Source organism: Coregonus lavaretus (assembly GCF_964263955.1).
Source record: "Coregonus lavaretus genome assembly, chromosome: 15".
Taxonomy (NCBI): domain Eukaryota; kingdom Metazoa; phylum Chordata; class Actinopteri; order Salmoniformes; family Salmonidae; genus Coregonus; species Coregonus lavaretus.
Window position 1 is genome coordinate 40,858,240 of NC_140002.1, and position 64,953 is coordinate 40,923,192.

At 44.0% G+C, this 64,953-nt stretch overlaps 3 protein-coding genes across 10 annotated transcripts; 2 read left to right on the plus strand and 1 right to left on the minus strand.

Annotated features, from left to right (window-relative positions):
- Nucleotides 1–2,487: 2,487 nt before the first annotated feature.
- LOC311142883 (pleckstrin homology-like domain family B member 2) lies at nucleotides 2,488–26,906 on the plus strand. Of its 8 annotated transcripts, none has more exons than XM_084178595.1 (17): nucleotides 2,488–2,702; nucleotides 5,039–5,156; nucleotides 6,168–7,204; nucleotides 7,855–8,211; nucleotides 17,092–17,217; nucleotides 17,513–17,650; nucleotides 18,079–18,207; nucleotides 18,719–18,985; nucleotides 19,057–19,146; nucleotides 19,347–19,484; nucleotides 19,652–19,751; nucleotides 20,136–20,334; nucleotides 21,590–21,680; nucleotides 21,834–21,950; nucleotides 24,126–24,345; nucleotides 24,569–24,654; nucleotides 24,794–26,906. In XM_084178595.1, exons 2-17 carry the CDS (start codon nucleotides 5,102–5,104, stop codon nucleotides 24,932–24,934), a joined length of 3,291 nt encoding a protein of 1,096 aa, XP_084034721.1. In that variant the 5' UTR covers nucleotides 2,488–2,702; nucleotides 5,039–5,101; the 3' UTR covers nucleotides 24,935–26,906. The 8 variants fall into 8 exon arrangements, with proteins under 8 accessions (XP_084034721.1, XP_084034719.1, XP_084034715.1 ...); XM_084178593.1 differs by having other exon boundaries at nucleotides 20,139–20,334; nucleotides 21,834–21,980; XM_084178589.1 differs by having other exon boundaries at nucleotides 2,489–2,702; nucleotides 21,834–21,980.
- Nucleotides 26,907–35,831: 8,925 nt separating this feature from the next.
- On the minus strand, nucleotides 35,832–39,209 carry LOC311143153 (APC membrane recruitment protein 2-like; the record flags this gene model as incomplete). Its single annotated transcript, XM_084178946.1, has 2 exons — nucleotides 35,832–36,482; nucleotides 38,289–39,209. 2 exons carry the CDS (start codon nucleotides 39,207–39,209, stop codon nucleotides 35,832–35,834), a joined length of 1,572 nt encoding a protein of 523 aa, XP_084035072.1.
- Nucleotides 39,210–46,390: 7,181 nt separating this feature from the next.
- LOC311143230 (palmitoyltransferase ZDHHC20-B-like) lies at nucleotides 46,391–60,326 on the plus strand. Its single transcript, XM_084179043.1, has 13 exons — nucleotides 46,391–46,672; nucleotides 48,004–48,030; nucleotides 48,901–48,995; nucleotides 51,840–51,957; nucleotides 53,467–53,536; nucleotides 54,785–54,817; nucleotides 55,199–55,319; nucleotides 56,355–56,487; nucleotides 59,160–59,286; nucleotides 59,475–59,561; nucleotides 59,655–59,737; nucleotides 59,822–59,869; nucleotides 60,124–60,326. The coding sequence occupies exons 1-12, from the start codon at nucleotides 46,555–46,557 to the stop codon at nucleotides 59,863–59,865; spliced, it is 1,056 nt and encodes a 351-aa protein (XP_084035169.1). The 5' UTR covers nucleotides 46,391–46,554; the 3' UTR covers nucleotides 59,866–59,869; nucleotides 60,124–60,326.
- The last annotated feature ends 4,627 nt before the right edge of the window (nucleotides 60,327–64,953 follow it).

The window sequence follows — 64,953 nt, forward strand, 5'->3', positions numbered from 1 at the left end:
AATTCAAGCCCCTTGGGTGCTGCCATAGAGTTACATTAGAAGTGCCCATCCAAGAAGGCTCAAGGTCATTGGCCACAGATAAAATGACGTCAAATCACATTATATCTACCGTAGCTATGATTGGACTGATCATGTCAACATCATACTTTCAAAATCTTAGCTAGCAAGCTAAAAGTCATCATTATGAATCAAGTCGACAATCTACTGGCAAATCCTTTTCAATCCTTGTCATATGAGAAATAATAGATAAAATGTATCGGTGCTCATCGGCCATTGGACATAAACATTACACAACAAGTTGGTAATTGCAAATTCAACAATGACTGGTTTGGAAGGAATCAGTGGCTAACTGCAAGCATTGCAAAGCAATCGCTAGACCTGCTATTCGGAGGAGTCAGTGTGTGGTCCAAGTCTGGGCTTAAGGGTCTCTTTTTCAAGCTTAAAAAGATAAACATTCAACATTGGCCATGCTGTCAATCCAGCATGGCCAATGTTCGAAACAACTAGAAAATCGGAACTGGGAAATCTCAGACTTCAGTGAGTTCAAGACAACTGGGACCTCGTAAAAAAACAGGCTCCGACTGGGAAAATATGTTTTGAACGGTCATCCAACTCGGAATTCCAAGTCAGGAACTCGGGCCTCTTTCTAGAGCTCCAACCTGAAGATCACTGACGTCATGATTCGATCTTGTTTTTTTCCGAGTTCCCAGTTGTCTTGAAAGCACCATAAATCCAGAGAATGCCAGACTTTGATGACAAAGTATGATCACAAAATTTGCCACAAAGGACCGCCGCACCACCTTCCTGTTCAAGTGAACACAGCAATCAAGGTAAGTCCAAAAATGTATTGTATGCTGCTGCATAAATTATGTAATATGTCAGGGAGATATGTATACTGTACCTAAGTAATACTAAGTGTATGTTGTGTAGTAAGCTGTTAGTAGCCCATGTGCCTCACCATAATAATGTGGTCCCTTTCCCCCTCATAACTTAGCCTACTGTTCTGACTTGGTGGTGCACATTTAGCCTATAGCCTGTTTTATAGAAATGTCATCATTGAATATTGCTTATATGCCCCCTTTATTTATCTTACGGTTCTGACTTGGTGTACAGGGAGAATACTGTAAGAACACCCCATGTTCTGAATTATGTCGCTGTACATTTCAAAAGTGCTTAGCAAATAGTTATATTGACTATGTCCGTCCTAGCTCACTCATTAATGTCTTCATCGGAATTACGGATTGCCTCTTATCCGCTCGTTGTCCCCTTATGCCATAGGTTGTACATCTAAATTGTCAGTAGAAACCACATTTGTTTAAGGAAGTACAGTAAACACTACAGTAATACAGTATACAAGATAAACATATTACAAAGTAGTATAGTTCCCAATTTCATACAGTAATACATAACATATTGACTTTGTTTCCCCTTACAGTATATATTGGAATCTACAGTCTTTACTGTGCTTTATGTTATACTGTCAAGTAGTAAAAGTAGTAGATAGGTCCAATGTCTGCAGTACCTACCTAATATCATTTTGGAACATCCGGATGATGGATGCTAAGGTGAAGCGGCTCAGATTGGGCTGCACTCTCTGCCCCTCTCAAGGTCAAACCATGGTTGACCACATGGTCCACCACAGTAGCCTGAATTTCATCAGAGATTACTCTCCTTGTTCTAGGTCTTCCTCCACCTCCATCTCCACCTCCACCTCTACCTCTACCTCTCTCTGCAAGTTTGCTTCCATTGTTTTCCAAACACAGGAGTACTCACCAGTGTCCTTTTTATCCATACCAAAGGTCTGATTGCAAAGTGAACATTTATGCAATTAGTGTTTGCACATGTGAAGAGTGAAAGTGATCAATTGGTAATTGAGCTTAGCTTGTTGAACAGTGTTGCTTTTCATTTGCACACAATATATTTTAGTTGTGAAGTTTGTGCCAAAGGTAGAGAATTGCGTGTTGTGTTTTGCCAAATGTTTGTTATAGAATTGCTATCTGAGTGTAAAGCAAAACGTGCCAATAGTATCGCAGATTTGGTGTCTGGTTCTGCAAATGAGTTACAGGGTTGGGTCATTGTGACTCATGGGCCAGTTTTAGTGTGTAAACAATTGAAAAACTGTAATATTAGTTTGGCCTATACTATAATGTTGTTAGTAATAGTCGTTAGTGTTTGTAGTATCCGTTTACTGTTTTCAAGCAGTCGGTTTGGAAGTTGTTATAGGTTTATAACAGGTAGTAGCTCTTGTTCCTGTAGTTTTTAATGTCCTAGGGGGAAAATTCAGTGGTCTACAGTATTTAGGAATGAAATAAACGCATGCACTGATTAAAGACATGGGTGATGAGGGATCTGCGTAATGTAGTAATGATTTTGTTTTAGACATTGCTCTTGGGACATGCTTTATCAGCGTGGGTCGATTACGGTTGCAGCACCCCCGTCACCCGGCCTCTATTTCCCTCTCCCCCGTCCCACCAGAGCACCCTCCTCTCCCTCATTTAGCGCGTGTACGACCACCAAAATCAGCCAACCAGATCTGCGCAGTCCCGGGGCTTGGGGCTTCGTCTGAGAATTGGGAGGAGTATCTGAGGACTCAGTCAAGGTAGCAGCGGGCAGCGTCTCCGTCCCTTTGTCATGCTAATCCGAGGCAGAGGAGTTCCGTCCATCACCAGCGCTCAACAGTTTGAATGGGACAGCACACAAAGGTTAGTTGTCGTCTTCTGAACAAAGAAATCTCAGAAGTTATCAAAAGTTCGGAGAAACCTATTGGTTGCTGCAAGAGGCAGAAAAGATGCGGGTCTGTTTCATCCAGCGCCGCGGTCTCTATCCTCGTCTCTCAGGAGAATCACTTTTTTAACCAGTCTTTCGGTTTTATATTTCTCGAACTCCAGTTTGTTTCATTGTTCAAATATAGGCATGGTTTCGTTGGGTTACCTGTCGTTTGTGAAAGAGTTGCCGGCAACATAGGCTATATTCTTAATTTATTTTTCAGAATAAATGAATGGATGTTTTCCAGCTGTATTGCTCGGAAAATCAGAGTGCGCTTTCTTTAAATACTTTTCATATGGTCGCACCGTTTCCCCGAAGTGGTTTGATAGCCTACTCCATCGCATTTTTTTTTATTGTAGTAGACTAATAGGCCTACTTATTGCGAAGAATATGCCTATAACTTGATCACTTGTGTGTACTGTTTTGTGATATGATTGGGAGATAACAGAGATTCATGCAGAGTTTAAAGAGAAATCGAGCTGGCTGAGGATTGGACTCCTAATTATGACACATCTGCTGCCGTAACCATGTCATTATGTGGTTAATCAATTAGACAAAAAGGGGTACTATTCTCAGAAGGGGCTAAGAGGCTGTGAGAGGGTGATTCCCTGAGCCCCGGGTGTTTGGTCACATGAGGTACAGTACCACAACGCTATCCTCTGTAGTAGACAGATTATTAATAGAGGAATAAGTTGTTGCACAAATGTTTTATTAGAAAAACGTATTAGAGCTCTTATCAGTTAGTAATATACAGCCCACCATATCATTACACATGTAAGCCTAGTTCCACTGTAAGGCTAGTCATATAACACACACACACACACACACACACACACACACACACACACACACACACACACACACACACATTGAGTAGAACCCACATGTGTAGGAGGCATCCTATGTGAATTGGGATTCCCTGAAGAAAGAAATCCTCTATATCAGTTTTTTTGCTCTGCTCTGCCTTGCTGCTCTGTTGTGGCGGTTTAAAAGCCCCCTAAAGCTGTTTTAGGTGGCCAGAGCAGGGTGAAATCACGCTGATGGATTGTGGGTTGTAGCTGACTGTATAAAAGGATCCCCCACTTTCTGAAGAACCTCCTCTAGCCAACCAGCAAGGTAGCCATCAGCCTGGCGGAGCAGGAAACCTTGGATTATCAGACCCAAAGACTTGTGCGTGCGTACATCTGTGCGTGCTTGTGTGTGTTTGGGGGAGGGGAGTTGTATATCTCTGTCAGAGTCCCAGTCTCAGAGAGTAAATATTGCTGAAATCATCAAAGTGTGTACCAGACAGCTCAGCTCAATGACATAGATAAAGGGTAAATAGCATATTGATTCAGGGACAAAGAGCAGCATTCTCACCCATCCTTTGTTTGCCCACAAAAGTGAGGTGAACTTTGTTTCCATCTCAGATATCATTAATGCTGAAGCCTGAATTCTTTCCCTGGGATCTGTTTTCCTAGCCAGGCTGACTCGACTCGACTCATGTGGTCAGAGATGGATCTGACACACTGGTCTGGACAGGAGGCCGTTGTAAATGCAATATTCACACAGAGTTGTACTTATTTCTAGCTGAGCATTGATTGGTTTTCTCAGACTTTTTCTTTTCCTGGGGGGTTGAGACCTCACGTTGTTTGGATAAGAAAATCCAAAAGTTGTATTGGAAGGGGGCGGTGCTCGGGGGCTGTGTGTGGCTGTCCAAGTGGGTGAGATAGACACAGAGGAGAACCAATCAGTAAAAATGCACAGCCCCCTTCATAATCGACACATCGTGCTGTCAACATCAAAAGAGCCTTTCCAGACTCTGAAGTCAGAAGGACTTTGAGTTTGGCGTCAGCCAGACTACTGTATTCCTACTCTGTAAGGTTTTCTCATTTAGCTGCTCAACTCCAGACAGTGTTGGAGAACAGAGGGTATTTTGTAGTGTGCTCTATAACAATGTGTTTTATTTGGACATTGATGTAATCGGCGGAAAGCTCTGCTCCAAGAAGCATTACCTTGTGTGCATTATGCTGTGTGTGTGTGTGTGCGTGCGTGTGTGTGTGTGTATTCGCGGGTAGGGGAGTTGATTTTAGTTTTTAAATTATATTAATGGAAAGCTCTGGGAATGAGTACATTTTTACATAACCATGTAGTCAATACTGTGTGTGTGTGTCTGTGTCTGTGTGTGTGTGTGTGTGCATGGCTGTGTTCAACATATTATACAAAGTACTCTCTTGAATGTGTGTGCATTTGTGAGAGAGTGTAGTTCTAACTGTGTTTATTGTTTTCCCAGGGTAGACGCTGTCTAGGTAAATCCTACTTCTTCCACTTTAACCACCCAGAGGAGGCCAGTTGAATGAAGAGCATGCTGCCCCAGAAGAGTCCTGTCACCACAATGGGCTATGGCTCAGGTAGGAACCACTCTCTCTCTCTCTCTCTCTCTCTCTCTCTCTCTCTCTCTCTCTCTCTCTCTCTCTCTCTCTCTCTCTCTCTCTCTCTCTCTCTCTCTCTCTCTCTCTCTCTCTCTCTCTCCACAACCATGAAGACAACACACAACCATTTCTCCTTTCCTTGTGCTAGCCTCTTACCCCATTTCTCTACTTCCCCTATACCTACTGTCATTCTCCCCTGTTTATCCCCTTGCATGAGGAACCTCCAGATGTGCCAAGGTGTCACTGAGATTGATGTGTTGTATGGAAGGGGTTCTCAGAGATCAGAATGTGCTTGTTCTCTGTCTATTTGTCAGTCTCTCTGTCTGCTGGGGGGCAAGGGTCATGCTCTGTTCTACTCTACTCTGACACTGTAGTTATACTCTTCAGCTAAATGATTATGTACACTGCCAAAGTACTTTGGTCAAACTGCCCATGTAAGGTATAAATAAATGGAAGACCACCACATCCTCTGCTATGCAGTGTGAGTTTATCCGCTGAGAAAAACAAATGACACCATACAAGTGCAGATAAACAGAGTCTGAGGTCAGCCAGCCCAGTTGGTCTCAGAGCAGCACCCGCGCATTGCATGCTGGGCCACAGGGGCCGGGTCTGTGGGAGGAAGGGGTGTGCTGACAGAGGTGCTCAGGGTCCAGGCTGTCCCTCAGTGCTAGAAAGTACAAAGGCATTCTGGCCCGTCTTGCTCTGCCAGCATTTTTCCATTTTTAGATGAAGCTTTCCTTAACCATGAACTCTGTGTTTGTGTTGGGCCCAGAACCGTCTGAGAGGGGTTCTTCGCTGGTTTCTCCCGCCTTAGTCAGCACACTGCAGGAGCTGATCACTGTTTGGTTATTAGATACCACTCAGTCTGATTGCCTCAGTCTCTCTTAGCTGAGGTGTTGGGCTTGAAGTAGGGTGTGTTTATAAGGGTGCTCCAAGAAAGGATCATATATCCACATTAATGGGAGTTCTATTCTTCTGATGTTTCCACAGACTGTGTGAAGATTGAGCACAGCAATGGTGGCTCAGTGGGTGGTACCATGATGAGAGGCTCCCGTTCGAAGGCAGAGCTGCATGACTTGATGGAGACTCTGCAGCGCAGGAAGAGTGCTCTAGAGGCTAGCCTGAGGGCCAGTGCAGAATCTACCCGCACCTACCTCAGCCTGCCCCCTCCCAGCCCCCTGTCCCCCACGGCCCACGGGAGCGCTGAGCGCCCCCTCTCCTCCAGAGGCCTCCCCTACATGACCAGCAGCAGCATGCCCCCCTCCCCTCGCCAGGGCGAGCGATCTCTCAGCCCCAACTCACCATACACCTGCTCACGCCACCAATCACAGGACAGCCTGCTCCTCTCTAACTCCTCTGATGGTCGCCGCCCCCCTGTAGCCAGTTCTCTGCTGTCCATGTGGAATGGTTCCTCTTCCTATGGGGAGCCTGCCCCCCGCCCTCCTCGGGGCCACAGCGGGGCGGCCAGCATGCCCTCCAGCCCTCGTCTAGGCCGCAGGCTCTACGCCCAGGGCCGGAACGTGGACAATGGTATGGACCCTGCACCACGTCAGAGGAAGTACTCTACAGGGTCACTCAACGGCCTGGGCTCTACCCACAGCCGCTCTCTACCCCGCCTCCATCGGTCGGCTGACTCCCCAGCCCTGTCCCTGCCACCACGCCGCTCCATGGGCTCCCACAGAGGGGAGAAGGTTTCTGTTTCCCTCTCCTCCAAGTCGAGGCGAAGCCTGTTTACTGTGGAGCGGCCGCCAGACGTGACAGTGCCAGCCACAGCCAGTGTACCGGGTACTCCACGCCGGGCCAGCCTGGCCTCTCTGGGCTGTGAGCTGGAGGGAGGGGGCCTGCAGGGCTCCTCACCCTGCCTGGACCTGGGCCTGGGGGAGAGGAGGCTGTCCTTTGGGAAGGGGGGACTGGGGCCGGGATCGAGGAGGGGCAGCATCAGCTCTCTGAATGGGAAGGAGGAGCTGAGAGACTACCACATGCACCAGAGAGACGAGAGGCTCAGAGAACAGGAGGTGCAGAGGCTGGTGAGAATAACACGTTTGTCCTCTCCATTAGAACAATAATGTTACTCATATTCATTATTATTCTGCCATGATAATACCCTGCTTTTATTCTTCAGTCTAGAGTTTAATCTAGAAGGCTCTGATTGTGTGACTGAGACACCTGGTTTCATTCTGCCAGTTCATCTGGTCTCCAGTCTCTTTACTAGGGACTGTTAGGAAAACATGAAAGTGTTTATAGGGCTTTGATTTCAGCTTCTGTTACTTGAGAAGGCTAATTGGATTTTCTGACTAGTTCTCACCATGTTTCACAAGCTCCCTGTTTAATTGACACACTTCTGCTGTAAAGAGATGGAAGCCATTCAGACTGGTACGCCATGAACCAGTTGGTCAGACTGGTTAAAACTCCTTTGAACTTTATGTTCCTCAGAAAATCACTGGATTAAATTTAAATAGATTTCTCTGGTTTTAATGTGTTTTTATTGGTCGTTTTTATAGGTTGTTTGATCGTGCTTATGGGTGATCACATGATTACATTGTGTTGACAAAATACTCTGTAAATAGATGAAAATACCCATCTACGAAATATTTGGATCCCAATATCACAATCTGAATGGTAAATTGGCTGTATGTGTGACTGTGTTGACCATTGGTTTCTCCCCGTCTGTGTGTAGGAGCACCAACGGCTGGAGACCATCCTGAGCCTGTGTACTGAGCTGGGCCGTGTGGAGCGGGACCAGAGTGGCTCGGCCGTCTCCGACCTGCAGAAGATCAACAAGGAGCTGGAGAAGTTGCAGGTGTCCGATGATGAGTCAGTTTTCTCCGACTCCCCTGGCAGCATCAGTGGCACTGCCCCGGAGAACGGCTTTGGCACCAAAGCCGAGGAGTACCAGTTGGCAGAGGAGCGGCAGGTCCGCGAGCGCCGTCACAGCGGGCACAGAGAGGCCAGGGATGCCAGGTCTCAGTCACCTGCTCTCAGCCTGCGCAGCAGTGGCCCCTCACCCTCCCCCTCCCCTCACCACAGAGCCAAGGTAAGGCCTGGGGGACATGTCTTACGTTGTCCTGAGGTCTTTCCTCTCTAACCCTTTCAACACTCAAACAAGCACTTCAATATACACAGATAAACATGTGGGTGCACACACTCACACAGTGAAAAGTGTATGGAAAAAGTGGGGGAAAGTATAAAAAGAAACAAGGTATGGGAGGTTTATCAAAGCATCTGCATGACACAGTAACTCCTTCTGACATAGCTGTGTGTGTTCATCTATGACAGAGTGAATGTAAATACAGTTGAAGTTGGAAGTTTACATACACCATAGCCAAATACATTTAAACTCAGTTTTTCACAATTCCTGACATTTAATCCTAGTAAAAATGTCCTGTCTTAGGTCAGTTAGGATCACCACTTTATTTTAACAATGTGAAATGTCAGAATAATAGTAGAGAGAATGATTTATTTCAGCTTTTATTTCTTTCATCACATTCCCAGTAGGTCAGACGTTTACATACACTCAATTAGTATTTGGTAGCATTGCCTTTAAATTGTTTAACTTGGGTCAAACGGTTCAGGTAGCCTTCCACAAGCTTCCCACAATAAGTTGGCTGAATGTTGGCCCATTCCTCCTGACAGAGCTGGTGTAACTGAGTCAGGTTTGTAGGCCTCCTTGCTCGCACACGCTTTTTAAGTTCTGCCCACAAATGTTCTATAGGATTGAGGTCAGGGCTTTTTTACTTTTTTTGTTAAAAATGAATGCACTGTTGGTTAAGGGCTGTAAGTAAGCATTTCACTGTAATGTCTGCACCTGTTGTATTCGGCGCATGTGACCAATAACATTTGATTTGATTTGATTTGATTTGATGGCCACTCCAATATCTTGACTTTGTTGTCCTTAAGCCATTTTGCCACAACTTTGGAAGTATGCTTGGGGTCATTGTCCATTTGGAAGACCCATTTGCGACCAAGCTTTAACTTCCTGACTGATGTCTTGAGATGTTGCTTCAATATATCCACATCATTTTCCTTCCTCATGATGCCATCTATTTTGTGAAGTGCACCAGTCCCTCCTGCAGCAAAGCACCCCCACAGCATGATGCTGCCACCCCTGTGCTTCACGGTTGGGATGGTGTTCTTCGGCTTGCAAGCGTTCCCCTTTTTCCTCCAAACATAACGATGGTCATTATGGCCAAACAGTTCTATTTTTGTTTCATCAGACCAGAGGACATTTCTCCAAAAAGTACCATCTTTGTCCCCATGTGCAACTGTAAACTGTAGTCTGGCTTTTTTATGGCAGTTTTGGAGCAGTGGCTTCTTCCTTGCTGAGCGGCCTTTCAGGTTATGTCGATATAGGACTCGTTTTACTGTGGATATAGATACTTTTGTACCTGTTTCCTCCAGCATCTTCACAAGGTCCTTTGCTGTTGTTCTGGGATTGATTTGCACTTTTCGCACCAAAGTACGTTAATCTCTAGGAGACAGAACGCGTCTCCTTCCTAAGCGGTATGACAGCTGCGTGGTCCCATGGTGTTTATACTTGCGTACTATTGTTTGTACAGATGAATGGGGTACCTTCAGGCGTTTGGAAATTGCTCCCAAGGATGAACCAGACTTGTGGAGGTCTACAATTTATTTTCTGAGGTCTTGGCTGATTTATTTTGATTTTCCCATGATGTCAAGCAAAGAGGCACTGAGTTTGAAGGTAGGCCATGAAATACATCCACAGGTACACCTCCAATTGACTCAAATGATGTAAATTAGTCTATTCAAAGCTTCTAAAGCAATGACATCATTTTCTGGAATTTTCCAAGCTGTTTCAAGGCAGTTTACATACTTAGTGTATGTAAACTTCTGACCCACTGGAATTGTGATACAGTGAATTATAAGTGAAATAATCTGTCTGTAAACAATTGTTGGAAAAATTACTTGTGTCATGCACAAAGTAGATGTCCTAACCGACTTGCCAAAACTATAGTTTGTTAACAAGAAACTTGTGGAGTGATTGAAAAACAAGTTTTAATGACTGCAACCTAAGTGTATGTAAACTTCCGACTTCAACTGTACATGCATTACAGCAGAGGTGTCAAATTAATTTTGCCCTGGGGGCCACATTCGGTCTTCAACGAGGTCCGGAGGTCCGTTCAGAATATTATCTCGCCGTCAAATGTACCAAAAGTTAGTCCTCTTTCAATGCTCCCTGACTGTGTAGCTTTATTTTCGTTGACTTTTAGCGAGCTTGACACAGTCAAGAAACTATATAAATGTAGGTCCGTTATCATTTCTACACAGTTTAGATTAGTTTTTAGTTATTTAAAAAAACACTACATCATGAAAAGTATGTGTATGCCTGCTCGTCGAACATCTCATTCCATAATCGTGGGCATTAATATGGAGTTGGTCCCCTCTTTGCTGCTATAACAGCCTCAACTCTTCTTGGAACATTTCTGCAGGGACTTGCTTCCATTCAGCCACAACAGCATTAGTGAGATCGGGCACTGATGTTGGGCAATTAGCCCTGGCTCGTAGTCAGCGTTCCAATTCATCCCAAAGATATTCAATGGGGTTGAGGTCAGGGCTCAATGCAGGCCAGTCAAGTTCTTCCACACCGATCTTGACAAACCATTTCTGTATGGACCTCACTTTGTGCACGTGGGTATTGTGATGCTGAAACAGGAAAGGGCCTTCCCCAAACTGTTGCCACAAAGTTGGAAGCACAGAATCGTCTAGAATGTCATTGTATGCTATTGCGGTAAGATTTCCCTTCACTGGAACTAAGGGGCCTAGCCCGAACCATGAAAAACAGCCCCAGACCATTATTCCTCCTCCACCAAATGTTACAGTTGGCACCAGTGGCGGCTCCTGAAAAAATTCTCAGGAGGGGCAATTTTTCTGATGATTTAGGTGACCTACACACATTTTTAAAAAGATATGTCCAGCAACAACATGAAGACAGGGGCAGCATATAAGTCAATACCAGAAGCATTTATTGACTGATCTCAAAAGTGTTGGCTTACAAAAGCAAAATAAGTTATCACAGTAAAAATAATCAAGGGTGTTCTTTCACATTCCTCAACACTGCATAAACAATATGTATGGCTTTGTAAAAATGAACAACCATATTCTGGCCAATTGTATAGATTTGTAAATATGAACAACCATATTCTGGCCAATTGTATAGATTTGTAAAAATGAACATGAACAGATTTTTTATTTTTTTGAATGGCAGTACCTTTCAAACATGTCTGCTTGCAGTAAGGTAGCACTCACAAGGTGGCCAGAGAAAGAGAACCTTTCTTTGGTGTGATCCAGGATGGTGTTGCAGACCTCTTCAGACAGCCTCTGCTTCTCCTCTTCTCTCAAAGCTGTTCTGGGTCTTTTGGCTCCTGTTGCTTCTTGCAGCTGCTGTTGAGAGGAGTCCCTGAAGGCAAACAGACCAATGTGTTTGTTGGCTTTGTACAGTATTGTTGTCTATGTGATGCACAGGTATATGCAATGTATCCATGTATAGTACAAATACTTCAGTTCCACTTAAAATGGGCAGGGATGCATAAAGTCTTTAGTGTTTAAGTTAGCCTTTGTGTCTCACATAGCCTGGATGTTCAGCACAGTATACAGTGGTGCTCATAAGCTTATGATCCCATGCTAAAGTTGACTAAAAAGAGGAATAAAAAAGAAAAGAAAATTGGTGTCCTTAAAGGTTGGATTTTCCAACTTTTTTAATTAAGTCATTAAGATCAATTTCCAAAAGATGATTTTTTTATTTTTGTATTCCTCTTTTTAGTCAGCTTTAGAATGTGTTCATACACTTATGAGCACCACTGTACAGTACACATAGTATATAAAATAAGATAGATTACACCACTGGCCATATATAATGACAATAATGTAATTTCAAACACAAATGCAGTCTCCTTTCATGCATACATTTTCAAATAAAGCTCTGCTTTGAGAAAGATCGAATGATATTGTTTAATCTCTATCTTACCTTATGGCCTGCACACTGCTTGCGAAGCTGTCGAGGGCACGTTTGATAAAGACAGCATCGATGTCCTTATTCTGTAGCTTCTGGTACGGTGGGCTGGTCAAATGAACCCAATGAACCCGTCCGGATGGCTTCAAAACATTCTATGAGGTCGTCTCGATTCTCGTAGACAGTGTTCACGACTCTGCTGTTGCTAACCTCATCGTTGTGGCGGCGGACAGCTAGCCTGTATCCCTCATCCAGTTGAGTGGCAATATTCACTCTCACCAAAGCAGACAATCTCAAACAGCTATCAATGTGGGTCTTTGACAGCTCATTTTTCTTAATCTTTTCTGAAAGATGGTGCATGTCGGTTACACCAGTCGCTGTCCAAGCGTTGCTGTCTGCCGTTCATGGTTACGTTACGTTACGTATGACGAAAGCGCGTAAGTGCAAGCCCTCAGACACCCATAGAGAATGTATTGAAAGCTCAGAAATTTGAAAAAAAAATATTTTACATTAGAGGCTATGAGAGACTTCTGGGCGATTTTCAACCTGACTGAAATCGCCCCAAAACGGGCGGGGACATTTGAAGCACGACTTTAGCCTGATTGGACATTTAGTGGCTGGCAGATCAGACGTGAACACTGAACTACTGTTGCCATGATATAATTGATTAGAAAAAAAATCCCTTCCTTTTCCCGTTTGGCAGTGCGTCGCCCATATCGCCCTATTGAACACACCGCCCATGGTTGGCACTATGCATTGGGGCAGGTAGCATTCTCGTGGCATCCGCCAAACCCAGATTCATCCGTCGGACTACCAGATGCTGAAGCATGATTCATCACTCCAGAGAACGCATTTCCACTGCTCCAGAGTCCAATGGCGGCAAGCTTTACACCACTCCAGCCGACGTTTGCATTGTGCATGGTGATCTTAGGCTTGTGTGCGGCTGCTCGGCCATGGAAACCCATTTCATGGGTTCTTGTGCTGATGTTGCTTCCAGAGACAGTTTGGAATTCGGTAGTGAGTGTTGCTACGCGCTTCAGCACTCGCCGGTCCCGTTCTGTGAGCTTGTGTGGCCTACCACTTCACGGCTGAGCCGTGGTTGCTCCTGCACGTTTCCACTTCACAATAACAGCACTTACAGTTGAACGGGGCAGCTCTAGCAGGGCAGGAATTTGACGAACTGACTTGTTCTAATTGCCCAACTGGGGTCCTCTGTAGCTCAACTGGTAGAGCACGGCGCTTGTAACGCCAAGGTAGTGGGTTCGATCCCCGGGACCACCCATACACAAAAATGTATGCACGCATGACTGTAAGTCGCTTTGGATAAAAGCGTCTGCTAAATGGCATATTATTATTATTATTTTATTATTATTGTTGGAAGGTGTATCCTATGACGGTGCCACTTTGAAAGTCACTGAGCTCTCCAGTAAGGCCATTCTACTGCCAATGTTTGTCTATGGAGATTGCATGGCTGTGTGCTCGATTTTATACATCTGTCAGCAACGGGTGTGGCTGAAATAGCCAAATCTACTAATTTGAAGGGGTGTCCACATACTTTTGTATATATAGTGTACATTGAGTTCGTTGTATATATACAGTGCATTCGGAAAGTATTCAGACATCTTGACTTTTTCCACATTTTGTTACGTTACAGCCTTATTCTAAAATTGATTAAATAAATAAAAATCCTCATCAATCTACACACAATACCCCATAATGACAAAGTGAAAACATGTTTTAAATTTTTTTTGCTAATATATTACTAATAAAAAAACTGAAATACCTTATTTACATAAGTATTCAGACTCTTTGCTATGAGCCTCGAAATTGAACCCAGGTGCAGCCTGTTTCCATTGTTCATCCTTGAGATGTTTCTACAACTTGATTGGAGTCCACTTATGGTAAATTCAATTGATTGGACATGATTTGGAAAAGCACACACCTGTCTATATATGACAGTGCATGTCAGAGCAAAAACCAAGCCATGAGGTCGAAGGAATTGTCCGTAGAGCTCCGAGACAGGATTGTGTCAAGGCACAGATCTGGGGAAGGGTACCAAAAAATTCTGCAGCATTGAAGGTCCCCAAGAACACAGTGGCCTCCATCATTCTTAAATGGAAGAAGTTTGGAACCACCAAGACTCTTCGTGGAGCTGTCCGCCCGGCCAAACTGAGCAATCGGGGGAGAAGGGCCTTGGTCAGGGAAGTGACCAAGAACCCGATCGCCACTCTGACAGAGCTCCAGAGTTCCTCTGTGGAGATGGGAGAACCTTCCAGAAGGACAACCATCTCTGCAGCACTCCACCAATCAGGCCTTTATGGTAGAGTGGCCAAACGGAAGCCACTTCTCAGTAAAAGGCACATGGAGTTTGCCACTTGGAGTTTGCCAAAAGGCACCTAAAGGACTCTCAGACCATGAGAAACAAGATTCTCTGGTCTGATGAAACCAAGATTGAACTCTTTGGCCTGAATGCAAAGCGTCACGTCTGGAGGAAACCTGGCACCATCATGCTGTGGGGATGTTTTTCAGCGTCAGGGACCGGGAGACTAGTCAGGATCGAGGGAAAAATGAACAGAGCAAAGTACAGAGAGATCCTTGATGAAAACCAGCTCCAGAGCTCTCAGGATCTCATACTGGGGCGAAGGTTCATCTTCCAACAGGACAACGACAGCCAAGACAACGCAGGAGTGGCTTCGGGACAAGTCTCTGAATGTCCTTGAGTGGCCCAGCCAGAGCCCAGACTTGAACCCGATCGAACATCTCTGGAGAGACCTGAAAATAGCTGTTCAGCGACGCTCCCCATCCAACCTGACAGAGCTTAAGAGGATCTGCAGAGAAGAATTGAAGAAACTCCCCAAATACAGGTGTAACAAGCTTGTAGCGTCATACCCAAGAAGACTCAAGGCTGTAATCGCTGCCAAAGGTGCTTCAACAAAGTACTGAGTAAATGGTCTGAATACTTATTTAAATGTGATATTTCCGTTTTTTATTGTTTATAAATTAGCAAAAAATCGATGAGGGAAAAAAACAATTTAATCAATTTTAGAATAAGGCTTTAACGAAACAAAATGTGGAAAAAGTCAAGGGGTCTGAATACTTTCCGAATGCACTGTATACATTTTTATTTTTACTCAAACCTCCCGTTGGCCGGATTGGACCCCCTCGCGGGCCGAATCGGCCTGCAGGCCGTATATTTGACACCCCAGCATTAGAGGGTATGTGAGTACATGAGGTAGTGGAAACGATGTAGCCCTGTGGGGGTTGAGGTATGCATCAGTGTTGCTGAAGATATAAGGAGTCTTCCTTACATCTCCTATACTTTACATTTACATTTTATTCATTTAGCAGACGCTCTTATCCAGAGCAACTTACAGTTAGTGAATACATATATATATATATTTTTATACTGGCCCCCCGTGGGAATCGAACCCACAACCCTGGCGTTGCAAACGCCATGCTCTATCAACTGAGCTACATCCCTGCCGGCCATTCCCTCCCCTACCCTGGACGACGCTGGGCCAATTGTGCGCCGCCCATGAGTCTCCCGGTCGCGACAGAGCCTGGATTCGAACCAGGATCTCTAGTGGCACAGTTAGCACTGCGATGCAGTGCCTTAGACCACTGCGCCACTCAGGAGTACGTAACTTTCACTGTAGGGGTTATTTAAACACAAAGTACACATCCACTGGTTCCCCTGTCTTTCACGAGGAGCTTAGTCTGACTCTGCACCTAACCCCAGTCCCAGTTTCAGTCCCAGTGCAACTATTAGAGTTATATTATTGCTGTAAAACTGTGGCATTTTTTCCACTCTAGAGCAGTAATGACTTAATGCTGTGTTTGGTTTTAATGGAGGAGTTCTCTGGGGAATAGTTCAGTTATAGCCCTAAGTCGCTCAAACTCTCTGAAAGGAGGGTGAGCAGGAAATTACTTAACTGTGTGTATGTGTGTGTGTGTGTCTGTGTGTGTGTGTGTGTGTCTGTGTGTGCGTGCGTGTGTGCATATGGTGTGTAAGAGAAAAGTATTTCTCCAGATGTTTTCTTAATATTACAGTACTTACAATACCCAGTACCTGCTTTGTAGCTGATATTAATATTTATACAATTTCAATAGATAATCATTCTACCTTTTATTTGAAAAATAAATCTGTTGGAGCCTACTTTATTATCTGACTACCAGATTAGTATTGTATTTCATTGCATGTAGAGAATACATTACCGCTATCATTTGTTACGGCTGAGATAGAGACCCATTAAAGACACACGTTATTGAACCTTCCAATCCACTCTCTTCATCCATCTCACATTCCTAAGACCTGGCAGAGGAACAGCGGAGCATTCAGTCAAATACCGTCAGTGAAACAGCCCATAAATCGTAGGACTGCGGCCTGCCTGCCACATGAGGTTCAGACCACTATAGACCAGCACTACTTTAGGCTCCTATGTGGAGGTGGAGTAGGCATCAGCTATTGTAGAGGTTGTGATGTGTCAGATACAGTATGTGGATTAGATCAGGGGCTGATGAGAGGAGCGGGTGCTCTCTGACTGGTAGAGGAGATGACTAAGGCTTGTACAGTAGAGTCCTTCTGATATAGTAGAGTATTAGTAACCCAGTCCCTGTTCTGCTGAGGGACTTCAGTTTCCTCTGCATTACAGACACATGGCAGGAGCATTAGTCCACCTCACTATTGCTCACACCAATCTGAGGCAGCTCCATCTAACCAACGTACTATGGCAACAAATGAGAAGGAATTACAAGATGTGAAGAAAACATAAAAACAAATATTTCCCATTCCTCTGTGTACAACCGTGGATAGATTTAAACAAGAGGCATGATCCTGCCGTGGGCCTTATAATAATTTAGACATGACATCATCACAGTGTTGACAGTAACACACATTGTGAATAGATGCAGTAGTTTGTAGGCCCATGGACTAATGATGGTTCGGAGGATGTGCATCTGAAACAGGAAGTGAGCCGTATTGAGGAGGAGAGGATCCAGGTGCTGAACAACATAGAGGAGGTGGAGCAGAAGATCAAAGACCTGGACAACCAGATGGAGGAGTCCATCAGAGAGGTATGCAGCACAGCAGAACACAGCATGTGATTGTGAACGGAGCTGCACGCATGCTGGGTGTTTGATGTGTGTGTGCGTGTTAGTTAGTGTTGACATGTGTGTGTGTTTATGAGTTGGAATTCTTTGTGGAGTTAGGAAATGAATGTTTACAGTTGTTCCTGGGTAATGACACTAGTGGGGGTTAGTGCTGGTATCTGGCTTTTGGGAGCTAATTATCTAGAGTTATGGATCATCGTCATTTAAAGCTGCATCAGTCAGTGGGATAATGTTACCTGTGCGTGTGTGTGGTGTGCAGATGGAGGTAGAGCGGGCTCTACTGGAGGGGGAGGAGGTCTCTGAGATGGCCCTGCTACAGAGGGAGAAGGAGGTACTGGACCAACTCAATGAGAAGATTGGCAGCACTGACAAGACTGCCCTCACAGAGAGGTCCCAGGTAGGTGCAGCAGACGTTGTTCAGCTCTGAGTTGGATGCCATTGCTCTCAGACACAGGGAATGTGAGGGGGAGAGATGGACAGAGAGACAGAGTATGTGTGGGAGTTGGGAGGTCAGTGGTGAGAATCTGACTAGGAGGAATCTACAGTCCAGTCCACAGGTCTGAGTACAGTAGAGCAGGCCTTCCTCTCTTTTCTTCTCCCTCCCTCCACTTTGTTCCTTCTCTCCTTTCACTAACACTCGTTCCTCTCTCTGTTGTTGTGTGTGTGTGCGCATGTATGCGTGCGCACTTGCGCATATGTTTTAGTGCGTGTGTGTGTGTATGCATGTGTCTGTGCTTATGTGCCTATGCGTTTGTGTGTGTGTGTGTGTGTGTGTGTGTGTGTGTGTGTGTGTGTGTGTGTGTATATGTGTCCACGACTATGCAGGAGAAAGCCCTGCTTGATGCTGAGAGGGTAAAAGTAGAGAGGCTGGCGGAGCTTGTCTCTGAGCAGAGGACCCAGCTGGACAACTGTCCCGAGGCGCTTCAGGAGCAGCTTAAGGAGCATCTCTCCAGGGTCAGTAAGACACAGCAACAAACTCTTAGCTGGTCCCTCATCCTCCTCAGTTAATATGGCTGCCTTTCTTCCTTTTAACATGTTGCTTTCTACTTCCCTCCCTTCTTTTGCGTTCTATTTCTGTGGTGCACATAAAATCCTCCTCTTTGGCCCTCCCTTTTATAGATGTCCTCGTATCCCCCCCTGCCTCACTCAGACAGCTCCCTTCTTGTCCTTGGGTTCACTTGATGGTCTCTCCCCTATGATTCAGACAGAGATAGCCAAGTAAGGAAAGTGCAGTGACTTGAAGTATTGTCTCAGAGAGTAGATGTATGTATGTTGTTATCTAGCTAATGCATTTAACTGGCATTACAGGATAATTGGAGTTCATTATTGTGGTCTATTTGTCTGTAAAATGTAAATGTATTTGTCTGTCTGTGAGTTTGAATCCTCCACACACTGACCCACTTAAAGCCAGTGCATTCTCTATCTTATATGATGTGTGTGTGTATATGTGTGTTTTGTCCGTCAGGATGTGGAGGTACTGGAGGCCAAGAGGAAGTGGTTTGAGGACCTGGAGTTCCAGCAGCTGGAGAGAGAGAGTCGTCAGGACGAGGAGAAGGAGGGTCAGACCCAGCATCTACTCCGAGAGATAGCAGATTACCAGCGTAGCACTGTCACACGCAAGGAGAGACTCCTGACCCTGAAGAAGCAGTCTACACAGATTACCCAGCAGTCTCAGCGAGAGAAGGACAGCTTCCTGAAAGAGAAGAACAACCTGCTCCTTATGCTTCAGAGGGTAAGAAGGTTTTTGATTACTGTATCTGTATGCCTGCACCTTTGTTTGACTGACAGTCTGTGTGTCTCTAGGAGAGGGAGAACCTGGCTTCTCTGGAGAGGAAGTATGCTGAAGTGACTGGAGGGCAGGCCTTCCCTAACAACCCTGTTGCCATGAAAGAGGTATAATGTACAATTCCTACACTACTCACAGTGCATGCTGTATGTCTGACCAGCAGAGGGCAGCTGTGTCTGTACCAAGAGCCCTTCAGTGACTGGAATTCCTAACAACAGAGGAAGTTGCCTTCTAAAACCACCACTTTCAATGAATGTAAAGCTTTTATAATTTCCATATGTTTCTGTTTCTGTTGTGGTCTCTGCAGCACTTCCGCTCTCTGGAGGAGAGGAGGCGGGGCAGTAAGGAGAACTCCTCCCACCTCAGTGACACTCTCCGTAAGCGGAGCCAGCAGCCCCTCAGTCACTACAGCAGCTCCACACTAGGCCGCAGCCTGTCCTCTAAGGTGAGCATGGGGGACCAACCTCCCCATTGCACATAATTGAATAATTGATTGCTAATGCCATTGAATGCCAGAGTCCCCTCATCTGATTACTGGAGATATGGGTTAGAGAAACACTTATCAGGTCATGATCTCTCTCTCTCTGTTGTGTCTGTCTGTCTACTCTGCAGTCCCACCTGCCCCTGTCCCAGAGCTCCAGCTGTGGTAGTGCCATCCCCCGGGGCCTCTCTGTCTCTCCCAGAGATCTGGAATCTCAACGCCTGCTCAAAGGTTAGCCAAAACACTGTTTTCTGGTTTTGTGAACACGATATCTGTGTATGCTCCAAGTTTAAACCTCTTTTAGGTTGTCTTAGTAAGTAAATTATGCCTCTAATGACCTATTGTCTAGAAGGAAAATGTTAGTTGGAGGAAAGGAAACTTTCTCTTTTAAAATGTTTTTCGGGGCTTTGTTTATTTGCGCCTAGTAAAGGCACCTTATTATCTCTCTGTCTCTCCACCTTTTCTCTTATCATCTCTGGAGTCCCTGCCTCGCTCCCTACCCACTGACTGTTTCTCACGGCATGCTAGCTACAAACCTTTTTTTACATCTTCCATCTAATCTGATAAAAGGCTTTAGAAAGAGTATGGCTGTCTGTGTGTCCATCTGTCTCTCAGCAGGCCACAGCCACTTGTACATGAGTGAGGACAGACAGAGACTGGTTGACCTGTGTAGCAGGACCGTCTCAGAGTCCAACGTCTTCCTGGACCCCTTCCACTACACAGACAACGGCCATGCCTTCGACACGCTCAGCGCGGACAGCTCTGACAGCATGGAGACCAGCATCTCTGCCTGCTCCCCAGACAACATCTCCAGGTGAGAGAGAGCGAACTGTTTACAGAGGACCGTGGTTCAAGCAGGATCATTGATAGCTCAATGTGACATTAGTTGAAAAGAACATGTTTTGTTCTAGAGGAGAGCTGGGGACATGGCGCGTAAGAGACATCTTATGTATTAGAGAGATGTGACTCAGCATCATTCCATGTGTTTGGTTCTTTCCTAATTCTGTGAGTCTTTGAAGTATCCAGAAGTGAAGCTGAGCGTGGTGTGCAGGAGTGAGGCAGGGTGAGCGCCCCAGAGGGAGGGCTGAGGGGGAGGGAGGGGTGTGGCTGAGGCTGGTGCAGGAGTGTCAGGTCACAAACACATCTGTGCTCTCAGTGAAGGGGCCCAGCCACCTCTTAGAGCATTGTGGAGATCCAACCCATCAGTACTGTTACTGTGTCGCTGGGATAGTGCCAGGATGCTGAATCTAATGTGAGTAAAGACCTTGTTTGTGTGCTTGTGTGTGTCAGTGCTTGCTCAGGTTGTCTATTATAGAGAGGAGGCTGTGTTTGTTCAAACCAAAAGTACTGTGTTGCATCCTTTTTGGATATAAATACTTTGTTGTTGCAACTTGTGTGTTACTGTTTAATGGCAGTTTTTGTCCGAAATAATCACTTAGATGAAATCAGTTGAACTCTCAGACAAAAGTTGATTATGCTCATTGGTTACACTTGACAACAGACACATGGTTCTGCAGACTGTTTGGGATTTTCCATTAGATGTCATGCTCTGCCAAGCCAAACTATTAGATTAATTCTAAATCTTCAGGATATCTTGTTACAATGGTCAATCTATGTTTATATCTATCTCTGCAGATATTGTTTGGTGTATCGTGATAGTCCTGTACAATCTATATGTCTGTATATGTTTGTTGGTGAGGATGATGAACAACGTGGCTTCGCCATATGTTGTCCAGCTGTCTCACAGCCAGTGTTATAAGCAGAAGAGGTGTTTTTTCTACATGACTAATCCTGTACACACACAACAGCCTTGAGAGTTACCATTGTTTAAGTGTGTGAATGTGTTTTTGGTCAGTCTATATAGTATTTACGGGACAGAAAAACAGGTACGTTGTACAGAATGGGGTTTTATGACTGGTGCAGAAGTGCAGTGTTTATGTTAACTTTATAGTAAAGGCCCTAGTCTGGAATTTCACTCACACTTAATCGGTTCCAGGATGGACGGTCCTTTTCTGGTGAGAGTGTGTCCTCTTCCTTGATGTGTGTCTATGGTTGTCTTTTTCCCACAGTGCCAGCACATCCAATGTAGCAAAGATTGAAGAGATGGAACGTTTGTTACGAGAGGCCCAGGCTGATAAGAATCGACTCCTTGAGCACAGGGTAATAAAGCCTTCATTAGCAAACCATCTCTACCAGCCTCTTTGCTCTGTGTGTGTGTGTGAGAGAGAGAGAGAGAGAGAGAGAGAGAGAGAGAGAGAGAGAGAGAGAGAGAGAGAGAGAGATGCTGTAACTAACGTTGTGTGACGTGTGTAGGAGCGTGAGATGGAGGTGCGCAGGCAGGCCCTGGAGGAGGAGCGGAGGAGGAGGGAGGACCTGGAGAAGAGACTGCAGGAGGAGACCAGCAGGAGGCAGAAGATGATCGAGAGGGAGGTGAAGCTCCGTGAGAAACAGAGGGCACAGGTGGGAGATCCAGAAAAGGATGGGCCAAGAATCACAATAACAATCATTTCAGAAGCATGGTCATTTAGGGCGAGGCAACACAGGCTCCGATGACATTTATTAATCTACTTTTTGGTACCTTAAAGATGCACTCCGGGATCTTAAGCACAACAAATTGGATTCGTAGCATATCACACGAATTGCAAAATTTGTAACATACCAAACGGAAATTCATGGATTTTAACCACATTCAACTGAACATAAATCCATCATTTCAAAGCTCACTACATTAAATCATACACCATTTAAAAGCCCATTTCATAGAGAATGTTACAAACTGGACTATATGTATTAACTTACTTTGAAGAGATCATGGTTGGGTCTAAATAGGCATTTCTGGTTGCTTTGCCGCAGACCTTTTATGGCAAGGTTCAGGCGAACGTTTGATCAGTGATACATTGTAACATGAACAACCATGCCCAGGTCCAGAAAGTATTGCATCCAACAGCATAGGCTACCAAACTTGGGTGATTCTAAAATTACTAGATAGGCTAGGAGGGGTAGTCCAATTGATGGAAATGTATAGTAAAATATAGTTCCATGCCAGGTGCTGAGCCTGGTTGATAAACACATCAGGTGTCGCCAATTAGGGTGATCGTCAGTCAGTGTCCCAGCTGGCAAAGAATAAATTCTGTCCGTTTTTTGATAAAGAGCAAATACCTACGCATGTGAAGCTTAGTTATGTAAGATACGCTGTTCCCAAACCATTGCAGTGTAAGAATTGTAAAGGATTTGGCCATGTTTCAAGTGTGTGCAGACAGACAGAGTATATTGAAGAACGGTGTGTAGAAGGACTCCGGTGTTGCAATTGTGGTGGGGATCATGATCCCGAGTTCCTGGAGTGCCCTGTAAGGGTGAAGGAGATTGAGGTGGAAAAGGTTAGAGCTCCTATGTGGAGGCGATTAAAATAGTTGAGAAAACAAGTGATGCTAGTGAAGATATGGTAGTGGATGCACTACAGCCTGTAGTAAATGTTTGCTGCCAGTCAAAAGATACCCTGTGTGTTAAAAAGGTGGATTTTTGTGGCATTCAAGTACCCCTTCAAGTCTCAAAGAAGTCTAAGAAACTGGATATTATTGTGGCTACAGCAGAAAAGTTTATGGGACTTTTACATCTGAAGACTTGTAAGGGGTACTGGCGAGTGGGACTCCCGAGTAGCGCAGCGGTCTAAGACACTGCATCTCAGTGCTTGAGGCGTCACTACAGACCCCCTGGTTCGATTCCAGGCTGTATCACAACCGGCCGTGATTGGGAGTCCCATAGGGCGGCGCACAATTGGCCCAGCGTCGTCCGGGTTTGGCCGGTGTAGGCCGTCATTGTAAATAAGAATTTGTTCTTAACTGACTTGCCTAGTTAAATAAAGGTAAAATACAAATAAAATTAAAAGTACTGGCGCCGGATGACCCAGGTTCCCCTTGAGCCTGTGTAGGGATCAGATCTGTTTTAACAGAAAAGTTGTTTGATTTAGTTTAGTGTATTTATACATTTTTTGGTAGTTTTTTGGGAGGGGTATTTTGTTACATTTTGGGGAATCCTGTTTCCCATCCCGCACATTAAATTGTGCAATCGCCAATATACCATAGAAGAAGAAGAAGAAGAGGCTGCTGGTTTTGTTTGGTGGTCATGAGTTCTTTCGTTTGTCTTTGAGTCTTTAGTTTGGGCATGCCTTTGGTATTTGTCCTTTTTGTACATATTTATTTAGTTACCATCTGAACAAATAGTAATCTGCTTGAACTGGCCGACCAAGAGGTCAGGACAGAGCTGGCCCTGGATTTAAGGTAAAGTAGCTGTCTCCTGGGTATCTACATTCAACACCTAGGCACATGCGCTGATTTCTCACATAGATGCACATCTTAAATCAGGTTACAGACCAGTTAACTATAGTTATTGGTTTTGTAACAGTGTCTACATTCAACTGGTAAGAGATCATTGTGATATGAATAAGGGGGGGAAATTACCCTATTAGGGTGTGGTGCCTGGCCTTAAATAGACAAGATCCAATACATTGTAAATAAAAATGACTAGCAGGTCTTTAACTTGATTGTAGCTTTTAACCATGGGCTCAACACAGACTAGACACCTGTGACCCCTGACCCTTGTCCCCAGGCCCGGCCGATGACACGCTACCTCCCTCAGAGGAAGGATGACTTTGACCTTCATGGTCACATTGAGGCAGCTGGACACAACCCAGACAACTGCTACCACCTGGCCATCACAGATAAAACCTGCAGAGGGTTCCTGGTCAAGATGGGTGGTAAGATCAAGACCTGGAAGAAACGTTGGTTTGTCTTTGACCGGAGCCGCAGGACCCTGGCCTACTATGCAGGTGATTGTACCTTCTATTCTCTCTCTTTCTCCCTCTTCTCTGTCTCGGTCTGTTGCAGCTGTAAGTGGTAGATCAATCAGAGCGCTGAAAGAAAAGCAGTGATGACATCATCATCAAGCTGTGCTGCTTTACTCTGGATATCTAGGAAGAGCTTTGATTCAAGTGAAGTTATGTTTCACCACCCATAAACATAGTCATTCCAATGCTATGTGCTCTGTTCCAGACAAACACGAAGCCAAGATGAAAGGGGTAATCTACTTCCAAGCCATAGAAGAGGTTTACTATGACCATTTAAAGAATGCACACAAGGTAAGGTACAAATGATTTACACATTTACAGTATCGAAGTATCTTTATTTTAAGCTAAGAAACACAATTTTTCTTTAATTATAGTGACATTGTTTTTATTTTTCCTCCCACTTTTGCAACCCCACCTCCCTCCCTCACAGAGCCCGAACCCATCTCTGACGTTTAGTGTGAAGACCCATGACAGGGTATACTACATGGTGTCTCCCTCCCCTGAGGCCATGCGCATCTGGATGGACGTCATCGTCACCGGGGCTGAAGGGTACATGCATTTCATGGTCTAAACAACCCCCCATGGTCAGCATCTTGCTCTTACCCCACATCTTAACCACATCCTGACCACAGACTCTCAGATGACAAACCAACAGGAAATATTCTTTCCTCTAGTCCCATCGCTGCCTCAAAGACAAAACAATGTGACTGGTCAGGATTGAGAATCTGTGACCTGAGCACAATACTCTCCTGGTTTTTACCTTTCCAACCACTTTCATTTCTGTCTCGCTTTAGTGAGCCCAACTCTCTCCTCCTGAACAAGCGGGACTGATGTGACGGTAATCTGATACTTCACAATCTGGCAGGGAATTACTTCCTCAGGAGGATTAGGTGCCCAGTGCCGCTTGTTCATTTGGAAAAGACAATCTAAGAAGATTCTAATACATATCGCTTTATGTGTGGAGAGGAGCTGTTTTTGCACAGTCACATGGTTTACCCTCATGATATTTCGGGACCGTTACTGACCCTGAGTCGCTGTCTGGGGTGTATTATGCAGTCTGATAGGCTCACAGTGTACTAGAGGTTACTGTCCCATCCTTTTCATCATCCAAGTTGAGCTGGCAGTTGATTGGTCAACCAAAGCTCTCCATCTGTTTTCCTTCCAGCTGGACAGCCTCTTTTGTTTTTATCAAACGTTCCCTCTCTCCATTGCCAAACCTTCCGGAGACTGTCTAGCATCTGCACAGACTGAGAGGACTATATCGCCCTCCATTGGAAAACCCAAGGTGATGCACATAACTGATGGGTGTCTTTTGTACCTTACTGTTGCTTAGAAACGTGGGGTCAACATGGGAAGTCCTGAAACACCGGAGACTTGAAGGTTTTGAAATGTACCTCTCTCAGCACTATGTACCAAAGCCATACTTATTTGTATTGTATGTAAATCATGTAAATGAAACCTAAAGGCTCTGCAAAGGACTACTTACAGGGTGTGGAAGGCGTTGACGATTTGTGTGCATGTATGTACATTTCGTGCGTACCACACAGCTAAATAAGTTGGCAAAAACATTCCAGGGCACTTAAAATACTAGTTAAAATGAAATGTCTTAATGGAACATGGCATTGTATATTGTGCCTTTATGTAAGTCGCGTCTTATGACAGGTTGTGTAATATCAGGCTACCAGTGGGCTGAGTGCAGCTCCCTACCCAATCAATGGGCTCATTAATTTCCGAAAGCTTTAGAAGGCCTTGCATTGCTCCTATTGTACAGTATCATGTGATATTGGATGTCATTGGTGTCCTTAGCATAGAGTTGGTTTGTTTTTAGTTATTACACAGTCGCTGTAAGACCTGTGTTGTACTATAATACGTACTGCTTTTAAAATGACTTTTTGGGGTCACAAATAATGGAACATGAATTTATATTGGTTTCATTGTATCTGCTCCTTTTTGTTTAACAAATATATTAAAATGTGTCAGTAGTATGTGCATGTTGAACATACAAATCAGCCATTTGTGTTAAACCAAAGAGCAACGCAATCTCCAGTTTTCTGGAGAGATTATATTGAAGTCAAAATAGAAAAGAAAATGTGATTCTACTTATTTGACCCAGTTATCTTAAGTGATGTATTTTTAATTACTGTGATCAAAAATTAATTATCCTTTTAAGACACAATGATACTGAAACAGCTCCCTCACTCACTGTGAGCTCATAGGTAGCAAGTAGTTGCATGGTCAATGAGGTTATTGGGGGAGTGCACACGAGACCAAGGTCCTTCTCTGACAGTGTTATGAAGGGGACTAGCTCTCTGTGACCAGTTGACATTTCAAGCAGGAACCCTCATGCTCGGTCATGTGTGACTACATAATATGGACACACTTCAAGTATTTTCCATATGTGTACCAAGGAAACAATCCCTTTTTATGCATTTTAAATATATATACATTTGGTATTTTTATATGAACAGTGGTAATTCAAATGTTATTGTTAATCCTGCATGTTTTTTATACAAATGTAAGAATAAATCATATACGTTTACGAATTTGTTTAATGTTACTATTGTTATTCCTATATATTTATACTTCAATCCTAAATATTTTGTCAAATATTGTAACCGGGTAAATATTCAACATGTATGGGCCATATTAATGTTTTGTTGTATTATGTAGATTATACAGTGTATCCAGTTAGTTATTAGGGTGATATATGAAATGCCACTGTCACAGGTGTTACATTGCTTTTACACTAGCTAACAGTGCTGTTCAACAGCAGTCTTCTTAACTCATGCGAACGGGTGACCTAATTTGCACACTCCTACATGGCCAAGAATATCCATCTGGTGCACACTAATTAGCCAATTTCTCTCTGCTTAACCACATACAGATAATACATGAGGAATTAGAGAATGATTGGCTGCTTTTTGGATGGAGATGGGGGAGGGGGTTGCCTGCAAAATGTGCCCAGACAGAGACAACACCCATCAGGCAAGATTGACTCAGTTTTTCTTCACTGCAAAAACTGGATTTATAAAAAAAAAATCTTAACATAATAACCACATCAAAATATTATGTATTTAAAATGTGCAGGTAAAGTTGTTAGACTATTATGCAATTCATGAGTGAATTTCAGGTAACTGCCATATTTAGAAATATACATCCAAGCATTGTAAGATTAATAATATTACAGAAATCATCCTATTTAGGTGTTCATAAATGGGTGAGTGTGCACGTTGGGGCCCTTATTCATTAATCGGACTACCCCCCACCCCACTCTCCTAGCCCTTTCATTGGTTGACATAGTGGGGTTGGCATGGAGACACTGGAAATGAAGCATGCTAAATTAGGTTCTAAAGGAGCACATCCTTTCTCTTGAGGCAGAGGCAGACAAACACACACAGAGACTGTACTCTGAATTACCCAAGTGCATTGTGGGGATGGTAATTTGTGTAACATATCTGGGGCAGGAAGCGGTTTGGTTGGTAGAAGCCCATGGCTACATTGGCTTTAGCTGGTTGAGAATGAAATGATGACCAACATCAGAGAGAGCAGCAAGAGTCAGCTTTATGTTCCTGACTGTACAGCCTGATAGAATCTGCATGTTTTATACCATACTAAAATAGATTGTTTATCATCATAGTATTCAACATGTAAGCAACGTGACTGTTAAACCATGTTGAATAATAAGCAATGAATTGTATCCTTAAGAGCATTGTTTAAATGTACAGTATGCACTTGCATAGACATGTACCGTATAGTATAAGCATAACATGAAATAGATTAATCTGTTTCCTGTGTAATTCTCACAGATATTCTCATCTCCAATTTCAGGCTTTATGTCACATACATAATGCAGCTTATCACTGACATTATAAACCATCCCTCACCTTTGGTAATGTCATCAATAAAATAACAATAACGAGGCTATATACAGGGGGTACCGGTACAGAGTCAATGTGCGGGGGTAAAGGTTAGTTGAGGTAATTGAGGTAATATGTACATGTAGGTAGGGGTAAAGTGACTATGCATAGATAATAAACAGCGAGTAGCAGCAGCGTAAAAAGAGAGGGGGGGGGGGGGGCAATGCAAATAGTCCTGGTAGCCATTTGATTAGCTGTTCAGTCGTCTTATGGCTTGGGGGTAGAAGCTGTTAAGAAGCCTTTTGGACCTAGACTTGGCGCTCCGGTACCGCTTGCCGTGCGGTAGCATAGAGAACAGTCTATGACTAGGGTGGCTGGAGTCTTTGGCAATATTTAGGGCCATCCTCTGACACACCTGGTATAGAGGTCCTGGATGGCAGGAAGTACTGGGCCGTACGCACTATCCTCTGTAGCGCCTTGCGGTCAGAGGCCGAGTAGTTGCCATACCAGGCGGTGATGCTCTCGATGGTGCAGCTGTATAACTTTTTGAGGCTCTGAGGTCCCATGCCAAATCTTTTCAGTCTCCTGGTGGGAATAGGCATTGTCGTGCCCTCTTCACGACTGTCTTGGTGTGTTTGGACCATGATAGTTTGTTGGTGATGTGGACACCAAGGACTTTTCCTATAGTCCACGATCATCTCCTTTGTCTTGATCACGTTGAGGGAGAGGTTGTTGTCCTGGCACCACACTTCCAAGTCTCTGACCTCCTCCCTATAGGCTGTCTCATCGTTGTCGGTGATCAGGCCTACCACCGTTGTGTCGTCGGCAAACTTAATGATGGTGTTGGAGTCGTGGCCTCTAACCACCCCACTCCACATTGCTCTAACACTATTGGCTACCCCTTCCTATCCTACACCATCCCAAGTCTCTCGCTACCAGTCTGCCACTGAAGCGATTCCATGTTCCTATCTACAGCATACTCCTCTCCATATTATCCTGAACGACTTACAGTTCATTGCCCCCCATCCCCCCACCATGTCCTCCTGCTAGCCTCTTAGATATATATAGCCTGGGGAGGATATTGTTCTTTTAGCAGGGAGAGATGTTTTCACAGTCCTGATGTCTAATTCAGCATCTGATGTGGTGGAGTCCTCGTGTTTTTCCTGTTTAAAGTCGACTGCTCTTTTCTCTGCTCAGGGCCTCTGGCTTCACTTAGTGAACAGAGCTGTGTTTGTGCAGCCTGCGTCGCGCTTCATCTATAAATATTGATTATTTGTTTCTCTCTCCTTTTGCTAAACAGCCAGCCCCCCATCACCAGCCCACCCCACTTCCCCGTGACTGAGTTGGATCAAATCAGCCCCCAAACCCTTCCCTGTGACTCAGGTTGGCTCCTTCACCCTCACTAGGGTCTGTATAGCCTGGTCCTCTTTTAATTTCATGCCCATGAAAGAGAAGTGCTTTTATTATTTAGTATTACAGAGTAATACGCCATCTATTCTGCAGTGAATCTATTATGCCATAAATACAATCCAACAATCCAAGACTGTGGGTGCACTCTTGATACCAGTTAACCTTAGTTAACTAGCACAAAGAGATTACAGAGAGTACGTATTGTAGCACATTAAACCGTGACGATTTAAACATCACAGCAAAGATAATGGTAATGAACATTAAGCCCATCCAGAAGTGGTGCCACTGAAATGAAAATAGCATTACACCCCTAGAGTGGATTTCACACAGAGTACTATAACACACAGTGTCTAAACCTGTGATGCGTGATTTGAAGGAGTCAGGCGCAGGAGGGTAAATCACAGTATACAGAGTTTATTCCGTCATCCAGCGTAATCAGTCCAGTGTGCAAAACAGGCGCACTGGAACAAACATGCACACGGGGAAAATACCCCAGCGTCGGCCTTCTGACGACGCACGGCGAGTTGGAGGTGGACGTGGGCAGCGTCCCACGTCTCCTCCTGCCCATTAGACTCGGGGTGGAAACCAGAGGTCAGGCTGACCGAGACCCCAGATGTTCCATGAATGCCTTCCAGACCTTGGATGTGAACTGGGGACCCCGGTCAGACACTATATCCTCTGGTACCCCGTAGTGCCGGAAGACGTGTGTAAGCAGGGCCTCCGCAGTTTGCAGGGCCGTGGGGAGACCGGGCAGAGGAAGGAGGCGGCAGGCTTTGGAAAAGCGGTCCACAATGACCAGGATGGTGGTGTTACCTTGGGAGAGGGGAAGATCGGTAAGGAAATCAACACTCAGGTGAGACCATGGTCGTTGTGGAACAGGTAAAGGTTGTTGTGGAGGTGGGTTGTGAAGTGCTAACCAAGGGATACCTAGTACCACAGAGAAAGCAGGAGACTCAATAATAAAAAACGTGACTTGCTCGCAATGAGTCTCGTGGGTAACCATGGTGATTGGTGCGGTAACTTCCCTAACAAACCCAGACCCTAATGGTCGACTATCAAGTGCTCTGATGGGGAGTGGAATGGATAGGGGAACCAATGATATACCTAGACTGTGTGAGAATGCCCTGTCCATAAAGTTCCCAGCTGCCCTGAATCGACTAGCGCCTTACACTGGGGAACTACAATGTGATCAGGAAAGTGGATGGGTGCGCAGCAGAGGGCTCTGAACAAGTGTTGGTGTTCGATACCTGGGGTGATGCGAGAGTGCCCTGCCTGCCGCCTCCAGACCCAAAACAACGCTGACGACGGTGTAATGTCCCTTCGTGCCACCAGAGTGACACTGGCGCTGTCGTCCTCCACTCTCTCGGATCGCGGCTCCACCTAGCTCCATCAGCTCGTGATCCGAGTCGGCCGGGGTTGGAACGGGCAGACCCCCTCCAGGACGTCCTCTGGCCGCCAGCAGGTTGTCCAAACGGATGGCCATGTCCACCAGTTGTGTGAAGGACAACATGGTGTCCTGGCAGGCTAGCTCCCTTCGTACGTCCTCCCGCAGATGGCACCGGAAGTGGTCGAAAAGGGCCCGCTCGTTCCACCCGGACCCAGCGTCCCAAACTCCAAGGCGCAGTCCTGCGCAGTCCTCGTCCCCTGCCTCAGGTAGACCAGCCGCTCGCCCGACTCTTGACCTTCGGGCGGGTGATCGAAAACAGCCCGAAAGAGGCGAGCGAACTCCCCGTTGTTGTCCAACACGGCTCCTCCTTCATTCCAGACCGCGTTGGCCCACTCCAGGGCTTTCCCCGAGAGGCAGGAGACGAGGGCGGACACCTTCTCCCACTCCGATGGGGGCCGGGCTGATGCTGGAGAAGTAGAGCTCCAGTTGGAGGAGGAATCCCTGGCAGAGAGCAGCTGTCCCGTCGAACTCCCGTGGTTGGGATATTTGGATCCCTCTGGGTGCTGGGGTGTGGGTGGCTGGATCTGGTTGCCCAGCTAGTCTCGACAGATCGGGTCCTCTCCTCTCCAGGCGTTGGACGACCTGGAGAACCCGATCCATCGCTTCTCCCAAGCTGGCTAGCATTGTTGAATGCTCCTGGACCCGTGCCACGACTCCAGGCATGCACTCCTCTCCCGCTGACTCCATAGCGGGTGGGTGATTCTGTGATGCGTGATTTGAAGGAGTCAGGCGCAGGAGGGTAAATCACAGTATACAGAGTTTATTCCGTCATCCAGCGTAACCAGTCCAGTGCGCAAAACAGGCGCACTGGAACAAACATGCACACAGGGAAAATACCTCGGCAATACAAAATACTGAGCTCAACCGAGCTACTAATCCTCACAATGAACAATCACCCACAAGGACAAGGGGACAGAGGGAACACTTAAACACGTACTAATGAACCAGGTGTGTGTAATTGACAAGACAAGACAAATGGAATGATGAGATATGGAGCGGCAGTGGCTAGAAGGCCGGTGGCGACGAACGCCGAAGCCTGCCCGAACAAGGAGGGGAGGCAGCTTCGGAGGAAGTCGTGACAGAACCAAACTATTTCAAACAATACATACAGTGAGGGAAAAAAGTATTTGATCCCCTGCTGATTTTGTAAGTTTGCCCACTGACAAAGAAATGATCAGTCTATAATTTTAATGGTAGGTTTATTTGAACAGTGAGAGACAGAATAACAACAACAAAATCCAGAAGAACGCATGTCAAAAATGTTATAAATTGATTTGCATTTTAATGAGGGAAGTAAGTATTTGACCCCCTCTCAATCAGAAAGATTTCTGGCTCCCAGGTGTCTTTTATACAGGTAACGAGCTGAGATTAGGAGCACACTCTTAAAGGGAGTGCTCCTAATCTCATTGTGTTACCTGTATAAAAGACACCTGTCCACAGAAGCAATCAATCAATCAGATTCCAAACTCTCCACCATGGCCAAGACCAAAGAGCTCTCCAAGGACGTCAGGGTCAAGATTGTAGACCTACACAAGGCTGGAATGGGCTACAAGACCATCGCCAAGCAGCTTGGTGAGAAGGTGACAACAGTTGGTGCGATTATTCACAAATGGAAGAAACACAAAATAACTGTCAATCTCCCTCGGCCTGGGGCTCCATGCAAGATCTCACCTCGTGGAGTTGCAATGATCATGAGAACGGTGAGGAATCAGCCCAGAACTACACGGGAGGATCTTGTCAATGATCTCAAGGCAGCTGGGACCATAGTCACCAAGAAAACAATTGGTAACACACTATGCCGTGAAGGACTGAAATCCTGCAGCGCCCGCAAGGTCCCCCTGCTCAAGAAAGCACATATACATGCCCGTCTGAAGTTTGCCAATGAACATCTGAATGATTCAGAGGAGAACTGGGTGAAAGTGTTGTGGTCAAATGAGACCAAAATCGAGCTCTTTGGCATCAACTCAACTCGCTGTGTTTGGAGGAGGAGGAATGTTGCCTATGACCCCAAGAACACCATCCCCACTGTCAAACATGGAGGTGGAAACATTATGCTTTGGGGGTGTTTTTCTGCTAAGGGGACAGGACAACTTCACTGCATCAAAGGGACGATGGATGGGGCCATGTACCATCAATCTTGGGTGAGAACCTCCTTCCCTCAGCCAGGGCATTGAAAATGGGTCGTAGATGGGTTTTCCAGCATGACAATGACCCAAAACACATGGCCTAGGCAATAAAGGAGTGGCTCAAGAAGAAGCACATTAAGGTCCTGGAGTGGCCTAGCCAGTCTCCAGACCTTAATCCCATAGAAAGCTGAAGGTTCGAGTTGCCAAACGTCAGCCTCGAAACCTTAATGACTTGGAGAAGATCTGGAAAGAGGAGTGGAACAAAATCCCTCCTGAGATGTGTGCAAACCTGGTGGCCAACTACACCAGGTCTGACCTCTGTGATTGCCAACATGGGTTTTGCCACCAAATACTAAGTCATGTTTTGCAGAGGGGTCAAATACTTATTTCCCTAATTAAAATGCAAATCAATTTATAACATTTTTGACATGCGTTTTTCTGGATTTTTTTGTTGTTATTCTGTCTCTCACTGTTCAAATAAACCTACCATTAAAATTATAGACTAATCATTTCTTTGTCAGTGGGCAAACGTACAAAATCAGCAGGGGATCAAATACTTTTTTCCCTCACTGTATGTGTATACACTGTATGATACCTATAGTAGGCTATAAACCCTATTCTTGATATTACTGTGAGTTTCTGTATGCTCCTGCAGTGTGTTCTCTCACAGCTCATTGGCCAGGCTCTGCTGACATTCATGCGTTTTCTGTTCAGGTCAGTGGGTTTGGAGCATGGTAGAATGTTGCTCTACTGAGGACCCTCCCAGTCCCAGCTCATGGTCACCATCACAATGCCTACAGTATATTTTGAGGCACCGGCCTGGGGGTTAGTTAAAGGATCGGAAGACAGGAAAACGCCTCTTTCCCATGCTGTCCTCTCTTCTTCCCTCCCCTCCTCTGTTCTAATGGTGTCAGGCCTTACGTAATGCCACTGCAGTAGAGACTGTTTTCGTGTGGAATAGTTTGTCATCATGCCATTGAGCCCTACCCTGACTGCTCATATTCTCTGTCTCTCACACACATGCATGAACGTACACGCACTATCTATCCTCACGACTCACATTGACTTATCCTTCCCTGCTTCCTACACATCCAAAGAGATATCAATCAAGTAGATGAACCCGCACATGAAATGAAGTTACACAACTGGCCATTTACCTCTGCTTAAGATAGGGCTAGCAAGTAATTTACCTCTGCTTAAGATAGGGCTAGCAAATAATTTACCTCTGCTTAAGCTAGGGCTAGCAAATAATTTACCTCTGCTTAAGATAGGGCTAGCAAATCTATTGGTATGTAATGTGAGATAGACACTATGGGTCGAGGAGTGTGTATACAAATCCTTATGCCATCTATAAAGATAAAGCTGACACATTTATGTCCATCAGCTGACTCTGTGCTGTTGTAATACAAACACTGAATCATAGTCTCACATTTCTGAAAACAGGAGATGCAAAGTGGCTGTGTAACATCACACACAAAGAGAGCTATAGGGTTGTTTTAAGGTGACACATACAGTGCACTCACATTATTTTATTGATTAAATAAGAAACAGAACAGCATAGATCATGTATACACACAAATATTGTCCTCATCTGAGCATGTCTATGTATAAATGGGATTAGCAAAGGGATGCACCCCTCTGAAAGCTGAAGCACTCAGGATCCGCTCGAACTCAAACTTTACAGGGTCTGTTATACAGGATTACCCACTGTTCAAACCTTCCATAGGGGCCGTCCTATCCATAATGAACTCCATCCAGAGCAAAAGCCTTTTCCAAAGTTCACAGTGTGATTGACGGTGTTACTTATGAGCAGGCAGGCAGGCAGGCGCTGTATGATTCCATACAGTGTCAAAAATAAATGGAAGAAAGTAGAGGAAAGGAGTCCTCTGGCTCATGTTGGCATGCATTCTGCTACATACATCCAGAGATGTTATAGGATGTTGGTTTGGTTGTTGCATTTCTTCAGTGTGTGGACCCTCTCTTGGCATGACTGAGGAAAAAAAGGACTACGGTATCACTTATCAAAAGGAATTGCAGGAAAATAAGACAGGGTTTTTAGACAGTTCTACAAAAAGGGGGAGTAACAAAAGATAAAAAGTATTGTAGAAAAAGTTGATTTTTCACTCTGATAGTCTGTAGGAAAAAAGCACCCTTAGAAAGACACTCTCTTCCATATGCTGTCGTTTCTGACCTTGGAATGCTACCATACCGTGCACTCTTTAATAATACATCCCAAAATAACCTTTGTTACGACCGTCCTCCTCAATCACCATTCTACTCCAGGTTTAGCCCTGAACCTGCATCTGTCATGTTGGCACAATACAAGGGAGCCACATTCCTTACTTTGGTTCCCAGGGGAGATGTGTTGTTGTGCTTGTGTGTTGTTGTACTTGAGCCTCAGCCTCGATGTTAGTGTTGTTCTGGAGCTGATAGTGGTGTGTTAAAGCAGAGAGATGAAAACGATGTGGGATAGAGAGCCATTTGAGAGAATGATGAAGATATTTGACTGTCCTTGTAAATATACAGTACAAAAAAGGATGCAAAGGGTGCCCATGTGATCATATTAAAAGAGTGATTTTGGATGAAAGCAGCCATTTGGGTGTTTGTGTTTGAAGCAGTCTCTTAGCTTTATTTTCTGATTTGAGTGCTCGCAACTGTGGTGGCTGTGGGTTTATTGCCGATCCTGCGGACAGGAACCTTGGACAAAGGTATCTTGGAGCGCGGGGGCTCCTTAGCTCCTTGGGGGACAGGGATGTTGGACTGGACTCCCAGCTTGACAGGGATCTTGGAATCACGCGGTATACTGCTGTAGACTGTAGGTTGGCGGAGCTGACGACTCTCCTCCGGGCTATGTTTTACATGACTGGCCTCAACTTCAGCTTCAGCAGTGGAGTTACTAATTGTGTCCTTGCTGACTCCGTGCCGTATGCTGGGGCGTGGACTCTCCTCTTCCTGCCCTGGAGTAGGTGGGTCCCAGCTCCCCTCGTCGTCAGTGGACTGGGTCTCACGGAGTGGCAGCTTGCCCGCTCTGCCTCCACCGCAGACAGGGATCTTACTGAGCCCTGCTGCCTTCACTGGGGGCGTCTTCTTCTCTGTGGGGGGGCCCTGGGGGACCATGTGTGTCTCATTCTGTGAAGCATGGCCTTTCTCTTCTCTCTTGGGTGAATTGTTCCAGGCACCCCGCACATCCATACCATTTGGACTCATCATGTCCTCTCCTGTATCTAGAGAGGCCTTGCGCTCACCACCCTTCACCTGACCAGAGGCAAGGGGTGTACCCTGCACAGGGGCGAGGAAGAGAACAGGAGAGGGCATAGAAGGGAATGGGGCAGTGGTAGAGGGAGTCTTAGACATAGGGACTGCAGTTGGGGTAGGGACAGGGGTAGGAAACGGAGGAGTCTTAGACATAGGGACTGGAGTTGGGGTAGGGACAGGGGTAGGAAATGGAGGAGTCTTAGACATAGGGACTGGAGTTGGGGTAGGGACAGGGGTAGGAAACGGAGGAGTCTTAGACATAGGGACTGCAGTTGGGGTAGGGACAGGGGTAGGAAACGGAGGAGTCTTAGACATAGGGACTGGAGTTGGTGTAGGGACAGGGGTAGGAAACGGAGGATTCTTAGACATAGGGACTGGAGTTGGGGTAGGGACAGGGGTAGGGAAAGGGAAAGGGGGAGCCTTAGACATAGGGCCTGGTGTTAGAGTAGGGGCAGAGGGAGCCTTTGAGTCAGCTAGAGTTGGAGACAGGGTTTGGACAGGAGCAGGGCTAGTGACTGAGGCTGGCACTGGAACCGGGATATAGGGCATTTTAAATGCTGAGCTCGGGACAGCCGTAGGATAAAAGGATGTTAGGGAGGGAGGTGCAGAAGTGGAATCCAGACTTGGGACTGAGATAATTTTGGGGGGTGGGGCAGAGGTGAAAGTGGCTGATGAAAGAGTGGCAGGGTTGGTTACAGGAGCTGGTTTGGCCACTGGGGAGGGGGCAGGAGATGGGATAACTACTGGAGTTGGTTTAGATACTGGGGCAGGAGGAGGGCATGCGGTAACTACTGGGGCCGGTTTGGATACAGGGGCAGGAGGTGGGGTAACTACTGGGGAAGGTTTGGATACAGGGGCAGGAGGTGGGGTAACTACTGGGGCCGGTTTGGATACAGGGGCAGGAGGTGGGGTAACTACTGGGGAAGGTTTGGATACAGGGGCAGGAGGTGGGGTAACTACTGGGGAAGGTTTGGATACAGGGGCAGGAGGTGGTGTAACTACTCTGGAAGGTTTGGATACAGGGGCAGGAGGTGGGGTAACTACTGGGGAAGGTTTGGATACAGGGGCAAGAGGTGGGGTAACTACTGGGGAAGGTTTGGATACAGGGGCAGGAGGTGGGGTAACTTCTCTGGAAGGTTTAGATACATGGGTAGGAGGTGAGGTAACTACTGGGGAAGGTTTGGATACAGGGGCAGGGCTTGGGGTGAATTTTGTTGTTGGTGGAGGGGAGGGTTTTGTTAAAGGGGTAGGGCTTGATTTAGTGGTAGGGCTAGTTATAGTTGTGGGGGTAGTTGAGAATTTGGTTGTCGCAGTAGGGATAGGTTCAGGTTTGATCGACCAGCTGGTAGGCTCAGGTTTAGTTGTAGGGGTAAATGTGGAGGTAGGTTTAGTGGTGAGGGAAGAGGAAGGGGTAGGTTTGGTTGTAGGGGTAAAGGTGGAGGTAGGTGTAGTGGTGGGGGAAGAGGAAGGGGTAGGTTTGGTTGTAGGGGTAAAGGTGGAGGTAGGTTTAGTGGTGGTGGAAGAGGAAGGGGTAGGTTTGGTTGTAGGGGTAAAGGTGGAGGTAGGTTTAGTGGTGGGGGAAGAGGAAGGGGTAGGTTTGAATTTAGAAGTAAGCGGTGGGATAGGGGTTGGACTAGATTTAGTAGTAGCTGTAGGAGCAGGGGTTGATGTAGGGGAAGGGGTAGCTTTAGTAATAGCGGTAGGTTTAGAAATAGGGGTAGGTATAGAAATAGGGGTAGGTTTAGAAATAGGGGTAGGTTTGGCTGAAAGAGTAGATGATGATGATTTCTCTCCAGCCACAGCTCCATTGGTCCCAGGTCTGGTCCCGACAGTAGTGCAGGCTTTTCCCCACTCCGCCTCCACTTCAGCAGAGATGTCTCCACATCCTGTCAACGAGTCAAAGCTTATCAGAGAGGAGATGTCTGCAAGCAGCGAGCTCAGACGATCCACAGCAGGATCCAAGGGTGGTGGTTCAGTGGTGGGCAGAGGTGGCAGTACATCCTCATTAGATTCAGTGATACTGTCTGTAGTCACTGAGGGAGCCATCGTCTCTGACGGGCTTGAGGCTGAGCTCTCCTGCACTGTGGGACTCTTGGATGAAACAGGGGACTCTTGTCCAGGCTCAGCCTCCGGGACATCCGTGCTGCGAGGCGCAGGTCTGGGAGTCAAAGTCATGTCCTCCTTGATGATCTCCACGCTGTTTGTACGGGACGACATGAGGAGGGGGCTCGGAGGGGTCTCAGCCTCGTCCCTGGCCTCCTCTCGCTGGTTCCACCGTATACTGTTGAAGAGACCCTTCAGGCCCCGACGCTGGCGTACCGTTGGCTGGGACTCTGTACGGAACCTCCGGTCTGGTCCTCCTCGACGGCTGCGCCGCAACTTCATCAGGAAGCTGAGGGATTTGGCAGAGGTCATGGAGGAGATGGAGGGACGTCCGGCAGAAGGGATGGAGGGATCTCCATCATCACCCATGGGCTCCTCCATGGCCTCCTCCTCTCTCTGACTCACCTCTGGTTCCTGCTCCTTCTCTGTCTCCTTCTCCAGCTCCTGCTCCGCTGCCGCGGACTCCGTTAATCCTTCCACTGTCTTGCTCCTGGCGATTGGTGACTTGTTGTTCCCCTCGCCTTTGCCGCGCATGGAGAAGATGCTGCTTGGCTTGCGCTTCCCAAACAGCTTGAAGGCCTTTCTGATTTTTCCAGGAGGCTGGGGGTCGCATGGTGGGGGTTCGATACTCTCCGACTGTACATCCATTTTGAATCTCTATATTCCTCTCTGTTGTACTCCGATTTTGTGCTCTATTTTTCTCACCCAGCTATAGCTAACAGAAAATGTACCTTTATTCTCTCTTAAATTACAGCTTCTCCTTTCTGCAGACTGGCTATGCTTCAATTGCTCGCAGTATGTTTCTCTCTCCTCTCTCGCTCCTCTCTCGATCCCTCCCTCTGTCTTTCTCTCCCCTCCAGCTCTTTCTCCTCTATTTCTCCCTCACATTGCCCCTCCCCTCACCCTCTTTTTCTCTGGCTGCTCCTGCAGGTCTCCATGGCAACTGAGGGGCTAAGCAGCTTTCGTCAGCGATGGAGCGGAGCCAGAAGCTGTCATCATCCCACCCCAGACACAGTTCTCGTATTTTTTACTCTCTGTTTCTCTATCGCTGATACCCTCTCCTCTCTCCATCTCGCAGTCTATTTTTGTTTAGAACTCTCTGTCTAGTGTTCATGTCTCTTGTGTTGTTACATATACATATTTACCTGTTTTATGTATATGTATGTCTCTGTGTAAGCATTCCTGTCTTGTTAAGCATGTTCATTTGTATTCATTTGTTTAAAGAGTGCATGTGGCATGTGTTTGCCTCTAAATGCCCAGAGTGTGATGTGACCGTGAGACAGTAACAACATTACCATCTCCCTCCCAACACAAACCCAACCACTGCCATGACCTCCCAAACAGCGTATCAAAATCAAGATCAGGGAGGATGACAAACAAGCCTTTGTATTAATGACATAAATCCAATTGAATGAAACATGGAGCAATTCCTGTCTCACATATAGGATTTGTGTAAATCTGGGGAATTAGGATTTGAGGGGAATGTGGAATATGGAATTTGAGAAATATGAAAGCTCTAACGTACTTATGTTGCATATTATTGCTAAATAACACAGAGCTCTGTCTGGGCTGAGCATTTCTCCCCTGAGGACCCAATTTTCTCTCACTCTCACATGAACATGCACGCAAACATGTGCACATGAGTACACACACACACATCTACCAAGGTAATTCATTATGCCCTCCACTCAGAGCTTGTTGCCATCCTGTCCAACACATTTCGACAGTGTGATTCCACTGTCTTCCATCTTTATTATCTTACCTCACTTTTGGATCATTCCTCAATTTCTATTTTTCATCTGCCCCTCCACTCCTTTCCATCTTTCCAATCCTCTACTCCTGTCACGACTTCCTCCGAAGCTGCCTCCCCTCCTTGTTCGGGCAGGCTTCGGCATTCGTCGTCACTGGCCTTCTAGCCACTGCTGCTCCATATCTCATCATTCCATTTGTATTGTCTTGTCTTGTCAATTAATAATAATATGCCATTTAGCAGACGCTTTTATCCAAAGCGACTTACAGTCATGCCTGCATACATTTTTTATTTTTTTTGTGTATGGGTGGTCCCGGGGATCGAACCCACTACCTTGGCGTTACAAGCGCCGTGCTCTACCAGCTGAGCTACAGAGGACCACACCTGGTTCATATTCCCCTCTGCCCCCCTTGTCCTTGTGGGTGATTGTTCATTGTGAGGATTAGTAGCTCGTGGAGCTCAGTATTTTGTATTGCCGGGGTTAAAACAGGCGCACTGGACTAGTTACGCTGGATTACGGAATAAACTCTGTATAATGTGATTTACCCTCCTGCGCCTGACTCCTTCAAATCACGCATCACAACTCCAGTCATACTCAACTGGCGGACCGCCGTCCAGATCGGGACCCAGAACAGGTTCAATACGGACCACGGGTCCCGACTCGCGGGCTTTTAACTTACTGCTGTTGAGAGTTGTAATAGTACAATGCACAAGGTTCCATTTCTAAATTTGGTAGTGCATTGGAGGTATTCCTCTTATGTCATTCACTGATAGACCGTAGGGAGCTAATTTTAATTTGTCCGAAATATCAAGTTGATCAACTAGTGACCATGGTAGCTAGATGGGTCGATTAGGCTAACCAGCTATCTAAATATTGTAGTTATCATGGCCAGATTATGTGTCCAGGGGCCTCGACCCCCGAGTCACTCAGGTATCATAACACACATGTTAGAATGTGAACAAATGTGTAGAATTGCAGGAAATTATCTTTAAAATTGAAAAATATTATCTCCGTCAACAAGAGGGGTGGGAACAGTTTGGGGTCATATGGGTCGCGAGGTGGGGGTTCATTACTACGCCGAAAAATGCAATATCCATCCGGATCTTTGTCGTCTAGGAAATATGTGTGACCGGACCTTCTCAAATAGTAGTTGAATACCCCTGTTTTCCTCCATAACGTTATACTTACCATCCACCACTCTACCCTGTCTCCATCTTTCTTTCACATAGTTCTCTATTTCCCTTTCTTAAGAGCACTTCTCTCTCCTCTTTTCCGATTCATTGAAACAAAGTCTGCATTCAGACTTCAAGTACTACTTTTACCAGAACACTTTAGGGTGAACAGCATGACAAAAAAGAGATGCAGTTACAGAGAACCAGCCACACACTGATATACAGAGAGATACATACATATACTAACCCCAAAGCAGCAGTTACAGTAAATACTCACAAGATTGTTTCATTTATATGCTGCCACCCAGAGGGCTAAAGCACATAGTCAGTAATCTGAATACAAGGACCACTTATGTTAGAAACCGTATTCAGAAAATCTAATTATGGAATGACACTAAGCTCTCTCTGTCTCTGCCTCACCCTTCACCCTTTAGAAACATTATCCCAGAAACAAGGGATGTTGGTTGACACTGGCAGGTCACATTATGGCTCTGGGCAACTTCTGGGAAAGGTGTCAAACACATGTTGAGGTAATTTATCAGAGCCTAACATGGTGCAAAATCTAAATCATGAGTTATGTTCTCACAAACTCTTGTTTGTTTGTTTGTTTAAGAGCATGTCTGCCTGCCGGAGTGTGAGTGTGTGTGTGTGTGTGTGTGTGTGTGTGAGTGAGTTTGAAACAGATCTTAGGGGGTAGCGTAACGTGTCTTTGTATCTGCACTCCTTTTGTACAGTTAGCCTGTTCATAAATTCTGTTGACTTTGTTTATCTGCTATATTTTAATGGCTACTGGCTGAATTAAATAAGCTTTAATCGGGTCATGTAGGCTACTAACCAGTCTGCGGGTGCCTTTGTGTTTTTAATAGCACTGCTGCCCTCTGCTGGAGGTAGGAGCATATGACTGATGAATCAGTCATAGGGAGCATTTCGCTACACCCGCTATAACATCTGCTAAACACGTGTATGTGACAAATACAATTTGATTTGATTTGACTGATGAATCAGTCAGAGGGAGAGAAAATAAAAAGCAGAGGTAAGGGGAGTCAACGACATCAGATGATTTAGAGTTCAGTTGCGTTGAGTTTTAGATATGTCATAAGGAGAGAGTCACGTTTCACCTTCTAGCACTGTGATGCTAACTGATTAGTTGAAGAAGCTGATCTGGGCTTGGGGCAACTCATCCAATAAATTCATATATCAATATCTCATCTCAGTCTGAGTAAGGTTGTAGGGTTTGACCATTTGATGTTGGGGCAAACGTGACAAATTATAATGTTATATAAATAGACCTCAGAATAAAAAAAAACGTGCATATTCAAAACAAGAAACAGTACCTGCAGGTCTATCTTGTGTCTTATCTCTTATCTCTACCCAAATATGGCTAGTTTGGCGACGAGGTCATAAAGTCTGGTTTTCATGTTGACACATGAAGTGAAGGCTCTGTCGTAGCCGGCCGCGACCGGGAGACCCATGGGGCGGCGCACAATTGGCCCAGCGTCGTCCAGGGTAGGGGATGGAATGGCCGGCAGGGATATGTAGCTCAGTTGGTAGAGCATGGCATTTGCAACGCCAGGGTTGTGGGTTCATTTCCCACGGAGGGCCTGTATGAAAAAATAAATAAATAATGTATGCACTCACTAACTGTAAATCGCTCTGGATAAGAGCGTCTGCTAAATGACTAAAATGTAAGTATAATGGAAAATGCTACTATCCCTTTTCGAGTTGTCTAAACACAATGGTCAGGATAAGCTAATTTATTAGGCCTGTGGTGAACTGGAACAAATGTGTAGCTTACATTGCAAGCAGACTGAGCTAAATTACTAGAATCACCCATCCCCACAATAATAATAAAAAATATATATTTATCTTTAACTCTGCATTGTTAGAAAATGACCCTTAAGTAAGCATTTCACTGTTAGTCTACACCTGTTGTATACGAAGCATATGACAAATACAATTTGATTTGATTCAGTAATTGAATAAGATTGTCGATTCATGTCGAGTCTCCAGTGGCCTACCAGTTCACGGTTCACAGCTGTACAGATGTGTGGTGATTTCCTCTGATTGAGAAGAGGTGCTCTTTTGCCGCGTTCCAAACAACTGGGAACTCTGAAAAATACGAGGTCAAATCATGACGTCAGTGATTTTCAGGTCGGAAAGTCGGAGCTGTAGAAAGAGGCCCGAGTTCCCGAGTTGGAAATCCAAGTGGCCCTTCAGTGAATGATCTCTGATTGACCATTGAAAGGGGTGTGTAATGTTCGTCAGATCCGGACGGTCACGCAGTGTTGCCAACTTAGCGACTCTGTCGCTATATTTAGCGAGTATTCAGATCCCTCTAGCAACACATTTTCAAAAAAGCGACTAGCGACAAATCTAGCAACTTTTTCTGGTGTTATTGGAGACTTTTGGAAACTCTGACGTGAAAGCACGTATCGTTCTTACTCTTCTCAACGAGCAGCGGGTGCTGCCGTGCCGTGCCGTGCCCCCATCCCAAAGCACTCACAGGCGGCCCAGTCCTCACGCGGCCCAGTCCTCACGCAGCAGTCCCTCCCAGCTGCAGTCAGAGCAGGAGATGTTCACCCCTCCGAGTCCAGACTGCAAATGAATCGTGCATGCGGGAAGCCGCCGCTGGCTGATTCCGCCCTGGCTTACATTCAGGGTGGGATGTAAATGTAAAACATTTTTAAAAACAAGAATAGACAGAAGAAAGTTCATTTGTAGTTCTAAACATATTTAGGGTGTTTTTTACTCACTTTTTGTCTCTCCCACGACGTTATTCCTCTCTCCTACAGCGTCCATCACAATTACATGCACATGGTCAATTATGCAAATTAGGTGATGACGTCATTTAGCGACTTCTAGCGACTTTTAGGACAGCCAATAGCTATTTTCCTTACTGAGGAGTTGGCAACACTGCGGTCACGGATAAGGTGTTTGGAGACTAAACAGATTCACGGAAGATGGCGGAAGCGGATGATGAAGTGGAATCTGAATACAATGGTGGTAGAATCAGAGTTGTTCAAAAGAATGGAAAACGGATCAAAGTAGGGTACAGTGATGAGAATGACCCTTCATATCTAGTAGGAGTACGTTTTGTTAATAAGGAGCAGCTGACCAGAGTACCAATCTTGAAGAAACCATTTGAGTTATCCAAACTGGTGGAGAGAGTGCTGGGTAAAGTGAAGGATGTGAGGATCACGAGAGGCGGTCTTGATTTGATTTTTTTGTGATTCTGCGGATCAGAAGGAACGTGCGTTGTGTCTTAAGCAATTTGATAAGTTTGAAGTGTTGTGTGTGTCGCTTCGCAACAGGGCACCCCTTAAGGGGGTTATATCTGGCGTTTCGTGGGAAGTTGTTTTGGAAGAGATTAAAAATATTCCTGGAGTGATTGAAGCACGTCGGATGAATCGAGTGGTGAATGGGGAAAAAGTGAATCGTTTATCTGTTCTTTTTTTTTTTTTTTTTTATGGAGTCTCTCCCTAATGAGGTGTGGTTAGGGTATATTAACTACAGAGTTAGAGCATTTATCCCAAGAACAATGCAGTGTGAACATTGTAAAGCTTTTGGTCATGTAGAAAGTGTTTGCAGAAGGGAGAAGCCGAGATGTACAAGATGTGGAAAATATCATATTATGTGTTATAAAAGTGAAGAAAACGTGACATGTTGTAATTGCGGTGGGAATCATGAAGCCACGTCTTCTGAATGCCCCACAAGGGTAAAGGAGAATGAGGTGGCCAAAGTCAGGTTTGTACAGAGCATTTCATATGCAGAAGCTGTGAAAAGGGTTGAGGGTTTGAATGTTGCACCAGAAGAGTCCATGGTAGTGGATAGGCCTTCACTGCAGGCTGCAGGGATTGTCTTACACCAAGAGGATCCTGACATTTTAAAGGTTAAAAAGGTGGACTTTGTGGCCTTTATCGCAATGGTGATAAATGGCACTGCCAAGGTGGAGAAAATATCTAGGAAGATTGAAATCATTGTGATTGCGGCAGAGCGGTTCCTGGGGCTGAAAGATTTCACAGAAAATATTAGCAAAAGCCGTACCACATTCTCAGGACTGTTGGTGAACACATAATTGGAGAGGAAGTACAAAACCAACGACGCTAGACAGAGAGGAATTTGCTTAAGCAAAAGGCAGTTTATTAAAACAGAGATAGCTGGTACTGTTAAAGCTACATGCATGGACCCATTTTCAATTGCCTCTTATGGAGACAGTTGAGAAGGGATCGATAAACAGAGTTACAGCATTATTTTATACAATGTAACATAGAGGAAGGGGTCCTTCTTCTAGTCCCTTGATTGGTTCCCGAGGCGTAGGAGGCGGGTCTGCTCTGTCCAGAGTAGAAGCCCCATTGGTGCACGGCAGAGTCCTCTGCCCTTGGCACCCGACCAGTAGAAGGAAGTGGAGTTTGTGTGTGCGTCCACAGAGAAATGTCTGTGTGTGTCAAAGAACTCGTGAGGCATGAGAATGAGTGTGCGTCCACAGTGAGATGTGTGTGTGTGTGTGTCTCAAGGGAAACTCGTGGGGAGCAACAAGTGATTGTGGCCTGTGGCGTGGGTGTTGTCCTTGGCCACCTGGTGACAAGATATGGTCCTCTGTCCATTGTTCTTGCATAGGAACAGCATTTATTGAAAACAAGCTCCTAACACAACATTTTACTCAGATCAATCTATAACATTTTATATTTACTACGACAGGACCTAGAGCCTGAGAAGGGACATATGGAGAACTAAAAGAAGGAAGAAGTGGAAGTTTTGTTTGTTTTGGCTATGTACTATTTTATTAGGGTGGATTGTTAGAATCACTTAAGTATGGATTTATTTATTTTTATTTCATTTTTGGTTTCAAACCGTCCAGTTGGTGGCGGCAATACAACTTTTGGATGTAGTCCGCAATAAAACCCACAGAAGAAGAAGAATGGAATTCCGATTGGAATAGCGTTCAAATCGATTTTTTTCAGTCGGAGCTAATTTTCTTGCGAGTTCCCAGTTGTTTTGAACGCGGCAATAGTCCAGGGAAAAGGCTGGAGCTTTGAGGTCAGGCCACAATTTTTCGCAGGCGGATTAAAAATGGCGCCGCATTATGTACTAAGGTGCTGTCAGCGGAGTTTAGCTTGGATACCTGTTATTTTCATCAACCTTGTCGTTGGCTGGTCTTATTATGCATACGTCGTTGAACTCTGTATCTGTAAGTATAACATTCTCGGTTTTTTGGAGGGTTAACGTGGCTTGTTTCCTCATTGAAACAAAGTTGGCTTACTGCTTGCTTGCCCGTCTGGAGGATGTGTAGCCAGGACTCGGAGACAGTAGTTGACAGTAGTTTACAGTAACTTGGTCGGACGAAATCAGGTTGATAATATATGGCTCATTGTCACCACGGTAAAAGTGTGGAAATGATCAACTACAATGTAACACTCGCTACTTGGGTAGCCAATCATGCCCATAGATAGAAGCCACTGTTGCTAGAAGGAAATGGACAGACACATGTACGTAGTCAAATTGACTGGAAACTATCCTCGTCCCAGATTGGAATAGAGGGGATTTTGGAATAATTTTGTCCGATCTCAGACCTTATTTCTTATTTTGACATTGTTTAGCTTCGGTCGCATTTTGGCTATATAATTCTGCCTTGGATTTTGTGCCAAGCATCTTAAGAGCCATTTGATGTGAGGCTACTTTGGCCTCAAATGCGCTTATTCCCATACTGCTGACCAGCTGACTCCTCATGTGAACCTCACTGTTTCCGCTCACTGTTACTAACCTGTTTAGCCTGTTTCTGTGGGCTGCTGCTGATGGTACAATGACATGCCATAGTCAGGGGCATCCCTTCAGCAGGGCAAACAAAGCGTTCTGTGACAGGTGTGTCCCCCGCTGGTAGTACCAGGCTGCTGCTGGGGGTTGAGAGAAGGGGGAAGTAGATTTTTTATTTATTTTTTTATTTCACCTTTATTTAACCAGGTAAGCCAGTTGAGAACAGGTTCTCATTTACAACTGCGACCTGGCCAAGATAAAGCAAAGTAGTGCAATAAAAACAACACAGAGTTACATATGGGGTAAAAAAAACATAAAGTCAGAAATACAACAGAAAATATATATACAGTGTGTGCAAATGTAGCAAGTTATGGAGGTAAGGCAATAAATAGGCTATAGTGCAGAATAATTACAATAGTATTAACACTGGAATGCTAGATGTGCAAGAGATTATGTGCAAATAGAGATACTGGGGTGCAAAAGAGCAAAATAAATAACAATATAGGGATGAGGTAGTTGGGTGGGCTAATTTCAGATGGGCTGTGTACAGGTGCAGTGATCGGTAAGGTGCTCTGACAACTGATGCTTAAAGTTATTGAGGGAGATAAGAGTCTCCAGCTTCAGAGATTTTTGCAATTCGTTCCAGTCATTGGCAGCAGAGAACTGGAAGGAATGGTGATGTGAGCCTAGTACTGTAACTCAGCAGACACATCAATCAGAGGCCCTCTCTAAACTCTCTCTCTCTCTGTACCCCCTTGTCTCTTTCAGTTACAATCCCAAATAATGCAGAAAAAAGTAAGTAACATTCAGAAACATTTGGTGCATTTAAGACTGACTGTCTTGGGCCCACACACAATCACACCACCTTGGGCCCACACACAATCACACCACCTTGAACCCACACACAATCACACCACCTTGGGCCCACACACAATCACACCACCTTGGGCCCACACACAATCACACCACCTTGAACCCACACACAATCACACCACCTTGGGCCCACACACAATCACACCACCTTGAACCCACACACAATCACACCACCTTGGGCCCACACACAATCACACCACCTTGAACCCACACACAATCACACCACCTTGAACCCACACACAATCACATCACCTTGAACCCACACACAATCACACCACCTTGAACCCACACACAATCACACCACCTTGAACCCACACACAATCACACCACCTTGAACCCACACAAACTCTACTGTGTCTACGTGACACTGATGTACACAGTTGCGATATGGTTAATATGATCTGGTACTTGTGATTTAGACGTGGTCAACTAAATACTTGTTTTGCATGGGATGAAAAGTTGTGATTTAGGTTACAAGGGATACTTTGGGATTTTGTTAATGAGGCCCTTTATCTACTTCGCCAGAGTCAGAAGAACTAGTTGATACCATTTTTATGTCTCTGTGTCCAGTATGAAGGAAGTTACCAATAGACTTCTGGTCATTGCGCTAGTTAGCAACTTCCTTCAAATTGCACTCCGAGACATAGAAATGGTATCCACGAGTTCATCTGACTCTGGGGAAGTAGATAAAAGGCGTATTGCCAAAATCCTTTAACTCATGGATATAATTGCATTATATTTGATCTCTGGTATGAGGTATGAATGGTGTCTCTTGCTTCTTCTCTCCAACAGTATCATACCTAGTTGTCTTTCACCTGTTCTTCATCATGTTCATCTGGTCCTACTGGAAGACTATCTGCAGCAGGCTCGCCAACCCCTCTAAAGAGGTATACGGAGAGTGTGTGTATCTGTCTTTGTCAGTAGTACCGTACTCACTCTACCTCCCGTGATATGCTACATCACAATGCCAGGGGAGTAGGCAGGGCGGTTCCTAAGGCACTCTGTAATTACAGCATATGTTAACATAGGACAGGTTTTGTATGTGTGCGTGAGCGTGTGTGTGTGTGTGTATGTGGTAGGCTTGGGCGATACCCCGGTATAAACGGTATTTTGAAATACCGATAGTATGATTTTTAATAAGAAATAATAATATTTGGGGCATTCCCGCCTCGTGCTACGGCACTGCTTATAACTATAAGTTATGTATAACTATAAAAAATCTAAGATGTGTCAAATAAATTATATCCAGCTCAGGGCTCCAGCTATGCATTTGGTTTTCTAACTTGCTAGCTAAGTTGCTAGATGTCAAGATCAAGCTTCTTGGTTACAGCAGAGACATTCAATCCCCTCCTGGATCAAGATCCCTATTGCCTAAATAGTTTTGTGTGTAAAAAATAAATATATCTCTCTCTTGGAAAGGTGTTCTTAATGTATACACAGACAAAAGTATGTGGACACCCCTTCAAATTAGTGCATTCAGCTATTTCAGCCACACTTGTTGCTGACAGGTGTCCGCATACTTTTGGTCATGTAGTGCGTCTCTATTTCTCCGATAGATATAGCTTGGGCGGTATACCGTGGTATTTGGAAAAAGCCATGGGATGGTATTTCAATACCGTCAACTATTTCTTTTAAGTTTTTTAATAAATGTGAATATTTGTAGCTACTTTTTAAGTTAACACCTGCTGTCAACTTGTGTAATACGTTAGGCGATAAAGCAGATTGCGTTCTTAGTTTCACCTGTCACATTATTTTACATTATGAAGCTTACCATAGTTCCCCAGAACTGTCACGTGTTTCTTTGTAAACAGCACAACGGGATAAAGCGAGCTGGTGAGTCCATAGCATTCTATATCTATCGGTGAGTCTCTGTTGTGAGGCGCACATGAGGTGATGAAGTTACTTGTATGCAGTTCACTACTAAATATTTGCCATCAGATATCGTAGAATGGCATTCTGACAGAAGTCAGAGCTCTGGATGAGTTATCTGTACAGCTGCCATTTTTTCCCTGTGCTTCCTGCTAAAGTTTTTTTTTTCTCTGTTCTTCTCCCATCTGCTCCATGTACACATGCTGCTCTTCCATCAGAAAAGCATGCATCACAACTTTGTTTATTTACACAATTTCTCTCGTTCACTTTCACTTCTAAATAACATTCTGTATCTACTAGCTATGCTTGCATAACTTTGAGCTGGATTTTCCTGTTTTTGCAATTAGGTTGTTCGTTTTCGCTCTGGATACCGCCCAAGCCTTATACAGTGCATTCGGAAAGTATTCAGACCCCTTGACTTTTTCCACATTTTGTTACGTTACAGCCTTATTCTAAAATGGATTAAATAAAAAAATAAAATCAGGTCCCACAGTTGACAGTGCATGTCAAAGCAAAAACCAAGCCATGAGGACATCCAGCCAACTTGACACAACTGCCGTAGAGTTCCGAGACAGGATTGTGTCGAGGCACAGATCTGGGGAAGGGTACCAACAAATTTCTGCAGCATTGAAGGTCCCCAAGAACACAGTGGCCTCCGTCATTCTTAAAAGGAAAAAGTTTGGAACCACCAAGACTCTAGTTAGAGCTGGCCGCCCAGCCAAACTGAGCAATCGGGGGAGAAGGGCCTTGGTCAGGGAGGTGACCAAGAACCCGATCGCCACTCTGACAGAGCTCTAGAGTTCCTCTGTGGAGATGGGAGAACCTTCCAGAAGGACAACCATCTCTGCAGCACTCCACCAATCAGGCCTTTATGGTAGAGTGGCCAGACGGAAGCCACTCCTCAGTAAAAGGCACCTGACAGCCTGCTTGGAGTTTGCCAAACGGCACCTAAAGGACTCCGACCATGAGAAACAAGATTATCTGGTCTGATGAAACCAAGATTGAGCTCTTTGGCATGAATGCCAACCGTCACATCTGGAGGAAACCTGGCACCATCCCAATGGTGAAGCATGGTGGTGGCAGCATCATGCTGTGAGGATGTTTTTCAGCGGCAGGGACTGGGAGACTAGTCAGGATCGAGGGAAAGATTAACGTTGGAAAGTACATAGAGATCCTTGATGAAAACCTGCTCCAGAGTGCTCAGGACCTCAGACTGGGGTGATGGTTCACCTTCCAACAGGACAACGACCCTATGCACACAGCCAAGACAATGCAGAAGTGGCTTTGGAACAAGTCTCTGAATGTCCTTGAGTGGCCCAGCAAGAGCCCGGACTTCAACCCGATCTAACCTCTCTTGAGACCTGAAAATAGCTGTGCAGCGAAGCTCCCCATCCAACCTGACAAAGCTTGAGAGGATCTGCAGAGAAGAACGGGAGAAACTCCCCAAAATGCAGGTGTGCCGAGCTTGTTGCGTCATACCAAAGAAGACTCAAGGCTGTAATCGGTGCCAAAGGTGCGTCAACAAAGTGCTGAGTAAAGGGACTGAATAGTTATGTAAATGTGATATTTCTGTTTTTTATAAACTTGCAGAAATGTCTAAACCTGTTTTTGCTTTGTCATTATGGGGTATTGTGTGTAGATTGATGGAAAAATAACGATTTAATCAATTTACAAAATAAGGCTGTAACATAACAAAATGTGGAAGAAGTCAAGGGGTCTGAATACTTTCCAAATGCCCTGTGTGTGTATGTGTGTGTGTGTATATATATATATATATATATATATATATATATATATATATATATATATATGACTACAGGTAATAACATACTTTGAGAAACACCTTTCTGTCCTCCTATCAGTTCTGTCTGCCCAAAGAGGAGAAGGAGCAGTATGAGAAGGAGGACCCAGACACTCAGCAGGAGGTCCTGAAGAAAGTGGTGGTAGGATTGCCTGTCTACACACGCACTGGTACAGGAGGTGAGAATGTTACTGCCACCCACCCCCAACTCACCATGTACACATCCAACAAGGTTGCCAAATAGAATTGATGTGCTATTTTATGTAGTTGGGATATACAGTCAGTTCCCAAATTATTGGCACCCTTGATAAAGATGAGAAAAAGGACTGTATGAAATAGATCATACAAATACTGAGTTATATTGTATGCTCAAAAAAGAAAATTAATAGATCTACTAATACAATTGCTCAGATTTTGATTAAAAGTTATTTTAAAAAATCTCAAAGCTAGGTGTAATTTATTGGCACCCCTGTTTTCAATACTCCGGCACTTTGCGAGGATAACTGCACTGAGCCTTTTTTCAAAAATGTTTTATGAGATTGGTGAACACATTGGGAGGGTTCTTAGACCATTCCTTTATACAAAATCTTTCCAGATCCTTGATATCCTTCAATCTGCACTTATGGACTGCCCTCTTCAATTCAAACTTGTTTTCAATGGGGTTCAAGTCCGGAGACTGAGATGGCCATTGCAAAATGTTGTTTTTGTGGCCAATTAACCATTTCTTTTGAGTTTGGTTAGTGCTTGGGGTTATTGTTTTGCTGAAAGAGCCACTTGCGACCAAGTTTCAGCTTCTTAGTAGAGGCAACCAGGTTTTTGGCTGAAATGCCCTCATATTTGACCTCCAGGCGTTTTACATTTGTTGGTTGCGCTCAATAAATACTTTATTTCTGGCAACCCTTCCAAAGAGCCTAATGGCATTGAGGTGGCGTCTAATTGTAGATTTGGAGACTTGGTGACCCGAAAATGTGACCAGGTTCTGTAATTCTACAACGTTGGCCCTTGGAATTTTCTTTGCCTTGCAAACCATCTTCCTCACTGTGCGTGGGGACAACATACACTTGCGTCCAATACCAGGCAAGTTTACCACTGTTCCAGTGGTTTTAAACTTACTAATTGTTGCCCTAATAGTGGTAAGTGGTATATTTATTTTATGTATTTTTTTAGCTATTTCTTTGTACCTATTGCCAGATTATTATTTTATTAACAACCATTTGTCTCTTTTCTTTTGGGAGTGCTTTGCCTTTTCCCATGGTGATGGTTGACAGTGATTTTACATGCATGTTCTTAATTTTTATACCCCAGTGAAACAGGAAGCCATGGAAGGCCACAATACAGTTCTTTACATTGAGAGAAAAAAGTAGAATGTTAATGAAGATGACATTTTGTTTGTTTGTATTTATAAGAATCTTTAGGAGTGCCAATAATTTAGACACCTATAATTATGAGACAAAAAATTACTTATTAAACATCTATTTCTCTGAGCAATTGTATTAGTATAAAACGATAACATTTCCCTATTTTTTGGGGAGCATATAATATATCTCAGTATTTGAATAATTCTATAGTTTTTTTTTTTTGTTAGTCTTTATCAAGGGTGCCAGTAATTTTGGATCTGACTGTAGTTGCAACACAAGCCTTGGATTTAATGCTGATGATGATTGATCAGGTGTATGTGTTCTCCACAGCCGTCCGGTACTGTGACCACTGTCAGGTGATCAAACCCGACCGCTGCCACCACTGCTCCACCTGTGACATGTGAGTTCAGTTCTATTTTTTTATTTCACCTTTATTTAACCAGGTAAGCCAGTTGAGAACAAGTTCTCATTTACAACTGGACGGCCCGGGGTGTTAAGCATATCCCAGTTTAGGTCACCAAGCAATACGAACTCTGAGGATAGATGGGGGGCAATCAATTCACATATGGTGTTCAGGGCACAGCTGAGGGGTGTCTGTAGCAAGGGGCAACAGTGAGGTGGGGTTCAGATGAGATGCACCATGGACATATTTGTATAAACCTTGAATTAATTAATTATTTTATGGGTGAACACTGTACAGTATATTACCTTGGAGTTGAAGCACCTAAAAAGATGCCGCATAAAATCATGGTTCAAAAGACGATTTTCTCTGAAAATGTAGCATGTTTGGAGTGAATGGAATGTCATCACAGGCATGATCAAAAAGTGGCCACTGCTCAATAGAACTCTGTGGCGCTGCTCCGCTGCAGAACGGCGCTAACTTGGAATGTCAATTTACAAGCTAACTAGTGGCTGTAGGTTCGTGAGTAAAAACATGGGCTTTTTCTAAATGAAATCCGCTGAATACAAAACAAAATAGGGACTCATCTCTCTCTCTCTCTCTCTCTCTCTCGCTCTCGCTCTCGCTCTCGCTCTCGCTCTCTCTGGAACAGATTGTCTTCGCGGAGGGTGGATATTGAAATTCAGTCTATATAGATATTTACAAAGCTTAGAGACTGAATTTCAATATCCACCCTCCGCGAAGACAATCTGTTCCTGTTTTCATTGTGTATTTTGGAGTTCTTCCCTTTAAATCGCCATAGAAACGCCCCTCTCGACATAGATTGATCACCATAATAGGCAATGAAAGCCAAAGATCTGGAGGTGAAAATGACGAGGGTATCAAGTTGATTTCGATTGGTCCAACGAGTAGAAACACCTCCAAATGGTAACGTTACTACCTCACAACGCCAAATATGGAAGAGGATACAACCAGGAGCGGCGCAGTCTAAACTAGCAACGGTCACAGCAAATGAACGTTCTTATTTCATCACCATTGTTAAGTACAAGTATATTAAGGTTATAATATTGTGGAGAATAACCTAATGATTAATTAAATGTAATTTATGATTGACATAGGGCAAAGAATTTCGTGGCACCCTCTTAAATTGCCCTGTTTTTTTCTCTACATTGTACAGCAGTGTACGCCTTATATACTCTTTCCTCCTTCCCTTGTTTTTCATGCTGTCGTACTCTCCCTCTCTCTCAGGTGTGTGCTGAAGATGGATCATCACTGTCCATGGTATGTAACGCCTCAGTCCATTCATGAAGTATAGTTGCTTAGCAAAGTACACTCTGTGTATATTATTATAGTTCAGATCAGACAGTATTGTCCATTGTTAATACAAAAAAATGCCTGCCCTCATTTGAAGTCCATTGTTAATACTGACTTGATAGTGATTGGATCAGTGAAGAGTTTCATCCTGTCCATTCGACTGCATGAGCTTATTTGATGTGTTTGGTCTAGTATAGTAATGTGAAAAGGATTACTCAGCTCTCATAAAGAGAATTCTGTCGATTCTCATCACTTTGTTGTATAGAGATGAGATAATATAGACAACTTGTGGACAGAGCAGCACGAGCCACGGTGACTTTTTTTCCCCTCTCTCTGTTTCTCTCTCAGGGTGAATAACTGTGTTGGATTTTCAAACTACAAGTTCTTTGTCTTGTTTCTGGCCTACTCCATGCTGTATTGTGTATTCATCGCCGCTACCGTCCTGCAGTATTTCATCAAATTCTGGACAGTAAGTACTACTGAGTAATACTGTAGCTTCCTTCCTTTCTTCCTTAGCTAGCAAGAGCTTAGTTGTTGAGTGTTAAACAATGAGAGCAGTAAGATCCCTGATCGCATGTTCCAACTAGCCAATATCCCAAATCCTCTATATAAACCACCTCAAACTTGAGCAGTCTGCATGTCAGGAGAAATATGTGTGAATCCAGTTTATATTTAGCTGTGTGATTGCAGTAAATAAGCGTGGAACGGGGGGGAGGTAGGAAGTGCAATTGTGCTAACATTCATGAGGACGTTGAGCATGTGCCGATAGTTTTGTTTCCCTGTAATCCTGTTCTGTCCTTTTTATCTCTCTAAGATAGTTGCACTCTTAATTTCTCCACTAACTATCTATCTGTCTCTCTCTAATACTTTGCCTAAAGCTTTGCCGAAGGAGATCTGTTGAGGATTGTCCTCAGGTAAAATGCATGATTGTCACCATCTGATCGTTGTGGTTAGTCAAAAAGAAAGGTTGCACTTCTTGGAGTAGCCTATTGTCACTAAGGTAGAGAAGCTCAACCCATAATGGCATTCACAAGGCTTCTGTCTCTCAGAAGTACAAATTGCTGTTGAAGGATTCTCTTCAGTATGTGTCAAACGCTGTTGTCTTGCAACATAAGCTGTTGTCTGTTCCTCCTTGAGTGGTAAGACTAGGCCTCTGTCCTTGTTTGGGTTATATGCTGCCTTGCTTGTGACGATGAATGTCCACTGCCATCTTGGCCAACTGAGGGGGAGTGTGGAGTCGGACAGGACAGTTTTTTTTAGCATGTCCTATTTTGCATAACAACCAAAAGGTCTGTACTGTATGTAGTACCTTCTTGAGCCATTCACTGAACAGTCATATAGGCTGTGTCTGCGACTCCAGAATGAGGAGGTCTTCATGGTCATTTACAACTGACTGATGTGTCATATCCTGTATGTCTGTGCAGAAGGTGAACATTACTACTGTATGGGGCTGATGAAGAGTATGACATCACTAACGGCTCTTCTTTCTCTCTCCCCTCTCAAGAATCAGCTGCCTGACACTCACGCCAAATTCCACGTGTTGTTTCTGTTTTTTGTGGCGGCCATATTCTTCATCAGCATCCTGTCGCTTTTCAGCTACCATCTCTGGCTTGTGGGAAAGAACAGGACCACCATAGGTAGCTGCCGTGCCTCACCATACTGCAACACAGAAAAACTCATCCACTATTGTCTTGATTGATTGACACCTTTTTATTGTTGTTGGTTATAATTAGGGGTTCATAGAGAAGAAACCGATTTTGTTATTCTCTGAATGTTTTTATTTATTGACATGGTCAAATAACTCAAGCATAGATTGGGAACTTTTTTTCTAATTTGGCACACAAACTAGATGCCATGGGTAACTTGGTCCAAAAGAATGGCACCACTTGGCCTATTTGTGGCGCTGTTATAAGCAGTCTGACTTAAACCCTCATAGCCTTCGCCCTGTTTGACCTAGACTTGAAACCAGTTGTATGTAGGTGTCTTTCCTCATTGCTTCAAGGACCCATAAGGTCAATCAGGATGTCTTTTGAAAACTTTCTCATGAACCGTAAGTCCAAATGTGGTATGTAGGTTCATGGTACATGTCTTACCTTAGTTTGAGAAAAGCTGAAGTAATGGTTAAGAGATGGCTGAGTTATTGATAAATCAGGAAATCAGATTTTACGTGTCCATTTAAATCCTTTGTAAATCCACTCCACAATGGCTTATCAACTTAACTTTTTAGGGTCATCGAAGACATTACCATGGTGAACCAAGTTTGGCATTGATATCTTAAAAAATAAGGAAACTATTAACAATTCACTTTTTTGACTATGTAACGCTAAAGCTTAAAATAATCATACAAAATCTTCTCATGGACTAAAAGTCTGATTCCCTCCAAATGTGGTCTTTGGATTCAACACAATGGTCCCTAAAGAGTTTGAGAAAATAACATTGATGCATTCAAAGATGGCCACACTATACCAGTAGATGCATATTAGCACATACACTAATATACTAAAAATACTTCAAAAATCTTCTTCTCATGAAACCATAGGACCAAAAGACATGGTACGTGACATAACTTAGTTTGAGAAAAAAGCTAAGGGATTGGTCCAAAGATGGCTGAGGTATTGAAAAAAAATACTCTGAATTTATGTGTCCATTTAAACCAGTGGCCTATCAACTTGAGACTTGTCATCGCTATCATGGACGTCCCTAAGATGAACCACACTGCATTTTGTATTGATATCTAAAAAAACAAGGAAACTATTAACAACTCATTCTTTGAATATGTAACGCTAATGCTCAAAATCATCTGCAATCATCTCCTTGTGAAACACACGTCAGATTCACTACAGATTTTGTATTTAGACTCGTTACAGCAGTCTTTAATTATTTTGAGAATTGTTTTGCAGCATTCGAATATGACCACACTGTACCTAATAGATGTACATGCTAAAAATACTTTTAAAATCTTCTCATGAACTATAAGTCAGATTGACTAAAGAATTGGTATATAGACCCAATAAATTAGCATGTAATGAATTTGAGAATGATTAGTTGCTGCATTCATAGTCGGCCACGTTACACCACTGATGGCACCATATCTCACCAGGGCTATAAGAAATGAACCGATGGACATGGGACCATGAAATTTGGTATATATTTTTTACATTTTAAATTTGAGTAGACTCTCTTATCCACAGCAACTTACAGGAGCAATTAGGGTTAAGTGCCTTGCTCAAGGGCACATCGACAGATTTTTCACCTAGTCTGCTCAGGGATTCGAACCAGCGACCTTTCAGTTACTGGCCCAATGCTCTTAACCGCTAGGCTACCTGCTTTATGTAAACCTTATGTATATAATTAATAATAATAGCTGTGTGAATATAAAGCCACTGCAACCTTAAATGGCTGCACCAGACCAGTTGGTGGCTCTATAGATGTCAGTGGCACCATAGGATACTAGAGCAATAACTATTGATCAAGTGTCTCATGCAAATGAATGTTAGATTTTAATTATGCAGATGATAATGTGAAATATCTTGATTACTTTCTGTGTAATCACATTGTTGCCCTATTATGTGGCCTGAACATATTGAAAAGTGGATAATTTATTCGGGAAAGTGGAAGTCCTGCCGCTTGCGCAGTCAGCGTATTACAGCTGTGAAAGTATATTGACCTATTTTTTTTTTTTAAGCTAATGTAGAGTGTACCAACTGAGATTGAAGTAATTAACACAAACAGATTTTGACAAAATAAAGTCCCCGAATTCAAAGATGACTGCAATATAGCCTACCAATATACCACAAGAGGTTGGTGGCACGTTAATTGGGGAGGAAGGACTCATGTTAATGGCTGGAGCGGAATTAGTGGAATGATATCAAATACATCGAACACATGGTTTCAATGTGTTTGCCATTCCTTTCGCACCATTCCAGACATTTATTATGAGTTGTCGTCGCAACAGCCTCAACTGCAATACAATAACGCTGAAAATATTTCAAGTCATAAACCATTAATCAAATTGACCACAGAATTGGATAATAAACTCAATACATTAAGTAATGACTTTAAGAATGACTACCTGCTACATTCAAAGATACAGCACTAGACTAAACTTAACTTGTGTCATCCTTGTGGTATTGAGCGATAAACATGGTAATGTTGTCACTGATTGCACATAAAGGAAGATGGTTCTTACATGATATTTCTGTTTTGTTATCCAACTTATCTTGTGTCCTTTCTGTCATCTTGTGAACCCCGTTCATTGCTGCTCGCAACTAATATTATTGGTTTATTTATTCTATGTTTTTTATTTCAGAGGCTTTCAGGGCTCCTGTCTTCAGAAATGGCCCAGACAAGAATGGCTTCTCTCTGGGATTCAGTAGGAACATGGCTGAGGTTTTTGGAGACCAGAAGAAGTACTGGATGTTTCCCATCTACAGCAGGTGAAAACACCAAGTCACCTATCCACCAATTCTGTTGGAGCTTTAGAATAGTTTTGAATCTTAGTTAGTCTTGCCTTTTAGTCAATAAAAACCTAGTTTAGAGAGTTTCACTGTAGGTGTTTAAATGTCTCTTTCCCCCCTCGCTCTCTCTCTCCGTCGCTCTCTCTTCTCTCCTTTCTCTCTGTCAGTCACGGTGATGGACACAGTTTTGTCACCCGGTTGGTGAACTTAGATCCTGAGCAGATGGCTGGGGGCCTCCAGATCAACGGCAAAAGGTTGGTTTCTTGGGTTGATTTCTTTAAATCCTGATTTTAAGTAAATGATCTCGCCTCATTCATGAAGTTTATACCTGCCTTGTCCTGAAACAGCTCTGTAGAGGGTCCTGCAAGTACCCTTGGCAACAACATCAACCACATTGAGGACCATCAGGATGGCAGCTTCGACAAAACTGGTATGTAGATCCCTGTGATGTCAAGTAGCCCTGTGTCAATGAGCTGCATGAACCTTGAGCTCTTACCTCTCACCCTTGTTTCAGACGTAGCCGAAACGGTCACAGTCACCATAGAGAGCGAGTCATAGACAGGTAAGCCTATGGATGAGTCCCGTTGAAGTGTGCACATTTCCTACAGACCTTAGAAGAAACTGATGACCATCCATGATCATTGATTACCAGTTGGCTCAAATCTGCCAAGAGACCACTGAGCCATCAACTGTGATGCTTTACAACCAGCAGAATCTGTCTCCACAAAAAACAGCCCCTATCATCACCTGCAGTACCCCTACAAATGTCAATTAACAGCTCTCGTATGGCCATCTTTTCTATTGCCATTCTTACAGCCACCAAACAGCATTCCTGGTACGATGGACACAACCTGGACTGTCATAGACGCTACATCTGTCACCAGAGCTTTCATCAGCTTTCAGCCTCCGTCTTAAGTCCTCACCAAACACATATTCTCTCACAGACACTTCCTTTGTTTTTAACCAAAGCTTTTTTTGTAACTATTATTAATCTCTGGGACTACTCTGTTATTCAAGCCAAAAAAAGAAGTATTTGCGCTAGGTCAGATTATTTCAGGAAAAGTGCAGGAAAAGAATTGCTTTACACTTATACACCTCAGTCAAATCCGTATTCACTTGCTTTATTGGAAAAAAGGAAGTGTACTGTTTCTTACCCCAGTAACTCAGTTACTGGTTTTGATTGGGTTAAGCCCAGGGAATACAATGTTGTGTCTTCAGACCCTGAACGTCTTGCGCACTGTCAGTTGATTGGAGTGTGTGTACTGTATGCACTTTACATTTGAACCCTGTGGAGGGCGCTAAGCATATCCATTGATTTCAATAGGCCGTACAGTCCTACAGTAGGTTTATATGAAACAAGACTTTATAGGACCCTTTTCCAAATCCTTTCCTGCTCTACATCATCTTAACTGAAAGCTAGAACCCCTAGTAAATTAATGATATACCCATTGATTCTTGAATATAACCTATAAATGACTCATGAGCTTAGTTCAACTGTCATACCCCTACAGAATCCAAAATATAAGCTTTTATTACTCCAATGTTTGTAAACAATGTAATTGTAAACAAACACCGTATAGCTTCAAAACATGGTTAAAATACATTTTGGTAAGTCCTTGCATCCATAGCTCTGTCTATGAATTTGAGTGGTTACATTTCTCTAGGCCCATCCCTCAGATTTTTCTAGCTTTAAATGTGCATTGTGCCTTCAGTTAATTTGTTCTGATTTTTTGTTATGTTGTATGGAAGGACAAAGGTTAAGTACAGTGCCATAGTAAATGGTTGGCCTTAACATGGTGTAATTACTTGACAATTTCTGTTTACAATTTTAAACTGTTAATTTTAGTTAAATCCTAACTCGAGATGCGTGTTTCGCAGAATTGTGATCTATGTGACAAGTTTATCGCTTTCATCTCAAGACTTTGGTTGGGACTCAACAACACACATATATATATATACAGTGACACGCTTTTTGTTGTTTTGGCTCTGTACTCCAGCACGTTGGATTTGAAATGATACAATGACTATGAGGTTAAGGTGCAGACTGTCCGCTTTAATTTGAGGGTATTTTCATCCATATCGGGTGAACCGTTTAGAAATGTTTGTACATAGTCCCCCCATTTTAGGGGACCAAAAGTATTGGGACAAAGTCACTTATAGGTGTATTAAACTAGTTAAGTTTAGTATTTGGTCCCATATTCCTAGCACGCAATGATTACATCAAGCTTGCGACCCTACACACTTGTTGGATGCATTTGCGGTTGGTGTTGGTTGTTTTTAAATTATTTTGTGCCCAATAGAAATGTGGTAAATAATGTATTGTCACTTTTATTGTAAATAAGAATAGAATGTTTCTAAGCACATATAAATTAATGTGGATGCTACCATGATTACGGATAGTCCTTTATGAATAACGTGTGCTTTAATTTCTAAACTGTTTTCAAGATAGTAATGAAAATGCCCTCAAATTTAAGCTGACTGTCTTTTTTTCAAATCCAAAGGGCTGGAGTACAGAGACAAAACAACAAATGTGTCGCTGTCCCAATACCTACTGTAGTTTTTGAACATTATACAGGATTGTTATTACATTAAGTATTGGTTTTCAAGCTTTCTTTTAAGTTTCTGTTTTTCCATTGTTTTTATTGCTATAGACACCTTTCTGTGTTTGCAAACATTGCCGCAGGAGGGCGATGCGTGCAAGTTGGTAGCAGAACAAGGGGAATTCTTATAGAACGACAGCAGAAAAAGCCTCTTTACATGTAGTGTATATCACACTACTTTTGGATTATAATTGGATTTGAAGGCTCGTTTGAATGTCCTGCTTAATATAATGTTTGTGTCATCGCAAATCAACTGCATTATTCTTAAACACTTCAACCAGTAAAATGGCTCTTTGGCTAGCTTTTGTTAAAGCCTATATATCAGTGAGAGTTAGCATTCTAGCTTACAACTCCTGCTTCTAAAATAGTTATTTTGCAAAGATAACAACCAAATATAATCTTAGCAACTGTTCAAGCAAAACATAATTGTAAGCGTATGAGAACCCCAAAAAGTTATTTTGTTTAGAAGTAATAAAAACGTAAATCTAGGCTATGTTGAATGGGCGCAAATGGCGACGGCTTTCTTACTGCCGCCAAGAGTCGCGCGCATCTGTGCGTGACGTCAGAGTCGTGGAAAATGGTCTATTGTCCGCATTGCCATGTATTTTTTTTTTAAAGGGAGTTGTATGTCTGCAAGATATCAATGTTTTATGTTCTTAAAAGCACAACATTTTCCAATGCAAATGCTGCTTTCTTTGATACTGATGATGATCATGATTTATAGCTAATTTCTTGTTATTGTTTTGTCGGGAAAAATGTACAATGTATTGAATGAGATTTGTTAATAGGGGTAGGCCAGTTTCCATGTGCAGTCCCTGGGAAAGTTACTGTTATGCTGTAATACGTAATGTCAGGATGGACACAGACCACCAGGTGGAGGGTAGAGATGGGCATCTCAATGGAGAAATGATTTATTTCAGAATATCTGTGATCAGGTTTCTACATTTCCAACTGACTATGATCTGTGTGGTTTTTAGGAGAGTTGTTTGGAATGTACAAGCTGTTTGTTTACTGGACGCATATATGATGGTATAACACCTTATTGTGGAATAATGTAGAGTAAAAGCGTCATGACTTTAACCCGACTCATAATTTGAATAACTTTTTACATTAATGCCATATAAATATTTTGCGCTACATTGTATATTCACAAACTGTCGAAGGTAAATCATGGATCAATTTCCTTTTTATTAATATATTCTTTTTGGGGGGGGGGGGGGGATCTGTTTGCATGTTTTAGTGTTTTCTAACTATATTTGTAGGACCCTGTCAAACCGTTTTGGTTTGCTAATGTTTTTCTTTTTATATACTCTAAATTTTGAAATAGTTTGCACAAAGTTTTCTATGTCTAATACAATTAAATGCATTAATGTGTATATTTTAATAAATGTTTGTAGTGCAGTCAAATACTTGATTAATGGACTCTTACATTGTTTCTAACAATGTTGGTTGCCCATTTTTACACTTGATACCCTAGGCCTAGATCGTGCCATGATCAATAAGGGTAGGTACTGCTGAGATGAGAGAACTGCAGGCAGGAAGCTGGGAATAAATGCACATGTTTTTGTACCCCAATTTTTATACCTGAACAAAATTATTAACTTACCTGTATTTAAATGTTAAACTGTTCTGCTCCTAGACGGCCACAGAGACAGCCTCTTTTCACTGGATCACAGTGAATTTATTGAATGTTATTGATTTGTTTTAAAGACTATAGAAAGACAGGTTTTTATCATCCATGATATGACATATTCCTGAGCCAGCCAAAGCCAGTAACCTTTGACTGGGTATTGGTCTTAGGTGATTCCATCTGAGACATACTGTACCGTTTGCTCTCTGTGCCATATGCTATTTATGCTGTGGAACTCACTACACATGTTTAAATTAGATACCCACTGAGTAAGGAAAAGGTCTCATTTACAAACTATATAAAGTGGTTTTATTAAAGACTTGTCTCAATTTTGATCACAGTCTGGGTAACATTTTAGTTGGACCACTGCAGTGGCGACCCTTCACTCAGGGCAGGTGGGGCAGAGCCCCACATTTTTAGCTAAAAAAATTAAAGGTTGTTTTTGTGTTTTTTTTGGCTTGCCTGTTTTGCATGTTATTTTGGCATTAATACGTGTCACATATCAGTTTGCAAACAATGTAAAAATAAATACATAAATAACCATTGAGTTAATAAAGCCACATACAAATGTCTCTTTTTTGCTTTATTGATTAAGGCAGCTCCAAATTGCAGGTGTTTCAGCCTAGCTCAGTGCTTTCTGTGGTGGTGGGGCAGCCAGCGGAAAATACGGAGCGTAGGTGTTGGTAATGTTCTCTAGTTGCACCGTGATTGGCTCAGTGTTCTGTCGCTCATTGGGACACTACGTCACCGCCAAATCTAAGTGTAGAGCTAGAAAATTCAAGCCCCTTGGGTGCTGCCATAGAGTTACATTAGAAGTGCCCATGCAAGAAGGCTCAAGGTCTTTGGCCACAGATAAAATGACGTCAAATAACGTTATATCTACAGTAGCTTTGATTGGACTGATCATGTCAACATCATACTTTCAAAATCTTAGCTAGCAGTCATCATGAATCGACAATCTACTGGCAAATCCTTTTGAATCCTTGCCATATGAAGAGAAATAATGAAGAGAAATTATAGATAAAACATATCGGTGCTCATCGGCCATTGATCATAAACATTACACAAGTTGGAAATCGCAAATTCAACAATGAGTAGTTTGGAAGGAATCATTGGCTAACTGCAAGCATTGCGAAGAAATCACTAGCCTGCTATTCAGTGGAGTGGCTGTGTGGTCCCAAGTCTGGGATTAAGGGTCTCTTTTCCAAGCTTAAAATGATAAACATTCAACATTGGCCATGCTGTCAATGAAGCATGATTTGTGCCGCACTCAAAACAACTGTTAACTCGGAAATGCGAAATCTGACTTCCGTGAGTTCAAGACAACTGGGAACTCGGGGAAAAACAAGCTGAGACTGGGAAAATACGTTTTGAACGGTCATCCAACTCGGAATTGTAAATCCGGAACTCGGGCCT

What these genes read in the sequence shown, in the direction of transcription:
- LOC311142883 (XM_084178589.1), top strand. Translation starts at nt 5,102, where the DNA reads ATGAAGAGCATGCTGCCCCAGAAGAGTCCTGTCACCACAATGGGCTAT. An exon ending in CCCTCACAGAGAGGTCCCAG is followed by an intron (nt 17,651 to 18,078) that starts GTAGGTGCAGCA and finishes ACGACTATGCAG; the next exon opens with GAGAAAGCCCTGCTTGATGC. An exon ending in TTAAGGAGCATCTCTCCAGG is followed by an intron (nt 18,208 to 18,718) that starts GTCAGTAAGACA and finishes TTTGTCCGTCAG; the next exon opens with GATGTGGAGGTACTGGAGGC.
- LOC311143230 (XM_084179043.1), top strand. Translation starts at nt 46,555, where the DNA reads ATGGCGCCGCATTATGTACTAAGGTGCTGTCAGCGGAGTTTAGCTTGG. An exon ending in CGTCGTTGAACTCTGTATCT is followed by an intron (nt 46,673 to 48,003) that starts GTAAGTATAACA and finishes TGTCTCTTTCAG; the next exon opens with TTACAATCCCAAATAATGCA. An exon ending in ATGTTTCCCATCTACAGCAG is followed by an intron (nt 59,287 to 59,474) that starts GTGAAAACACCA and finishes TCTCTCTGTCAG; the next exon opens with TCACGGTGATGGACACAGTT.